The sequence below is a fragment of the Miniopterus natalensis genome, chromosome 2, assembly GCF_054644295.1.
Source record: "Miniopterus natalensis isolate mMinNat1 chromosome 2, mMinNat1.hap1, whole genome shotgun sequence".
In the NCBI taxonomy this organism is placed as follows: domain Eukaryota; kingdom Metazoa; phylum Chordata; class Mammalia; order Chiroptera; family Miniopteridae; genus Miniopterus; species Miniopterus natalensis.
The window spans coordinates 49864261-49936349 of NC_142082.1; the positions used below are offsets into that span (position 1 = coordinate 49864261).

Here is a 72089-nt window from a genome sequence, read left to right on the forward strand (position 1 = left end):
TCAAAGTTTATATAGGGGTCTTAGCAGACTTTAGTTATGTACACAGTCCATATGGTCCCAAAAGCACGTTACTCTTTCAAGGATAAGTCTTTGAAACAGCTCCTAGTGTGGGAATGGTGGGCAGAATATACATTCTAAGGACAGGGGAGGGGGTGAGAAGCTTCAGGTTTCCCCACGCCCAGATTGCTGGACAACCAGCGGTCATGTCCTCTCCATGACCTTATCCCACAATAGCTCTAAGAAGAAATGTAAAAATATTTTATCAAAATAGAAAATGTAATGTGGCAAGGTGAAAAGACCTGTTCTAGAACTCGCTTCAGCTCTAAATAGCAATGAGATCAGAAAGATGAATTCATCCTTCAGTTGGTCAACAGCAAAGAATTAATGAGACTAAGGAGTCAGAACAGGGCTTCTTACTTTTAATTCCAACATTTCAGGAACCTTAACATCATCATGTTCTCCTCGTGTCTGATTTATTACCTCCCTGCTGCTATTTTAGCCGTTGTCCCCTTTTTGTCCTTAATGAGGATATAGAACATTTGGTCACCAGTTATCTTTGCAAAAAGTCCTCTTGTCCTTATTCAATCATCCCTCAACTTTGTCTTCATCAGCTTTGCTCAATTTTATCTTATGAACAAACCATTTTTCCTGTTACCTTCCACTCAAATAAGATACCAAATCCATCTCCTCTTTTCGTATTTGCCTTAAATCCCTTTCATCAATGTCAAACTTGCTCTGGGCTTCTGAAAATGGTGATTCTAGAAAGAGCTGTAGAGCTCCCATCTGCCTCTCTAACCTGGTGCCTCTCTTTACAACACTGAGGGTGGCCTTCTGTGGGGCCTGACACTCGATCCTGAGCTGTGCCAGCAGGTGCCAGGGCCCTACATCACTTCTCAGTACTGTCGTGTTGCCCCACAACAGTCCCAGACCTGTGGCCATCAGATGCCAACCACAGTGACGGAATAAAAATGAGGGCACTACGGTGAGTTTTCATAAAAAATTGCATTTATGTCCATGGGAGTAGTTGCCTTATATTTTGAAGTTACCTCTTTCTTACTTCTTTTGGGTTTTTTTGCAAATATTCTTTCTTTTGTTTGAATAGTATAACAGCATTGCCTCACTTTTCAAATGATCTTGCTTTGCAAAACTAAAATGCTGGCAACCCTTCTCAATCTTTTCATCTTTGCTGTTGGTTTTTTGGGGCAGGGCGGGGTGTTTGTTTTTTGTTTTTACTATTCTGTGAAATCTCCGAGTCTGGGTGTAGATGTTAAGAGCACACACCGCTACTGCTATGGTCCGAACTAGATAAGAATCACTGCCCTGCTTTCTATTGATGAAGTAACCATACACAAATTGCTGAACCTCTCTAAGCTTTCGTTTATTCATATTACAGTGGAGATAACAGAACCTCCATTGTCAAAAACAAATAAATAAGTTAATATATGTTAAGTGCATGGCATAATACCTGGCACAGAGTAATGAATCAATAAATAGAAAGTATAATTATTATTGTACTCCCTTGAGGGTTATTTGGCCAAACATTTATAATAAGCTTCCATATATTGTCAAGATCTCACTTTTTTTTCTGAAAGACCCAACATCCAGTCAAACTCAAGAACTCACCTCTGATTGAAGGTTAGTTAGTCTTACAGTACAGAATTTTATGATTGAAGCTGAGCCAGAGTATTAACCATGTTTTTTTATTTTCTATATTTTAAAATGCTTGGGGATGGGGAGGGGTGCTTGTGGATCACAGAGGGACTGCCCCTCCCAGAGTTTGCTAATTCCTTGCACCTTTGATATTCAAACCAACCAATTCAAAACCCGTAACTCTTAACATCTTTAGCTAACTCTCAAACACCAAGCCAATGTTTGCCTTGCCCTGAATCACCCCAGGGCCTGGTAGTGGACAACTAGACCACTCCTAGAGCCTGGAGCCCACTGAAACTATTCAAAGTAGCCAATTCTAAGCTGTTTACCTGCCCTGCCTTTTTTGCAGAAACCACATGCTTTCCCCTGGCCCTTTCTGTCTCCAGGACAGACCCAGGTGCTTCCTTATGTGGCCCTGTGGGCCAAGTCTCCTGTTTCTAGGAAATTGTGAGTAAAAACTTCTTCCTTCTTGGCAACTGTCTCCTTATCTGCTGGTCTCACCATACCTGATTAAAACAAATCCAGGATACATGTTCATATGGTTAGCAAATCAGGCCTGTCCCAGGTGATTTTCGTCGGCTGAATACCCTCTTAAATGTGCATAGACTGCCCGGCCGGGTGTGGCTCAGCAGTTGAGCACTGACCTAGGATCCAGGAGATCGGGGTTCTCTTCCTGGTCAGGGCACATGCCTGAGTTGAGGGCTCGATTCCCCAGTCGGGGCGTGCAGGAGGCGGCCGATCAATGACAACTCTCTCATCATTGATGTTTCTCTCTCTCTCTCTCCCTTCCTATCTCTAAAATCAATCAAAACATTAAAAAAAAATACAAAAAACTGTAAAGTTTTGTTTCTTCCTATACCACTAACTCACCTAGGAAAAGTCTTCTTGACTAAAATAAAAGTTCCTCCAAATCACCTAAGAAATTGCTCTCTCCAGAGGGACAAATCCCCCCACCCTCTGTAGCCACTGAGGGTGGCAAAATGGAGCGCAGAATTTTAGTGGCTCTGAATTCCTCACTTTCTCGATTTATTCTGAACATTGACCAGAATAACCTGCTGGGAGACCCCAATAAAAAGGCTGCCTTTACAAACACTTTGCCTTTTCCTTCATTTATAATTGAGGTTGAACTTGTCAATAAAGCTTTCCAAAGGCCATTCACCATAATACTCTTAGACAAGTATTTACATTCTTTCCTCCTTCCCTATCAAAAGCAAGACTATTTTTGCTACCTTAAAAAAAAAAGTGAATAGGAGTAGAAGGCAATTGGAAGCAGAGCTTAGCTTTTCTATCCTGGCATGGTTTTAAAAGATTCCCGCTCTAACAGAAATGCGTCTTGGACAATAAGAGCTTGTTCCACTTTTCCACCTACTGTAGCTCTTGCGATGCGGTCTAAAGAAATTTCTCAACTGGGGTTCTAAAGTTCTTTTGTTCCTTTCTTCTCCTGCTGTGGTATTCTGTTAAGTATTCCATGGCACTTTTCTTGTTCTTTTTTTTATTTTTTCATTTTTATTTTTTTGGTAACATATGAAATGAGAAATTACTGGACCTTGGCCCAGTTCCCCTCCCCCACCCCAAACATCCATTGTTCTTATTGGGTTTCAGTGTTTGTGTTCACATTTATGAAAATGATCCTTTGTAGATGCCTATATTTAAAAAAAAAGTAAACTAAAATAAAACAGCTACACTAACAAGCACATTCCTTGTCCTTGTCTTGTCAGTCATTGTCACCATTTCTCACTTTATGCCCAGTCCCCATATACTGAAAGTAGCTTTTTTCTCTACTTGTAATATTTACTTTATTTTGCCTCACAACTTATGCAAATAAAGGTTCATTGTACCCAGACTATGTAGATCATTTTTGAATCAGCAGAGTTCACTGTGCTTAGAGAATACGGTGATTAAATAGGATAGTAAAAATGATTAATCCAGCATAAAATTTTAAGTTCCTCACCCCCCCAAAATTTTAACTTAAGATGCTTTTACTCATTTGAACACAGCCCTGCAGTAAAAGACAAGAAGGCAACTAATGGAGCTCAAGCCCCATATTTGCATAAGCATCAGTCAATGGAGGAAAACAACATAATCTATTTTTAATTACATTCAAGGTGTTTGTCTTATTAATCTAAAATTAAACATGCAGAAATGAATTTCATTGATGAAATACTACTTTCCAACATATTAGAAAAAGAAATAAGATTACTCTGGATACAAAGCAATGTGTGGCGAGCCCTTCTTGCAAACTCTTGCTTGGTGGTTTCCCAGGAAACCAAAAGTCTGCAGATGTACGAACTAAAATGCAGATGTGAACGTTTCAAAGAACTAAATCCAGTTTTCATTCCTAATGAAGCCAATTCATTTTCAGAGCTTTACACAGAATACCATGTCCCTCCAAATTGGAGTAAAAATCTGATCTCCTAAGCATGATCGCTGAATACTATTTGAAAATTAACATTTATTTATTCAACCAAACTTTATTTTTAAATCCACACAATATATGATCTCCTTAGACTGGCAACTAGTGAACCACTAGGTAACCTTGTTCTTTGGTATCTCACCAGGGGCCCTGCTGAATCATCACCTTACAGGTTGTATGCCAACTCTGGAACAAACACAAATGTATATTTCCTCTCCAAATGCCCCACTTCTGCCAGGAAACTAACAGATGCACCAACAAATGTTGCAAGTCTGCCTATTAAATGTGGAGCTCATTGAATTTCTATTGCATTTCTCTAACACAAGTGCATTTGGAGCAAAGAAAGAAATTAAAATGAAGTCAGGTGTCATTCAAGAAAATTACAGTCCCACGGAGGATAGTTTTGAGTTGCAGCTTTGAGTTGCCATGCTGTGCCTTTCACAGCTGCCTACAGTTCTTGTCATTAATAATCAGTAAATAAGATCTGCAGGTGGGCCTGGAAGGCACCCGAGCCAAGAAGATGATAGTTAGGGCTTCTGTCTCTAAGATGGGTGGCCAGGCTCATTTGCACAACCCAGCTTATGTTTCCACACAAAAGTGCAACCCTACTTAGCATAGCTTCAGGGAAGCTGCCACAATATAGGGAATGCTAATTACTGTAACCAACTGGCAACGATGCATCCAAAATTAAATGGCCTGTGACTGAGCAGATGAACAATTTTTATGGCCCAAAGATCAGGGAACAGGGATAGTTTGTTAAATTAACTGACAGCCTCTTTGGTCTAAGTAGGTGAGTTGAAGTCATTTGAAAGCTGTGTTTGCATGCAGCTACATACCAGAGTCTCTCCTGCGTAAGTACAGTTCCCCCTGCAGTTTTATGTGGGAGTATGGCTACATTTAGTACATAAAATTCAAAAAGTTCCCCAGTTCAATTCATAAATGACCAGGAGAAGCTATTCTGAATCCCCATGGGATTGATTTTTCACACACAAGGGTTTGATCTTTTCAAATTTACCTGAAACTAATTTAAATAGGTGCATCGAGAGGTTTTTAGTAAACCTACAGAACCCTGCATGAACAAAAGCTTTTAACTTCTAATTTCCAACATTGATCACACTTAGAAACCAAGCCTTCTCACTAACCTATCAGAAGTGGCTGTTATTATAAGTTCATTCCCAACTGTTAATGCATATCTAAGTTTCTCCCCCCCCCAAATAAATCACATAGAGATGAGAGCATAGCCTCAAAATTTTCCAAAGCATTGGATTTAGCAAACAATCCTTTTGCATACCACAATTTAAGCCAAGATTTCTCAGCTTCAGCACTATCAACATTTTGAACTGTATAATTATTTGTTCCTGGGGGGTTGGGGAGGAGGGGAAGACTGTCCTGTGTATGGTAAGATGTTTATCAACATCCCCCACCTCTACTTACTATATGAATGACAGTAGCAACCCCCTTCCCCAAGTTGTGACAATCAAAAAATTTTCAGGCACTGCCAAATGAGCCCTGGAGAACAAAATCACCCCCTGGTTGAGAATCACTGGCCAACAGTTTAACAAACATTTATTAAATGTTTATGATATACCAGACTGTGTGTGAGGTGAGGGATGGGAAATGGGTAGGAGATTGAAGAAATAACCTGTGTCAAAACATGACACAGTTGTGACCTGGAGGAGAGTATATAGTTTAACAAAGAAGACAAGCACATAAACAGAACATTTCAACAATATATGATAAAGGCTGAAATAGAAGTGTGTACAGGGTGCTCTGGAAATACAGAGGAGAGGCAATTTGACTCCTGATGGTTCTGATGGGATTTCCTAGAGGCAACTGTGAGCTGGGGCTTAAAAAATGAGTTAAAGATGGTCAGGTAAAGAAAGATAGAGCATTCCAGAGGGCCCTGCTTGAGGGAAAACACAGGGGTGTGAAACAGCAGGGTTTATGTGAGGAACTTGCATCCAGTTCTAAGCAGCTCTATTCATTGATACTATTTTTAAAAGCACAGTGAGGAAAAAAGAAAGAATATTGAGAGGTAGGACTGGAGTATATCATGTTTTTTGATATTATGTAAAAGCACTTCCTAATCACTAATTCAATAAACATTAATTTACTGTCAACTAGAAATTCAAAAATATATATGAGACTCCTTGCCATCTAGATGCTCACCATCTGGTGAGATATGAGAAATATGACTCAGGTATGTTCTAAACTGCAGATTAGAATATAACTCTGTGGGTTACTCCAGCCTATAGCATCTTCCCTTCATATATTGAATTTCACTAGGAAACATTAGAATTGCCAGATTTCTATGCCTTATAGGTGAATGTGGAGAAGCTGAAGACATACAGCCTACAAGAAACTTAATAATTTGGTTGGGAAGATAAAACTCATAAAAAGATCATGAATCATGCAAATTATGAAAAATGCCAAAGAGCTACAGTCTGTTAGAGGAGCAGAAGAGGCAGAAATAATGGCAGACTTCCATGGTCAGGCAAGAACTTGAGAAAGACATGGATTTATTCTGATCTTAAAATATGGGTAGTATTAAAATAGTAGAAAGGGGAAAATCTTTTTAGAGAATGGGGGAAATGGCAAGTATAATGACACAGATTGGCCTGTGCCTGACACTGTGAGGACAGTGAGGAGACATACCTAGGCAAAGCAATGGTTCTTGCAGGAAGAAAGAGTTTGCAAGTAGATAGCAGCAAGATGTGGAGGACAAATGGGGTGGGGTTAGGAATGAGGTTAGATGATGCTTGATATTTATGTCTATCATTGAAAGGTAGGTAGAATGTTGATAAGAGCTAGGGAAAAATACATAGATAATGGCAAGGAGGTGGAAAATTACATACAGTGTGTATCTAATATGGTTGCATGGTTGCAAATTTGTGTTGGGTTTAGATGGTCTCAGGTGGTGGATGAGGGAGATGTCCTACGTGCCTACAGTCTTTTGTATTTCATGATAAACATCATTTCTTTTTTAGGATTGTGTTAACATACTAATTACCATAAACAATTACAAGAAGCTTTGTATTTCGTTAAGAAAAAATTAAAGGCCATGCTTCAATGTGTATTACACCTCTGCAACCAAATGTGAACCTCTAGGAAATGACTTCTGCCATTCTCCTGCACTCATTCTGACTTCAATAAAATGACATCCACTTTTCTCAGCCCTACAGAACAGGCAGTGAATAATGCCTCCCAACCACGGATGCCTCTGCCCCACGCCCCTTAGGGACTCTGTTGCCTGCAGCCAATAGACTTAGGTGCATTCCTGCCTAGAGCAGGTAATAATCCAGCCATGCTAGTTAGCATCCTGCAAGTTAACTCCTTCTCTCCCAGAGGCAGGTTGGGAGGGAATCCCTTCCTGTTTTCCTTATATGTCCTTTGGAAGCACATAATTTCGAATGTAAAAGGTAAGAGATTGGATACAAATCCTGCCTTCCTATGACCCTTTGACCCCAGCACAGAGGCCAGCATTCGTATTACATAACTGATTGAACACACACGGAAAGACATTTCTGCCCATGGTTCTCAAATTTGGGTATACCTAAGAATCATGTGGAGATTCGTTGTCCAGAAATTGTGATTCAGTAAATATGGGGTTGGAAACAAATATCTGCTTTTCCTTAGATGGTTCTGATATAGGAACACATTTTTAGGAACCATTTTTAGAGGAGCACAAAGTATAGTTTTTTTAAGGGATATTTCCAGTATCTTTCTGGAAATTAAGACCAGTTGTGTGTGTTTTTTTAATCCTTACCAGAGGATATTTTTCCCATTGCTTTTCAGAGAGAGTGGAAGGGAGAGAGAGAGAGAGAGATTGATGTGAGGGAGACACATCGATTGATTGCCTCCTGCACAGGCACACCCTGACTGGGCTGGGGATTGAGCCTGCAACTGAGGTACCTGCCCTTGGCCGGAATCGAGCCCTGGCCCCTTCAGTCCTCAGGCCGATGCTCTTGAGCCAAACCGGCCAGGGAAAGGGCAGTTGTTCTTAGCTTTGACTTTTTACCCTCTCCAAATAAGGCAATACATTTATTAGACAAAAGGCAACCTTGTTGTCTCTGAAGCATTTGGGTGATGGTGCAAATATATCAGTAGTAGTCAATACTTTAAATTCACCTGAGGTGTCCCTCAAGGAAATCTGCTACTTCAGATCACAAGGCCCAGAATCGAATCTTTCATTCCTACTTTAGTCACGTTTTCAAGAGGTACAGGGATTCCAAAAAGATGCTTGTCAAGGAATCTGCTTTCACTGAATAGAAAAATCTCAAAATCTTTTGAAGTGGCCTGAGTGCCAGTCATAGTTGAACTTAATATCTGATGATAGTTCCCATAAAACTTGCTCAAACATTACTCAAGATAGGCCAAAATTCCAGGCTTCACTCCCAGACTTGAAAGCATCGAAGAGATGGGAAAAAACAAAAACTTTATCAAAATTGAAACCTTGTGCTCTTATAAGAAACTGTTGACAAAATAAAAAGAGAAGCCACAAGTGGGAAAAAATATTGGCAAAGCATAAGTCTGACCACAAACTTGTATCTAGATTATAGAAAGAACTCTTACAACTAAAAAAGACAAGCATATAATTTAAAAAATGGGCAAAATATTTGAGCAGACAGTTTACCAAACAAGATATATGATGGCAAATAAACAATAAAAGATCCCTTAGGGAAATGCAAATTAATGCCATAATAGATGCCACTACACACCTATTAGAATGACTAAACTTATAAAAGCCTAACCATATGAACTGTTGGAGAGGATATGGAGCAGCTGGAGTTCCCATACACTGCTGGTGGGAACATAAAATGATAAACATCGCGGACAACATTTTGGCAATTTCTTAAACATACTAACAAACTAGTCTGCCAATTGCAGGAAGGTTGCTGTGTGGGTAACAATGGTATATAAGACCTAAGAAACTCAAAATGGGGCCTCCTCTCTTTTTGAAGCAAGAAGGATAATCTGCTGGCTTTTTTCCTTCCTGGGCAAGTGAAATGCAGTAAGTCAACGAGCAGAGAGGCCTGCCTTCTAATGTGTGTCTCAGGATGGGACTGGCCTGCAAGGCTCGATGTCGCAGCGCTTAGCCTTGCAGATTTCCTGTGTCTGCCGCTGGTGCTGAGCACGCCTGTCGCCAACAGCAGCATGCCGGTGGACGCTGTCAGCTGCAGCTGTTTCCCAGCTGCTCACAGCAGAGCGACATTGCTTCAGGCTGAGCTTCTGTGTTTTGTCCACCCACCTGGTCTGATTTCTTCCACTTATCCTCTATAAAGCTAATGATGATTGTTTAAATTTTGATGCTGTTGCGAATACCATAAAGTCTGATATTCTCCTTAAGAGTTAAATTAGTTTCATGGCCCCCGCAGTGATGCTAAGCATTCCTCTTGGCCTAAACTTGCATTAAGATTAGGCCATGTAGCCCAGGAGGCGTACATGGCCCCTAACTCTCATTCTGGGTTGATTCCAGAACTTACTGCATTAGCCCTTGGATTCACTCTGGGGCACTCCTGTTCATTCACTTTGCTCTTCAAAAGACACACGTCTTTTATTCCTAAAACGGCCAGAGCCCTTGGGAAGAGTGAAGGCTATAATCTCATTGGTACTCCTCTGCCAAAACCTCTCCTTAGAAAATTCGACCGTTCTAAGCCCGTACCAGGAAATCTTTCAATACTCTAGCCTATTGAGATTCAGCTTTCTTACATGCTGCATCGTAAGCATGCTGGCTGCATGCAGCATGTATAATATTTTGACTTCTTATCCCACATTTCAATCCATTTTGTACACGTTTGATAGGTTGGATTTTCTGAAGCATGACCCTGATCGCACACCCCAATTGGTCAGAAATTTCCACTGGCTCCCAGGAGCTTACAAAACAAAGTCCAAAGTTCTGGGGAACTCCATCACTGGCCTCAGCCCATCTGACGGGCCTGTCTACTGATGTCCTTTCCCAGCTTATGCTCCAGCTAAACTGAACTGTGGGCTGTTCCTTAATGCTTTCCAATTTCATAACTTAGGCTATCTATCACCTCCACTGAGAATGGAGGGTCCTTCCCCCTACTTCATATGTCTATATATAACAAACTCAAATGCTGTTTTTCTATGAGGTCTTCTCTTTTATGACCATTAAAAAATATACTTTCCACCAACCAATTCCCACTGCCACTTATTTGAATCTCTCTTAACGCTCTTGCCATTTCATTTTTTTAGGAGTTATTTGTGTATAAGTATTCTCCCCACTCCCTCCCCTGCTGAAATACAAGTGTTTTAAGGATAGGCATGGTCCATATTCCACTTATCTTTGTTCATAGTGTCTTGAGTACAGTAAGAGATTAATAAAAAATACTTTCCAAGACAAGCTCAATCTTGTCCTCCAGAGACAGCTGGGCCAGAATTTGTAAGAATTTGAGTCTTTGTCTCAATGTTTGCTAGTTCTGTGTTCTAGGGCAGCCACTTAGCCTCAGTTTTCTCAAATGGAAAAGTGAATTAATAGCATCTTTCCAGTCTGCTCATTGGGTCATAATGATGAGCTAATCAGATAACGTGTTGACAGAGCTTTGGAAACTGCAAAATTCTACACAAGGCTTACATTCCTCCAAGTCAGCATCTGGCATATGCTTTTTGAGTGCATACATTTTTATACACTGCATCTAAAATTTTAGACACATAGAACCATTACAAAATTAGAGTAACTCAGTGACATCACATCTAGTACCTGAGAAGCTTGGGAACTTGCCCCTAAATAGTGTAAGAGACACAACTATAAGAAAGCCTAACTCTCAGTCTTGTGCCACTTCCATTAAGCAACGTATAGCAGACACTCAGAAATACCTGGGGAATCAAATAGATTCTGTGACATTTTGACTTAAAGTTTAAAAGACACTATAGATTGAGGTTCCCCTTGGAACTTATAGGACTGAGAACATAATATTGAAACAGTAGTAAGGAGCACATGGCTCTGTGTCCCACCACAAAATAACTGTCCTATCTTGAGCCAGATCTCAAAACCTCTTTGAGCCTCTGCCAGAATGTAAACTCTAAAAGGGTGGGGACTTTGTGTCTATTTGATTCATTGCTGTTTACCCAAACCTAGATCAGAGCCTGGCACCTAGTATGTACTCAATGTGTATTTGTCAAATGAATGAGTAAACCCCAGTTCTCTCAAAAGCAAAATAGTAACAATTTCATAGGCTTGTACTACTGTGGATTAAGTGGACAGATGCACTTAAGCTCTTAACAGTGACCGGAATCCAGTATGTGGAATCCAGTAAACTGGCCATTTTTACTCTCTTGAAAACAAATTTTTCACCATTCCTTCTGATTGGCGGTGGGGGACAGGAGAGGACTCCAGAAGAATGGATTCTCTAATCCGAACACCCAATCTTGGTTACTAAGGATTGCAAATCTAGTGAAAATTAAAAAGCATATTCTGTCAAATGTTGATTGCCCAAAGATGCCTGCAACAAACCAAGCATTATCACTGAAGATCAGAACTTGGAAAAACTAGAGACAAACAGAGCTATGGACCAAAAACACTAAACTAGAGAAGAAGAAGTCTCAGTAGCTAACACTACATGTCATTTTTTTTTTCATAAACCAAAGAAACACTTTTTTCCTACCAAATATCTCAAAAATTAAATGTAGGAGCAAACATATAAATAAGGCAATAGTAAGGCAATAGTAGGGCATATATTCTTTTTATATTAAAGGGATATTTTATTAAATATCACATTTATACCCACAGCTGGAGATCAGTTATGCAAACGTGCATGTTAACTCACTTTTTCACAAGTATTCAGACTTAGAAAATTAAAACATAGTCAATTAACTATTTAGGTCAAATGACAGCAACAATGCACCACACAGAGGGATAACCAATATTCAAATAATATAATAAAACCTAATTAACAATAATGTTGGCTTTGTCATAATTTGATATACCCTTGAGGATCCCAGAGGTATTTCAAAATCCTTCAGAATCACAGAATTATTACTAAAGTTTTAATTATAATTGTGTAGTATCGGTACTGGTTATCTAAGCTTTCTAGCTATTTGAATTTTGTGTAATAGATATTTGTTACATAGATATATAAAAGCAGGTATATGAATGGGGTGTGTGTATACACATACAGCATAAATACAGTATGAATACAGAATGTATACATTTCCTTAATGCCTTGCTTTCCTTTTCTAGAACATTGCCTCCACGTTTCCATAAAAAGCACAACATATTCTAAATAAAACATTTTCAACAGTTTAAAAAACGGCTTTAGGCAGTATTTTAAAAATTTGCCACTTAGCATATGCTTTAACTCCTAAAATCTTGTGCTTTTGTAATGTTAAACATTTATTTTAAAACAATAACATTTTATCCCTTGCAGATCCATCAGAATGGTAAAAATGACAAAATAATGACAGAGCCAGTCAAACATCAATGAATTCAAAATTCATTTTTGACAGCACCATGTTATCATTTAACAAGATTTCATCTTCTGGTGATTCCCTAGCCATTACCCACCTTCTGCATTGGTTTCTCATATCTATATAAACATACTAAACCTGAACTGTCCTATTTCGTTGTTTGGGGGTAGATTTTAAATCAAGAGACAAGAGTCCTTCATGGAAAGGTTTGTATATTGAAGTATATAGAGATATATTCTGTTTTTCCAAAATAAACTCCTGCAACAAAAACAAAACAAAAAAAAACCACCTGATTTTAATTGCCAGTTTTTCCCATAACTTAGTTATTCATGGCAAATATAAAAACAGTTTAGAAAGTGTTCATTCTTCCAGACAGAAAGTTTTATCTTAAGACCACAATACTGAATCTTGAGTGAACTTATAAAATTCAGTAATTCCCTATATATCCCACTACCACCACCACCACCCCCTTGCTGCCCAACCTAGAAATTCTGAAATATTCCTGACTCCCACTCATCCATCACATAGCCAAACTCTTACACCATCTTAATAACAGAAGGCTCTCACTCGCCCAGCCAGTTCCTCTCTACACACACTGCTTTGAGGGGCCTTATTGTCCCTATAGGCTGCTGGATATTCTAACTGTTCTTTCCTGGTGATGGAAAACCTTAGCAAATCCTTAACCAGAAAGAGATTTCTCTGCAGGGTTCCCACAGCATAGTGTAGACCTCACAGCCAGCCCAGAATAAGTGCCCCATAAGTGGTGACTGTCATGGCTCCATTATCTTACTATGTTTGACCAAGTTTTAAATGGATCTCTAGCCCCAGTGTGATTAGAGCTCCTTGAGGACAGATACCATGTCTTGCTCAGTTTAATATCCTCCAGGCATAATATATGTTTTTGGAAACATAGTGTATTCTTGACAAATGATTGTTGAATGGACAGCCGCTGAAACACCAGTTAGAAAATCCACTTATGTTATTTAATAGCTATGTAGTTTTGCTATCTCTCTGAACCTCAATTTTCTAACTATAAAACAGGAAGAATGGCAGGCTATCTAGGTTGTTATAGGAAACACATAGTACGTGCTCCAGAAATGTCTCCTGGGCTGAACCACTATTCTCTTTGGATTACCTTTTAGAGCTCTGCTAGAGGCACATGTCTGAGAAAGAAATTAGCATAAAAATCAGACCCTTTCCTTTTGCTTCCCCTCAGTTTTTACAAAGCCAGAGCAATAAGGGTCAGATTATTTTTTGAAAACCTATAACTATATATATTATGTAGAGATAGGGAGAGGAAGGAATGAGCCCAGAGAAGGATGGTGTACATCAAAGCCTCTTTGGTTGGTAACACACCTTCTTGCTTAGGGTGGGTGGGTAGGGGAGGACTAGAAGAATCACTTGGCCAAGTCTTACCTTTATCACATGACTCAAATTTATAACATTATCTTGAAAAGAATGTAAATACTTCATTGTAGACACACTGGTGATGTTAAAAGGAGACAGTCATCATTCAGACTAAATATGTTTATTAGGATACTTGGTCTCAAACTTTTTAATATAAACCTCAGTAAAAAAATCTATTTTACATTACTGCCCAGCACAAAATAAAACTTATCACCACAGTAATGTATTGTGTATTTGTGTTCAATTGAAAGTATCTTAGGATGCTGGTTGCAACCACGACAATGGAGGTAAAGGTGAGGAAATGGGAAAACTGGAGGAAGTCAGTATAAATTACTGAGGCCCTGTGGGCTAGAAGGGGGCAAACACAATTGATTTTCAGCCAATTTACCCTGGCTGGAGGGAGAGAAGCTGAAAAAGTACTTCACACCTTGGTTGCCCTGCTCTTCACCCCCTAATTGGTTTTATTATGCATCAATGGGAGATGTGACCCATGGATTAAAAACAAAACAAAAATTTATAAGATAACATTGCCTATAGTGCCAAGAATTAATATTCTATGATGAATCCTGTAATTACTTCGGGGAACATGACAGTATATTATAATTGTATTTTTGTGACAAAGAAATTAATACGTTAAATGTAAAATTTCAAAATACACAATATTTGTAATGCTATATTTGCATTTTAACATTTTAAATATATTAAAAGATATTAAAGATAAATAAAAACAAACAAAACAAAGTGGCCCAGCTCCTTGACCTCTGAGAGGTCCTTCTCATACCCAATGGCTTTAAACAACGAAACTAAGTTGCCCTCTGAAAGTTAAACTTGCACATTTGACATATCCACTGGAAGAAGGCAGACAGTCCCCAAGGTCCACAAGGAGCAAAGGTTGACTATAGCTGATTAACGGTAATGGCATATTTACAGAACAAAATGAGGAAAGTGGAGAGCCACCAAGGCACAGAGACCCATCGGCAGTATATGTGTGCATGCACGCACACCCCTTATTTTCTTTAAAGATAGACATGCTGCTGCAGGTTCTCTGGGAAAAAGACTAAAACAGAGTTGAATATTCAGGGGGTTTGTCAGGAAGTGCACTTGTGACCAACGCCTGCAGACGGGGAGGGAAGGAGGTAGGACTGGGCGAGGGAAGAAGTCGAGCTGGCAGGCAGGCCCATCAACCCCTCCGCAGATTCCAAGCTCTAGAGCTCATGGCCCAGCCGAGCTGTCCTTCATTGACCAGGCCTTTATATTCCTACCAACATTTACCAGATGTGGGCCAACCTAGGAAGGATATGACCTTGGCTGAGACAGTTCTTTCTCTGTAACTGAGGCAAACCCTGAAGGGGTGGAGGTTGAAGGATGTCTGCTGACAATACTCTCAATAACCAGGACATCAAGAGCCTTCTGAAAGGGAGAGTGAGTGGGTTATCTCTCTGTCTGTTACAGATGTAGTTCCAAGAAAGGGCCAGCCATGCTCTATGTACAGACACAGGCACCACACAGAGTCTCACACAAAATGAACACTTAGAGGGCAGGCTGTTGTATCAGTGAGGAAGGGCTAAGACTTTCAGCTATCAAAAAAAACAACAAAAAATAACACAACCCCACAAAAGACACAACACTCCAAAATCTCAGTGGCTTATAGCAACAAAGACTTCTTTCTAGCTCACATTTTACGTCTGTTGCACATGGCCTGAGGCTCTGCTCTATGCTGTCTTCACCGTAGGGCCCAGGCTTAGAGTGCAGCTCCTCTGAAAGACTTTCAGTACCCACGGCAAACGAAAAAGAGGCATGAGGAAGCAGGCATGGGTGGGCACTTACAGCTTCAGTGTGCAAAAGAGCTATGTTACTTCTGCTCACATTTCATTGACCAAAGAAAGTCACCTGATGAAGCCCAACTCCGATACAACTCTAAAATATAACCCTTTTCCAGTAAGTGGAGGGGATACCGATTTTGGTGAACGGTAATACGATTTGCCACAGTTAATCACCATTTAAGTTCATAAAGTACAGAAATGATGTGTATCATCATTAAAAGTCTGTAAATGCAGAAAAGAAAGGTAAATTTGTGTGAGGCCCTTAGGATAGCGGTCATGAGAGCTGTGATTGAGCACAGTAGGCCCTCGATACATTTCTATGAAATTGAACAAAATTGAGATTTTCAAGTGGGTTTCCTTTAAATTTAGTTTATTATAAAGACAACTAGGTAGCACATCCACTAAAATATATGGCATATGATGTATGCTTTGAAGGACATTTTTTTCATGTTAAAAGAAAACATATAAATAAGTATAAATAATGGGAGGAAATGTCTTAATCAGTGCAAGTTGTCATGACAAAATACCCTAGATCAGCTGGCTTAAACAAAAGAAAGTTATTTAATCATTGTTCTGAGACTAGAAGTCCTAGATCAGGGTACCAGATCTAGTTGGGTTCTGGTGAGGATTCCCTTCCTAACTTGCAGAGAGCCTCTGTCTTGCTGTGTCCCCCACATGGTGTGTATGTGGAGAGAGAGGGAGAAAGAGATATTCTTACAAGGCCACAGTCCAATCCAATTAGGGTTCCACCTTTATATCATCATTTAATCTTAAATACCTCCTAAAAGACCCTATTTCCAGATACAGTCATATTGTCATATTGAGGGCTTGGGCTTCAACATGTACATTTTGGGGAGACATAATTCAGTCCATAGCAAATGTATAAACAAAATAAAAATAAATCAGTTATTATATCAGGGGAGACTAGGTTATGCGATGGTAACACATCTTAGTCACTTACAATCATAAAGGTTTAGTCTCTCTTTCAGGTTATTTGCCTATGAAGAGGCAAGAGTGTGCTCCATGTAGCTTCACTTTGGAATAGAAACTTACTGAGCAGGAACTGTCTTAAATGTTATTGGTCACCGTGGCAGTGACAGAGAGCTCTTGGCAACGTCAAACAGGTAATGAAATGCTTCAGCCAAGAAGGAACCACATTACTTCTGCTTGTGTCTTATTTGCCAAACTGGGACCAGAGCTCCCCCACAGACCAGGGGGCCAGGCAGGGCAGACCAGCAGTGTGCTCAGGGGAAAGGGAATTGGACATCATGGTAAACAGTATTCACGGCTACTGTTATAGGTTGAATTGTGTCCCCTCCCAAATTCATATTGAAGCCCTAACCCCCATTACCTAAAAATGTGACCTTTTTCCGAAAGGAGGTCATCACATATGTAATTAATTAAGATGAGGTAGGGCACACTTTTAATCCAGTATAAAGTCGTCCTTATAAAAAGTAGAAATTTAGACACAGACATGCACACAGGGAGAATGCCCTCCATGTGAAGATGAAGGCAGAAGTCAGTGATGCTTCTTCTGTAAGCCAAGAAATGCCAAAGATGGCCAGCAAACCACCAGAAGCTGGGTAAGAAGCATGGAACAGGCTCTTCCTCACAGCCCTCAGAAGGAACTAACCCTGCTGACACCTTGATTTCAGACTTCCAACCCCAAGAAATGTGAGACAATAAATGCCTATTGTTTAAGCCACCCAGTTTTGGGTAATTTGTTAGGGCAGCCCTTGCAAATACAGCTCTCATTGGATTCAGTCTCAGGGAATAGTAATACTTGTCCACCTCGAGGAAAAAATGTCAGTTACTCTGTTAATTTATGGTGAATCAGAGTGTCTCTTTGCTCATGCCCTTGCCCTCACTGGATATTATCCTCCCTAGTCACAAAGGTTGAAATAATACTTGTAATAAATGACTCAGCTGCTAAAACAATGACGGGGGGAGGGGGTGAGTGTATAAAGGAGATGTTGATGTCTTACTAGAAGAGGTAAAGCAACTAAGCAAGACTCCAGCCAGCTGCTGAGGACACCATCATCAAGTGCAGGATGCTTTAGTGGGAGAGGTGCCCTCAGATAAAATACAAAAATTTATAGGGCTTCAGTAAAGAGGATGAAAACAGGGGCCTGGCTTGGAGCTCGTATGGGAGGATCTCACTTTGGAAGGTCTGCTCACACCTAAACTGAGGGTAGAAAGAAAAGTAATTTGTTTCTTAAACAGCCAGGGAACTCAACTCTAGGTTGCCTATCCTGCTACTTTGGCAAATCTCATAACCTATTTATCTTTGTGGTTCCTTTTAGGATATTCCTGGAGGTGATATTTCCTTCATTTATTCTCTAGCAATCAACAAACATTTGTGAAGTTACCACTTAGCCTTAGGTGGAACTAAAATATCTTCTTAAAATTACCTAATTTAAAACAATCACCAAATTTGCAACATTTTAAAATGTTTAAAATTATAACTTGTGTAACAATCCCAGGGGCTAACTAACAATAACAGCACTCAGAAGAGAAATTACTATAGAAATAGGCATTTTATGGTAGATTAGAAGAGTTGGGTCATTTATACAGTGGCTCAATTATAGTAGGGACTGGCACATCATTGGTAGTCACTAAAATATTTGTTGAATGAATAAATGTAGGCAGGGATCTTGTCTGATTTACAGCTGTATACTCAACCCTTAGACCAGTGCTTGGCACATAAAAATTTTTATATCCTGGTGGAATAAGAAATAACTAATGACACATATTTATTTCTTCTGCAACCTTTACCTTGTGATTACATGCAAACTTGATATGCAGATTCAGTATTAAAACCTCAACTGCTACTTAAGAGGCCAGGCCAGGATTTGGTTCCAAGCCAGTGCAGCATAACTTTTCTACTAGAATGGAAGCTCCATGGGATAAAACTTTCAGTTAGTTGTTCCTTAATGTCTTTAATAAAAATACATTAAATAAATGAATGCTAATTTCCAACAGTCTATTCTTTAAAAAATGTGCAAGGAAAAGCCAAGTACCTCTGCTGTAATAACAAACATATTTTCAGACATTCTATCTCGTTTCCAGCCTGTGAGAAAATGGTACCATGTGAAGAAGACATCCGTGCAACTGGGCCAGCACCTCTGATTAATTTTTAATCTAACTTTTATGAGTTTTCTCAGTGTTAACCACAATCCAAGTGGGGGGTGTACAAATTTAAAACAAAACAAAAAGATTGTCTTTCAGGAATGAAAAATAAATGTAATCTGAAATCAATATTTATGAAGTTGTGATTAATTGACTGATGACTAAATGATTACAAAATGTCTGTCTGAAACATCTACTCAAATTTATTAGCTTTGACCAAAAAAATTAAAAAACAATCTGAACTGGGTCAATGAAAGAATAATGCATTCCTAATCAATTTTTAATAGCACTTAAGATTTTATATTTTTTAACTTGCTTTTAAATAATTTATCATAAAAATGATTCTGATTTAAACAAGGGGTAAAAGGTGTTCCATAGCTATTTGATGGTTTTCTTAGGGAAGAAATTCAATTATGACTGACTTTTTATTACTGAATTACTTTATTAATAAAAATACATCTTGCACTTACACAAAGGCATTGGGCCAATAATCTCAGAATGCCTAAGTGAGATCTAGGATTTAGCTCCAATTCTACCATTATCAGGTGGTTTACCTTATCTATGCCTCAATTTCCTCATCTGTGAAATGAAAGACCTACCTAAAAAAAACCCACAGAAAACACACAACCTTAAGATCCTTTCTCAGTTCTAAAAGTTGATGATTCTAAGGTTTTAGCCCATCCCAGGTGCTGTATTGCCAGACCTCCTCAGGTCACAGGACTTGCCCCTCTAAGAAGTTGAGAAAGAAATGAAGCAGAAAGTCAATGAGCCATATAATCTTTATTTTCCTATTAGAGTAATGGCAATATTATTTAATAATTTTGGTCAAATAATGACTATTTAGAACATTATTTGTAAAAAAAAAAAAAAGAAATGCCTTTCATAGAGCAGAGGGAAGACATAGTTCCTGACCTTAAACCATCTGCATTATTAAAAGCAAAGCCTGGGAATTGGCTTGGAATCAATCTGGACCTAGAGAGAGTCCTAATCAGCTGGTATTGCTAACAATATTATTTAGTTATATGTGTGTGTGTGTCTGTGCGTGTACTCATCCACAAAACATTAATGAACAAAGAAGGTCTGATCCTATTTGTACTTATACACACAGTAATATACGAATTAATATGTTTATAAGAATATGCTCTAGAATGTTAATAGAGATTACCACGCAGGATAGAGAGGTGAGGCACGAGTGTAGAGGAACTTCTTATTATTTTATATATGTTTAGATGGCTTAATTTTCTTAAGATGAGCCTTATTATTTTTATATTTAGCAAAAAAGCAATGTAGTCTTCCATTCTGAAGTGAAAAACAAGACAATATTTAAAATAGCCTGGGTATGTTAAAAAAAGGTAGTCTGTAGCTAAAGAAAATGTAGTTTGTGGAATAGTCACTTAACACCAGATACTAGATAAATCAGATGTAATCCCTGACCTCAAGAAACAGTCTGTTGTGAGGGCAAACACATAAATAACCAACTATAATGCAATGTGATCAGCATAGAGATAGATATATGGACAGAGCACTAAAACACTGAGAAGTTGTAACAATGTTAGTAAATGTGGAAAGAGATGTTGAAAATATTCAAGATTCTAGCATTCTATTTAAAATGTATGTTATGACTTCTAAAATTTATTTTTGTGACTGTTAACATCAATCACCAGGATGATTAGCAAGAAATTAACTTCTCAGTAGAAATGAAAAAGTCTTTTTTTTTCTTCTTTTTTTTGTAATTGTGTTCAACACATCTTCCTACTGCACCGTTTCCAGGGATGGATGCCAGAGACAGAGCATTCTCAGTCCCACATCCCACTCAGAGGATGGGAATGACAGGCCCTAAAATACCACCTTAGGTACCAGAAAGGTAAGAACGGGGAATGGGCAAGATGAGAATATGGAAGAACATAGTAATATAGGGAAAAGAACAGAGTGAGATGGGGAAGATGGGAAAACCTGAATGACAGCAGGTAATGATCTGAAGCTTTCTCATCCTGAAGCCTGAGATAATACAGCCAAGAATGTGAAAGGCGCATTAGCAAACAGGGGAGTTCTACTCCCCATGTGAATATGACTTCCAATACCCAGGAAATAGCCAAACGAGATGACTTTTATGCCAGGCACTCTGAAAAAGTGACCATTAAACAGACATTCAATTGACTATTTTGCCCAGTTTTCCAATTCCAAGCACATGATAGTGTCCAATTCCTAGAAAATGATGTTAGCTGTTTGGAACCATTCTCACTGTCACCTGTGAGCCTATTTTGAACTGGACTTGGGCTTCTTCAAGGGAACTACTAGCTGCTCCAATCTCATTATTGTCTGTTCCTTTTATAGACCTGATAGTAAGCATACACTGACATCATTTAACACACACACACACACACACACACACACACACACACACACACACACACAATTTTACCAACGAGGAAGCTAAGAAGCGGAGGTTAAATACATTGTCTGAAGCCAGTAGAACCAGGAAATTGTTTCTGCAAGGATCTCTACCCTCACGGTCCAGATCCAAAAACCTCTTTCTTTTAACCAGGAGGCTGCTTCTTGTGACTTACCCTGCATCTTTTCCTGACATATTAGTAAAAGCAATTCCATCGGTTTTGTTTCTAAATCTCCCTACTCATAGATTGTGTTTGTCTGCATCAGTTGATCACATTGGCTCTTCCTCACTTAAAGTTGCAGTTAAATTCCAAATCTGTTCTATTCAAGGTTCATTTAGGAACTTTCAGAGTTCTCTCTTTCATTGGAAGGAAATGGAAACTTATAATCGCCCCAGGCATGCTCCTTCCTAGCTCCCCAGCACAGTGGCAGGCTTCATTACGACCGTGCACCTGAAGTGAAGTCCTGAGACGCTGTAAACTCAAGCGCTTTGGGGGAGCGCGCGTGGCCCACACCCTCTGCAGCCTCTCACCTGTGCATGTAAAACAGAGTCTGTGGCCCAGGCCCTTAGACCTCATTTTAGACAGAAACCACAGAAGGGCCCGCAGCGAATGCGCGTCTGCTGGGAAAGCGGCGATTGACTGTATCCACAACGTCTCAGAAACAGATAAAGAGGCAATTACAGTTGGTTGTTTTTAAGTGACATCACATCCTTTACGAATACAAAGAGAGCTGAGAGCGGCAGAAAGTTGTTTTGAAAAATTGCAAGGTAGAGCCCGTCCTCTCTCTTCCAGCTCTGACTGCACCGTGTTTGCAGGCTGGGTAGGGTTTTGTCTTTAGACGGAAAACTCGGCCCCCGCCCCACCCTCCGGGAAAGAGTCCGGAATTTTAAAATCGCCTTTATTTATCTTCCTCTCATGATTATGACTCTTTCACTTAAGTTTTCAGGATCCTCGATACCTGTACTAAACCGCCTTCCCTTCCATTCTCGGGAGTCTTCAGCTCCCGAGCCGGGGAAAGTGTTTTGTCTGTCTGTTTTTCGGTAATGAAGGGAACGCAGGCAGGACGGGCGAGCCGCGGCGCCCGCGCGTTCCCAAGCGCGTTTCCGTTCGCTCTGGCGGCGGGCTGTGGCCCCGCCGGGCTGCCGTAGCCGGCCTCGCCTTCCCCCGGTCGCCGCAGGGCTCCGCGGTCGGCGGGACTTCCGTGTTGGCGGGATTCTGAACGCTGCCATGGCTCAGACCGTGCAGAACGTTACATTGTCCCTCACTCTGCCCATCACGTGCCACATTTGCCTGGGGAAGGTAATGGGTGATTCCGGGCACGGCTACGAAACGGGATCGGGTATGAAGTGGCTCGCCGGAGCCCAGCGCGGTCTCCGCGTGCGGCGGGGACGGGGCGTGAGACGCCGGGATGGGCGAGGACGTCAACCCCCGTTCTCCTCGGGGCGACCGGAGGCCGCGTCCCGGGGGACCGAGGGAGCGCGCGGTGATGAATGGGTTCGTCCGCGCGCCTTTCCGAGGACGATGACAGCGCCTGGGGTCTGAAGGGAGGGCGGCGGGGCGGCCGTGCCACCGCGGGCCGCCTCCTCTGGCCGACGCGGGCGTGAGGGGGCTTGGTCCCGCACGCCTCGCAGCGGGGGCCGACGCCCCTGAGCCCCTGGTGGCCCCGCGTGGAGCCCGTGAAGGCGCCTCTCGCGGGCCCCCGCCTCAGGCTCCGTGGTGCCCCGCGCGGCTGGCGTGTTCACGCTCTGGGGCCTACAGTGCCTGTTAGGGAGCCCTGTCCACTTCCAAGGTCCTTCTCTTTTGCTCAGCCCGGCCCTGAGTGCCCTTGGCTCTGAGTTCAGCGTTTGAACACGAAGCAGCACGTGGCCCTGAACGGTGTGTAGAACGAGAGGCGAGGTCTTTCCTCCCGAGGACGGCCGTCGCGGGAAAGAATCCCCTCTCTTTGTGATGCAAGAGGCGCCTAGAGTGTTTATGAAACCGGGGGAAGAAAGCAGTTCTGAATTCGATGCCGGGTTTTAAGTGCCCCGAAGCATTCGTCTCTTTCCTTTCCGTTGGGGCCTCTCATTCGGCTTTTAACAGAGCATTTCTTCAGTAGATCCAGAAGGGAGAAGATAATGGGAACAATTAGATTTTTTTCCCCCCACCCTGAACGGTTTTCGCGTTTGTGGGGTGTGTGTGTGCGTTTAGCCCCAAGGGCAGACTGAACCTGAACTTCAGAGGGGAAATGTCTGAGCGCTGGCCAATACCGCCAACTGCTTTAGGTGTGTGGGGTTCTGTGTGAATTTACTCAGTTCAAGAAGTAGTGGGAAGTCAGCCTTGGAAGCCCCTGGTAACTTGATGCCAATCAGAACGAAATGCCAACAAACTAGCAAATGTGCTGTGAGAGCTATAGGGGAGGGCTTGATCCTTGTGACTGGAGAGATGAAGGGTACTGTGTTGGAGGGTGGCATTGGCTGCCACTGCCTGGTACAGGCCCGGGAGGAGGAGGAGATGGTTTCTATTTGATAGGTGTACATTTGGCCCTCGACACGAAGTTCCCACAAGTATGTGTTAAATTCCGCGTGAATTTCCTCCAACAGTTGCCTTAAAGGCTGCTAAAAATACCCTTGGGAAATAATTTTTACTTGGTCTTAGTTGTATGGTTATTTCGAGTTCCCATTAGTTCGTAGGCTGTCTTTAGCAATTGCGTTGAAAATGTGTTCTGCCCGGTTCATTTTCCATACTTGTGCTTTTTGTGTTTAACAAAAAGTATGCCTAATAGAATATAGTGGTTTGCAGATTACAGGATGCTTTCATTTGTGTTTAATTATTTCATTTATTCCTCTCACCAGGGCTGTGAGATAGAGTGGACTGGTTTCCCCATTTTTTTAAAATAAGAAAACTAAGGCTTACAGCCTTTGGTGTTCGAACCTCTATTGCTGCCATTTGTCTTGAGTAGATTACTTCCTAAAAACTCACTTTAGCTCATCCATGACAGCAGACACTTGGTATCTCTTTCATTTTCTTGTGTTAGTTAAGCTGTATCCTAAAATTAAATTTGATAATAAAAGATTAACAATTTGTAAATAGGCTTTTTTTCTGTCTATTATGGAGGCAGAAAAGTGTGGCAATTGAGGGCCTGAGTTTTATGTTCAGACTGCATGAATTCTAATCTACACTCTTCCACTTACTAGTTATACGACCTTACATAGGACAAGTTACTTAATTTCTTTCAGAGCAGTTAGCATATCTGTAAAATGGGAGTGGTAATAGTATCAACACCCATCCTTGTGGTTATTGGAGGGTTAAATGCAGTGCTTAGCATGAAGTCTGGTAATAAGTGTTAGTTTATTGATGTTAAGTCTGGCAGTATTCAATAAATGTTCATCTTTACTGTGGCATGGAGGCAGGCCATCAAACTGAGGAAACCAGACTTTTCTAGGAACTGTTCTTCCCAGTTGCTTTGTGAGGCCAGTGCACTCACTAGATGATTTGCATTCCCAACAGTGGGTCCTCTCTGTTCTGGAAATTGCCACAGTACATTCAGGGGTTTTAACTGGTTCCACATGATGCCTTTTGTATAGCTGAAGTAAATCAGGTCTGCTTTTGCTGCTCACCCTCCCACAAACACTTCTGTTTGTGGGATTACTGGAGATGGCATGGCCTGGAGTAGCACCATGTTCCCAATGTCACTTCACCTTCCCTGACACCGGTATCTCCTGCTGCCTCTTCCAGATAATTATTCTTGTGCCACCCTCACCATTTGCCCCAAAATCTTGCCATCAGCAACCTTCTCTTTTGATCAACAGAATTAAGGGGCCATTATTTCGGGAGTATCAGTGTGTGTGTGTGTGTGTTGGGGGGTGCATATTACCTTAAAGGAGATGAGGGTGTGGGAGACCTTAAATCTGAAGAGATAATATAGATGCTGGTTGGGATGGGGGTGGGTAAGAATGGCAAGGAAAGCAGTAGTGGAAATTTGTCTTTAGTACTCAAAATTGGAAAGTTTAAGCATTTTCCATTTACTACCTCTGTCTCTACCTCAGTCTTAAAGGTGGATTCTCTGCCCAATAATGTTTAACAACCTTGCCAATATTGCAAGTAAGAGCTCTATGTGGCCTCAAGAAGTAAGGTACAGATCCTGTGTATTGGTTTATGTGTAACATATTTTCTTGCCTATTTCTCCTTAATTTTTTACCATACCTTAGACTAGTGAGCCAGTAGAAATATAGGAATGATCTAGCCCAGGATATTTGTTAAGTGACATTTTGGTACTGCCACCAGAATGCTAGAGACCAGTTTTTCTCTAGATTATTCCAGATGTTTATCTCTTCAATTAGGATTCAAGCTATGAGACCAAATTGTTTTTGTGTATAATACTTTTATTGACTGGCCCTGTGTTTTGCCATGAGTGACAGCCAGATGTGGCCTACAATTAGTTTTAGTAAGAGGTGAAAATTTACAGACTTACAGGGTTAATCACTCTGACCCAGGACTGCCTCCCCTCAGGCCCATTCCAGTGCAAGAGCCCCTTTTCCTACTTTGCTTTGTCTTCTCTTCCTCCTCCTCCTCACTAGCCTCAGGGGTGTTACCCTAGGACATAACTTCAACATGCTGACTGCACATGAGTTTGGAATTGTACATTGTCACTTACCCTTGCTATTGTCATCTTGCATTTTTATTTCATAAGAGTACTGTTTTGTTGCCAGAGACCTCATTTGGAATTAAATTAGATATAAAATTTAATAACGTAGGCAAATTATGACTGTTTATGTATCTTGGGAAGATCTTATTAAAGGACATTATTGTGTGATTTGGTGTTGTATTTGCAGAATCTGGACAGGAATTGAGGGAGGGATAGATTCTTTGTATTTTGCTCCTGTAGGTTACAGTCAAGTAAGTAAGCAGTACTATAACATGGTTTAGTAGTTCTTTCTCCTATATAGGTTTCTATACTCCTAAGCTAAATTTAAACCTAGAAATCATTATCTGATAATTACTTAGTCCAAAGAAATGAATTAGTCAACTGTTTCAAAAATCCAACACAATGATAGTGACAGTACCAGATATTGAACAGTGAAAATGGTTCTTCTGTAGGTGACATTGCCAATGGCTCTTAACAGACAGGGTCAAGTAGTCTACCTGGTTGTTCTTGTATATCATTTTGATAGATTAAATGGAAAGATTAAACTTTTGCTTTTCACAGTTTTGCAGTAGCCATTGACATTTGCTTCTTGAAATGCTTTTAGGAACATTATCTCAGCCTTTCATTTTAATATATCAAAATTCACTTTTATTTTAGTGTGTGTGAGGCATTATATCAGGTGCTGTAGGTGAATACAAAGATGAACAGGACACTGCTACTGCCCCCAAAGATCCTGGAGTCTAATATGAAAGGCAAAATGTAAACATCTTTCTAAGTACAGCACAACACAGAAAGAAGTGAACAGTAAATCAGTGCATAAGGAGTACCCTTATAAGGATCAAAAAAAGACCCAGGCACTTGTAAAAGGATTAGTAAAGGCTCTGCAGAGGAGATAGCATTTGATTTTCCCACCTTTTAATAGGAGTGTATGAGGAGAGAATATGAAGAGGCCGTGTTTGGTTTTGGACGTGTTATCGTTGAGGCAGCTACAAGATCCTTACATGGAGTTAGCTCCTGGGCAAGTGGAAATAGAAATATTGTTACCTTTTTCTTTCTTCTTTTGTTTCATTTGTCTGTTTAGTTTGTTTGAGTTATTGCTATGTGGAAGTCTTTGTGCTTACATCTTTACACTATTAAATCTTAAGCAGCACCTGAATGAAAAGTGTACTAGGTTAAACTACAGTTTGCAGAGGCAGAAACTGATGCCCTTTTAATAAAGGGCTTACTCAAGTTCAAACAGCTCAATAAGTGACATAGCGGGAGTTGGCCCCAGGTTTATTTCTCGATGCTTAAGCACTGCCACTTACTGAGATCCTGTTATAAAGGATTCTCAGAAGTTTTCACCATAGAAAATATGTTAACACTGCTTGATATATGAGATTAAGAGAGAAATAGAACTATGTCATATAAGATGGCTTTAAGACAAAACATTAGAGAAAGCAGCTATACCACCTCCAGTATTTGACTCTAAGCATTTCAGTGTCTGATGCTCTTCCTATCATACCTACTCTCCAGCAATACTTCACCTTTACCCAGACCCATCCATTGACTCTATGACTCTCACTTTTTCACTGTCATTTCCATTCAAGTATTCATTTCCCTTTTTAACCATGGTCATTTATTATCATCAGTCCCTTGTCTCTTCCTCCTTGGCAGAACTTCAACTTTTTACTTCCTGCCTGAACCTGAGTAACTAAAACTTGGTAAGAAAAATACCTATGTTAATTGGTCTTTACAGTCAGAACCTCAGACCTCAAATAGGAACTCAACAGTAAATTTACTTTCTCATTTTTCAAAATACCTGCTTTATTCTCCTATTTTCTCAAGTTGATGTCCTTCACTTCTTACTTTCAGCTGGTAACCTCACCTCTTATTTAATGAAAAAATATAAGCATTTAGAACAGTTGCAGCATTTCTCTACTCTTACTATCAACAGTTTTTCCAAACCATCTGTGTTAATTCTCACACCCTTAGTCTTCCCTTTTCTTACAATGGAAGACAGATTCTCACTCCTGTATAAGCCCAAATCTCCCCCTTCTGCTTTGGATCTCATTTTCCTTACTTCTTAGGAATTTTGCTATCTATGGCTCAAATCCCTCTCCCACTGATAGAGAAAGGGCTTAGTCCACAAAGAATGTCCTCCACTTCTTCAAAAGCCAGTCAAAAGCACAGGTTATTACCAGTACTTCTTAGTGACTGACTATAAATCAGAGGTCCCCACTCCCCCCTCCATGGGTTCAATTAATTTGCTAGAACAGCTCACAGAACTCATGAAAACCCATTTACCCACTAGAATATTGGTTTATTGCAAGGGTTATTAAAGGATACAAATTAATAGCCAGATGAAGAGATACAGTAAAATATCATGTAAATCAAGTGAAAACCTAAACATTTCTTTTTTGTTTTTATTGTTAAGTTTGTGCTGTTTGAAGAATATTAAATCATTATTCCCTCTGTCAAGTTCCCTAAGTTGAATTGAATGTTAAATACTATCTTAATAGCAATTACTTCATTCATCAAACCTTTATTGAGTACCTACTGTGTACTAGGCTGTCTTCTAGGCACCTGGGATTTAGGAATGAACGAAACTAAGGAAGTTCTTGCTCTCACGGAGCCTCCATTCTAATAGGGGAGATAGACAATAAATATGAAAACAAATATATAATTTCAGGTAGAAAGCTAAAGCAATTTCTCTCTTCTATCTTCCCTCTGGGGAGATAGATAATAAATATGTGAACAACCAAAGCATACCAGCAGGTACAAAACTAAAGCAAATTCTCTCTTTATTTTCCCTCTGATAAACAACTAAACATAGTGAAAACAGTTAACCCTGAGCAAGCCACATAAGTTTTTCACACCTGGGTTTCCTTATTTGTAAAGTGTATTTACTCTTTACTTCACAGGGTTATTTAAAAACAAAGCAAAACAAAAACAGAGGAGACAATATATGTGAAAGCCCTTTGTAAAATATATGACTATGTAAATGTAAAGTATTATTACTATATGTACTTGTTTAAATGGAGTCAGAGATTTGTGCATTTGGTGTATGTCAATATGTGTCAGCATTGTTTGCTGTTTAGATTTTATGCCTGTTGAGAACGGTACTCTTGTCTTTTAGGGTTGTTTTAGCTTTCATTCCTCATTCATTTGGGAGACTTCCTAGTAAGCTGTCAGTGCTTAATTGTTGGTTGCTCCTGCTCTGTAATATAGTAGAATCAATTGAGGGAAGGAGTCAACTATCAGATGGGTGCTTGGACTAAATGATCTTTCAAGAACCTTCTGTTTCTCATTTCATAATTCTAAAATAGAATAGTTGAAGGAAAATTGTCCCAGCTTTAATGGAACAAAGTGCATTTTCTTTTTGGACATGAGTGTAGTTTGGAACAAAATAAAACCATTTCATAATCTGGGGGGGGGGGGGGGCAAAAGGTTTACAGTTGTGGGAATGTGAAGCATGGTTTATTCTCGTATTATTTATTAATTATTGTATTTTCCATATGAACAACTGTAAACCTACTTTTGCCCCCACCCTGTATGTCAGAAGTTTCCATCTCTATGACCAGATATCTCAGCTAGTATCTCTGTTAAACATAGATAAGAAACAGTGTGGTAGCAGAAGCAGCTATTCTGCTTCTACATTTACTCTCCTGTACTCTAGAGAAGCAGTTTGTTTGCTCTTAACTAAACCTATTGGGATTCTAGTTATGACCATGCCCTGTACTAAAAGTAATGTTTCTTTTTTTAAAAGGTACGCCAGCCTGTCATATGCATCAACAACCATGTATTTTGTTCAATTTGTATCGATTTGTGGTTGAAGAATAATAGCCAGTGTCCAGCTTGCAGAGTCCCCATCACTCCTGAAAATCCTTGCAAAGAGATTATTGGTAAGGGCCTACTTTCTAAACACATAAAAATAGATTTGAAACAATTTCTAAATAGTGTATATTTGGAGGAAGACCAAAATAGACAACTTTCAATGATGTTATTTTGCCAATATCAGACTGGATGGATTGGTCATATGTATAGTCTATAAGTGGAACAACTGAGGAGCACAAGGAATTATGAGAAATCTTAGAGTTTTGTGGAACTTATATTCTAGTAGGGGTTGTGCATATGGACCAAAATATTATTGGTTTAAAGCAGCAGATGCTAAAGGCCAAGAAAAAGCCCAGAGTGTTCAGACAAGAAAGACTACCTAGCAACATCAAGAAAGGTTTCAGGAAGCAGGTGGCCTTTATGGTGGAATTTAAGGATGGATAAAATTTCAACTGGTAAAGGTTAGGGAGGGCATTTTATGCAGAGAGAATAGCGTGAACTAAAGTTTAGAGGTAAGAAAACAAAAAGCACGTTTTTGGAAATTATCAGTAGTCTACTTTAGGATTGACTACTGAAATAAGACTGAAAAGGTAAATTGAAACTTTATTTCAGAGAATCTTGAGTCACAGATTAAATCAGAGACTTATTCTATGGGCAAGAAGAAGGATGAGGTGGCATGATCCAAGTGCTTAAAGAAAATTATTCAGTTGATCATTTGTAGGTTGGACTGTAGTGGAGAGACAGGATGTGAGACAGTCAGGTAGGAGGTTCTTGCCCAGGTGAGAGGGAATGTGAGTCTGGATTAAGGGTAAAAAAGAACATTCAGTTCCATACTATTGCAGGTAAGAGGAGGAATAAAACTTGAACTAGAAGACCCTTGAAAACTAAAACATTTAAAGAACTCTTTTAGTGTTGAATTTTTATTCTGCTCATACAAGTTATTTCTCTTAGATTGCAGAAATTTAAGTGATTTTTATTTGGTTTTGCTTTAGGAAAAATTGAAAGTGAATCTGTCATTAGCTATGTATCGGAAACACCTTTTAGAAACCTTAAGAAGTCATCGTGTTAGTCCCAAATTAGTGAAAATAGACTTAAATAAGATTTTCACAATGGAAATGGAACGGAAGATATGTGCTAGAATAAAAGAACTAGTAGGACTTTGGAACTAAGAGATCTGAAGGAGGAATCACAGATGGCTTCAAGGTTTCTTCCTTGGATACCTAGATGAAGTCTGATAGAGGAATATCTTTCTGCTGTGCTGCATACTGTAATGTTAACCTCTCTGCATCTAGTTTTTTACCTGTACTGAACTTCACCAAGGAGTCAAATCTTTTCTTACAAAATGTGAGGTTAGATGATTAAAATAATTTGAATGTTTAACCCTTCTCCTGCCTTCATTCATTCATATCTAAGTGGTATTTCATAAATTCTTCCAAGTAAAATAGTTCATTTATCCTTGCATTTGGATAGAATGTCCTGAAAAAGGACATCTGTAAAAGCCTTTGCAATTATGATGCTAAGAACAAAGAAGGTAATGATAGCATAAGCGAAGAACTCTTGGGAAGAATTCATTTTGAGTGTATTTGTAACGAGTCATTATTGGCATACAATAATGCTGTGATTTATAATCCATTGTAACTAGGTTGTTAAAATCAGTGAAACGACACATTAATCTTTTTAGTGTGTTACCAGTAATTAGGTTTGTTTGAATGAATGCTTAGATGATAATAATATAGATTATAATGTGTATATATTATATATTATGATATATAGATAATATAGATTTATAATTATATATTAAGTATATAAGTAATATATAATTTGTTGGTTGAATATAATCATTGCTTTTATCATTATTTAAGAATTGTCTGGTATTCAAAATTTGCAGTAGTTCAAATGTGGTAATAAAACATATCATTTACCTTTAGTGAGTTTACTATAATAAGATACATAGGTAAGTAAACTCAACATGATATTTTACTGAAGGATTTCTTATGATGTTATTTGATACTTATCTTTTTTCAGGGTTGAGATAGAGAAAAGGCCAAGGTGGCAGCCTCAAGTATGTATATAAGTAGAAATTAAGCTAGGGAACTATCTAAAACAGTAAGAAAAGGGTTCATTTTCATTTTTATTCTGCCTGAATTAGAATGAAAAGTTAGGTGTGTTTTTTTTCACCTAGGAGGGACAAGTGAAAGTGAACCTATGCTAAGCCATACAGTCCGGAAGCACCTTCGGAAAACCAGACTTGAGTTACTCCACAAAGAATATGAGGTAAATAATAATTAAAATTTAAAATGATGATAGCATTGAATTCAAGGTAAAGCTGGGCTATCTCAGGCCCTGGACTTCTTAGAGTAAACATCCAATGAAATCTTATTTAAATGACAATTTAAAAATATTTTATTTGATAAATTCTTTTCCCTATCCTATTTTAAATGGAGGAAAGGAACAGATAGAAGCATTTCCTTTTTTTCTTTTAATTTAAAAAATCTGTTCTCAACAGACGCATCATTTTGTAAGTATTTGCTCTCTCAAGAAGTTGGATCATAAGAGAAACCCTCTTATAAAAGTCAGTCTTCCAGCCTCCACAAGGTGTTATGAATGCTCTGGTAATCAGTGACTGCAGTCTTCATTCTGTTTTTGTTTCTGCCTATAAATTCAGATAACTATAATCCTGATTAGTTCTGGTAAAGTAAATATACCTATGTCAACTACCGAGGACATTTTTGCCTTAAAGTATGGTATTCCTTTCTTTTTCTTTTTTTTTGCATATAAAATAGTGAAAATAGTGTGGTTTTTTAAAAATAAAAATTGTATATGTTTAAGGTACACAACATGATGTTTTGATATACATATATATATATATATATATATATATATATAGTGAAATGATTACATCAGTCAAGCTAGTTAATATGCCCATCCCCTCTCAGCAAATTGCCTGTGTACAACACAGTATTATTATATATAGTTATCATGCCATATATTAGATCTCTAGACTTATTTATCCTACATAAATGCAACATTGTGCCCTTTAACCCATCTCCCCACTTCTCTCACCTCCCCACGGTTTAACTCTCTGCTTTTATGTATTTGACTTTTTCAGATTCCACATACAAGTGAGATCATGTAGTAGTTTTCTTTCTGTGAAAGTGATTTGACATGGTGATGGAATTATTCCAAATTAGCTCCATTGCTAATGAAATACATAGACTTTTGAATAGTAAACATTAAGCCCAATTGTTCTTTTATGTTGACTAAAGGGGGGGTATTACTGATCTCTCTCTCTTTTTTAAGAAAATATATTTTTATTGATTTCAGAGAAAGGAAGGGAGAGAGAGATAGAAACATCAATGATGAGAGAGAGTCGTTGATTGGCTGCCTCCTGCATGCCCCCTGCTGGGGATCCAGCCGAAACCCTGACAGGGAATCAAACCACAGTCTCCTGGATCTTAGGCTGATGCTCAACGGCCGAGTGATGCCAGCCTGGCTGATCTCTTCTTTTAATACAAAATATCTTTAAGTTAAACTATATACATGAAAACTACTTTAGCTGCCTCAAAATTTGTTTTGAAATAAAGTGGAACATGAAGAAATGACTGAATAAATGTTCATTCATATATGTGTTTTTCTGCTTATATTTGTTTATTCATTAATATATTAATTCAAACAAAGTGATTTTCTTATTTTATTATGCTATTTAACATGAAATGTATTGTAATTTAAAATAGTACTATCTGTTAATTCTAAAATGTGTTCTTATATACTTAATGAATATTTATCATACTTAGGTACTAATCAAATATACCTTTAGGAGACCACTGGCATATTGAGCTACTTGGAGTTTATTTTCTAACAGTAGAATTTCTCACAGTCTTAGTTTAAGAAGGAGTACCTGTTTTAGATGAATAAATGATATCACAGAAAAGGATCCTAGCCCAAATGTTTAACATTTGGATTTAAAATAATAAGCAGTTCCAGATGGTGAAATCTAATACTGTACAGATACTTAGAATAGTCACAGTGGTTATTGAAGAAGTAGAATATAGAAAGTTAAAATTAGCTACAGGTATTATTCTGAAATGGAAAGTGGAAGGAAGTAGCATATGGTTTCAACACCTACTTCAACTATAGAAGAAACAATATAAACATCAATCAAAACTATAATCACCTTCATCAACACTGTATTTTTAAATTTCCCTTAATAAAGCAATTAAGCATGCCTTAGAATTTTCTTCTGAGGAATCTACTTCCTTGTTGAATTCATATGACTTTTGTTTCCTGGATATCTTAAATAGAATCAAAGATTTGTCATTTTATTTTTTAAAACTACAAACTATTATTGAATTTAAATGAAATCATTGGGAATGCCAGTTTTTATCTGAGTTGAAACACATTTTGAGAATTTCAACTGTTTGTGACTTTCTGCCTACAAAACTATTCTGATATGTAAAGAATCCTTGTATCTACAGAATTCTGAGCATAAAATTTTTTAAAATTTATTTTATTGTTGAGAGTATTGTATAAAATAAAAAAAACACATAGGCTCAGGTTAGCATATATATGTGCTTAGTGCTTGTGTCTACCTAATAGTTATGCAATGCTTTTTCAGGATGAAATAGATTGTCTGCAGAAAGAGGTAGAAGAGCTTAAGAGTAAAAATCTCAGCTTGGAGTCACAGATCAAGACTATTCTAGATCCTTTAACCTTGATTCAGGGCAACCAAAATGAAGACAAACATCCAGTTTCAGATAATCCAAGTAAAATTGACCCAGAGACTGTAGCAGAGTGGAAGAAAAAACTTAGAACAGCTAATGAAATCTATGAAAAAGTGAAAGATGATGTGGATAAGTTAAAGGAGGTAAGTTGTGATTGTTTTTAAAATTTTAATATATGTAGTTTTAAAATTTCTATTATAGTTGTTTTTTAAATTCTGTAATATTGTAAGTACCTTCAAAAGTATAAATAGCCATATTATCTTGACACATCTTTAGGTGATTTGTGGGGAAAGGACAAAAATCCCTGAATGAGCAATAGGAAAAGTTTTTCTCCTTAAATGTCATTAGCTGCCAAGAAATATCAGGTGATTCCATTTGTGACTATAATTGGAGACTCTGTAGTGCTTCTGTATGAGTTTGCATCTTGTAGGAGAGTGACATCAACTTAAAGTATATGTTTCTATTTCCCCTCTTTGTGGTTACCTTAACTATTTTTAAGCTTACGTCACTGACTGCCCTGTATGCATAAAAACAAACACATATCCATCTCCCTACTTATAAAATGAAACACTTGGACCACATCCTTTCTAGCACTACCATTCTCTGATATTTAAGATTGTAAATAGTTAAAGACTTAATGACCAATTCCAAGAGAGCTATGAGTAGCCTCTTTAGACTACTTTATGCAAAAGAATATTGTGCCTTATGAGGAGGGTTCATTTTTTCCCATTATTTTTCCATCCATTCAATAAGATAGAGAAAGCATAGGTGAAAAAGCCAAACCTCTAGGATTTTCCAGTTTAGGAAAGGAGATGAGATCCATGCAACCAGCACTAAAGATTATAATCAGGTGCTGTGGAGCTTTGTTGGCCAAAGGGACATCCTTTAGCTTGACTTCAAGTTTATCCACAGTGGAGTCGTGTACTGAATGGAGATGGTTTTGTGGTATCTGGTCCACAGCTATCCATTTGACCTATCTGCATTCCCTTAAAATACTGTTATTTTGCTGAATTACTAAATCCTATCTCCTAAAATCATTAATGAGCCCCATATGATATTTTTAAGTACTACCACATACTCGCCCTCAGATCCTTAGTGAGGTTAATTAGCAGAGAAATATCTGCAACTTAGTGTAAATACTAAGCTATTTTCACAAAACCACACACTCAAAAAATGCTGTTTTGGCTCAGAAAAGGTCCAGATAAGAGAAAGAGGGAGTTTATGCTTTTAGAGACAAAAAGAAACTACAGACATAATTGCACTGAGCTTATTACAAGTTTAGGGGAAGTGTGTAGTTTTTTTGGTATTGGTGGCCAACTTTAGCATGTTGATTTGTCTAAGAAGAGGACACAAAAAGGAAAGAGCTGAAAACTAAACAGTATTTATCGATCTATATCCCTTTAACTTCCCTTCCTCTTCTTGAGCCATCAGTAAGTTCTTTATGGTCTCCTTTATAGTTTTTAAACATCATTTAAGTTTTTGGCAATAAGTGTTTCTTAGAGCATTAGGCTCGATAAGAAAACTTTACTCTGGGCTCCTGAGAGTGGTGTGGGGGATATATGTAAAAGAAAAGTACATAAAGCACAGTTTTTCTTTGCTTTTTAAAAGACCACATGTTAAATTCAATAGTCAAAGCTATCCTGAGACCTCAGAATTATTTGGGATATTTAATAAGCCATTTTGGATGCCTAGTGATGGTGTTAGTTGGTACTAGGCAATAAACTGGGGTATAAATGAATTTAAAAATATGGACTACAGAGGCAAACTTGAATGTGAAATACAAAATAATAATGTACTATAAATCAAATACAGGAGTACAAAAGATTCAGAATAAAGGACTACTTAGAATGAGTGAAATTGACTTTTTTTCTGATGTTTTCAGGACAGAGTGAGTTTTGAACCATTATGAGGCTAGTATCATTACCCAGTCAGTATTGACAGTACAAAATAGGAAGACTTCATTACTCTTTTAGATGCAACAGATAGGCAGAACTCTGCCCTGTGTAGTCTTTACCTTCCTAATCCTCCTGAACTTGAAAATATCTCTTGATATTTGAGGAACTAACCAGCCCATAAAGAGAATACTAGAGAGCCACAGGACTGGTGAGAGACCTTGAAATATAGCGGTACAATACAGAGGGTATGGAGAAAAGAAATCTCAAATGAGTTTCTAATTTAAGCTTATCATCATCATCAAAAACATTCACTAAGTGCCTCCTCCTCTTATGGTGCTGTGCTTGAGAGCTTAATTCATTGTCTGTGTCTATGAGGAAGTAAATGACTTTCTTATATCTTCAGAGAGGCAGTAATGGTGTTTATCAGTCACTTAAAGAATTAACCCTCCACAGTCCTGGTTGGTTTACAACCAGCAAGACAAGCAGGTGCTCAGAGTCCAAAAGGAACCTGGGTGAATCTAAGAGAGTTGGGCTTTGTGCCCAAAAGAATGTTCTCTGCCTTGCTTCTCTTGTCATTCTTTTAAGGTATTTGTATGTGGATGGCTAAGTAATATAGTCAGAAGTTCTGGAAGTTAGTCAGAAACATTGGTCAAATTTTTTTTTATTTAAATATATCTTTATTGATTTCAGAGAGAGGAAGGGAGAGGGAAAGAGAGAGATAGAAACATCAATGATGAGAGAGTCATTGATTGGCTGCCTCCTGCGTGCCCCTGACTAGGGATCCAGCGCGCAACCCGGGCATGTGCCCTGACGGGAATCGAACCCTGATCTCCTGGATCCTAGGCCGATGCTCAACCGCTGAGCCATGCCCAGCCGGGCAGGTCAAATTTTTAAAATCCGTTTTTTAAGTCTTAATTTAAACCTTTTTGTTGACAACAGTTCTTGTGACCTGTTCGCTTTGGACGTGAATGTTCTAGGCTAACAGAATTTCTCCTGCCAGCTTCGTGAGATTGGTTTCTACTCTAGGGAATCTTATTTTTCTATGGGATTAAAAAATGCAATGACTAGGGAATTTAAAGGGAGTAATTTTTAAGAAAACTGTAAACTCTAGGCACTACTTTTTAGGCTGTCCAGAATCAATATTGAGCCTCTAGATTTAATAGCAATTAATATTTTGTTAAGTAATTTTCTGGTATCATAGAATTCAAAAAAGAAAATCATACTTGAGTGTTTTTTTTTTTAATCAAAAGAGAATCCATAGAATTTATTAGAAAATATTAACTCAGTTTTGAAAGTCTCAGAAATTGTAAGCCAGGGAGGGCATTTAGGAAAGCCTTTTGAAGAAAGCACGCAAGTGGTTTAATCATATTAGATGTGTTATCACTAAAAAACTATTTTTAAGTAGCAACCAAAAATCAATCTTATAGCTCAGGAATTAACTCTTAGCATTATTTTTGCAAATAATTACATGTGGTATAATGTTACCATGCTTAGAATACTCAGTTATGTGAAAAAGGAGAAAAAAAAATGCCATTAGTATATTCCCTTAATGACTTGTAACTAACATAGCTCCGTTTATTTCCCTGGATAGGAGATTTGCTAAGTGCTTGCGGAATATAGATTTAAAATGCTTGGTTGTATTCAAAATTTCATAAGTCATTCCCAGTGGTGATTTTACGTTTCTGAAGGCCATGTTCCAGCATTCAGTTTTCTGATATTATCACTCTAAAAAATACTGGTGACACTTGCTATAAATTTTACAAGGCACTTTTATTTTAGCTTGTACCTAATTATTTTTAACTCTTTTTTTTAAAGGCAAATAAAAAACTAAAATTGGAAAATGGTGGCCTGGTGAGGGAGAATTTACGACTGAAGGCTGAAGTTGATAACAGATCACCCCAGAAGTATGTATTTTGTTCATAGAGCAATGTTTCAGATTATGAAAATGTTTTAGAATAAGCTGTTATTGTCACATGTGTTTTTCATTTGACTTTTTTCATTGAAGCATGTAGGTTTAAGTAGAATGTCTTGCTTCTAAAAGTCAAGTGTATAGTTATGTTACTGGTAAAACCTTAGTCTCATTTAAGGCTAATTTTGAAGAAAGGATTTCATTTTTATCTTTCTTCCTTATGTGATTAGCAAGAGGGTTGTTTTGTGACCTAAAACCAATGAACTTGCACTTGGTTTTACGTATAACTGTTTAATAGAACTAACAAAAAGTAGGGAGATTAACATAATGTCCTTTAGAAGTTTTTTTAAATAATCTAAACAATAGTTTACATTCATATAGTGCCTTCTCTTCGCAAGATACAACATTCTATGATGTAAACTGATATTATCCTCCATTTGTGAATGAGGAAACAGAGGCAAAGAGAGATTAAATTACTTTATCTAAATCTGCACAGCTAGTATGTTGTATAAATAGGATTTGAACAAATAGGTAGTCCAGCCCCAGAGTCCATCCTCTATTCCATTACACTGAAAACCATTACACTTTTACACTACTCATTACACTAAAAAGCCTGTTCTGAAATAGAATTTAAGGCATTAATCATTGGATTTTGGACTGATTTGAATTATACAATTAAGTGAATTCGTTCTTCCATTGTGATGGTATAGTTTTCTTTCTATTCTAAAATGTCAGAGATTGCAAGTATTCACCTACTTAACAGTTAATTTGTCTCTTTAAAATTATAAGAAACAGTTGAGACTTAAAGAGTTGAAGATGGAGAAAAGATGGGGAATACAGCACTTGAGGTTTTTCTTTTTCTAGGAAAAAAATGACAAGTGAGAAGAAAATATGGCCCCCATCCCTCTCTAAGGGGTGTCATATGAAAGCTCCACACTTTCTTCCCACCAACCACTAGACTTCCTTTCTTTTTCACGGAAAAAGACAAAGCAGAATGGAAATTTTTCCTACCAGAAATAGCTTTCTCCTTGTCATTTGAAAAGGAGAAAATATCGCCTTCACTGAAACAAAATGTAGTTATCAGAAAATGGTAGAAGTAAAATAGACTGTAATTGCTCAAAACAGAGATAACTAACCAATAGAAAAGAAACATGGCTTTTACTTTTAAATAGTTCCTTCCCCTGTGCTCTCCAACCTCATTTTGCTTTCACTTCAGATAATGTCCTACTTTGACAAATTAGTGAAATAAGCTTAGGAAGTGTTGCTGTTATGTGGTGGTTTTGAATCTCTGCTTCTCTCATTTATTGGCAGCTCGCCTTGCCAGTCATAGTAATTCTTGTCCATTAGCCATTTCCCACAGCATGCTGAATGGAACTAAAGCTATTTTGTTTGTAGCTTTTATTTCTTGAAAGGTTGCCCACCAGATTTCAGATTTATTGCCAGCCACCAGGATGTGTGTTTTTAAATATCCATGGCTCCAGCCTGATAAGTAACTGAAGAATCTCACCTGAAGAAACCTGACCTCTTTTCTAACAAGCAACCACATTTCTGAATCCCATATAACTTTGGATTTGCTATCTTTAACTTCCATTTCTTCCTTTCAGGGTAAGGGGCCAGTTTCACTTAAAAACAATTTGAACTGACCCCTATTCCAAATCAATTTGCAATGCATTGAGGTATTAAATGCATTGCATTTGATTTATAGCCTTGTTTACTCTGCATCACCAAACCCTAGTGAAATTCAGAGAGAAGCTGACCACAGCTGAAAATACCCAGATCTGGTTCACCTGAGGAGAGCTTCTATTTGTGTTGAAAAGAATATGAAAATTCAAGAGTTTAAAAGTACATGCAAGCAAATAAAAAACATCCGTTCCATTTTGTTCCCTTGATTAGGAAGCACCTTGACCAATTATTTTATCTTGTCTACTTGGTTAGATGCCAAGGAATGCTTTTTGTACACATGGCCTTGGTTTCTGAAGTATCCTTCAAGTTATGCAGATATATTCTACAAATCATTTGGAAGAACTTTAAAATTTAAACTGGAGAGGAAAAAAACTAGGAAGGCCTATTTGTCAGCTTGGACAAACTGCTATGGATGGGGAGTCACCTTCTCCCTATGTCTTTACATGTCAGAGAGAGAGCTCTGGTCTCCCTTTTCTTAGAAGGATACTCTTCGTGACCCCTAAAGTAGGTTAGGTTTACTTGCTATAATTTCTCTTACTACCTCCTACTTTCCCTTCCTAGCATATATCACAATTGCTGAAATTAATGTTTTGTGTAATTATTTGTTTTGTGGCTTTCTTCTGTTTGAGCCAGTACTACAGTTATATTCACTGTTGTAGCCATTGCATTTTGTAGAGTTCCGGCTCATATTCTGCTTCTACTATATATTTGTTGAGTAAATGAATGAAATATATAACCCCTGGGACTCTGAGGAACAGGACACGCAGATCCAGAATGTGGTACACTCAATAGGAAAAATGACTAGGTTTCTTCATTAAATCATTGGCAAAATGGGGGGGGGGGGGCTGCTTTACAGTAAAAGAGAACTAACAGACAGAGAACCAAATGTGCCGCAGTTGACTCTTGAACAACACGGGTTTGAACTGCATGGATCCACTTATATTGTGGATTTTTTTCAATAAATATACAGTTGGCCCTCCATATACCTGGGGTTTTGCATCTGTGGATTTAGCCAACTGCAAATCAAAAACAGCATTTTTTATCCGCAGTTGAGAATCTGTGGGTGAGAAGGGCTGAGTGTATGCATTGTTCTACATCATTTTATATAAGGAGCCAATTCCCCACAGATCCCTAGGCATGGCTACAAGTAAGTTTTGGGGGAGTCAAATGTTATTTAAGGTACTTGAGCACCCGAAGATTTTAGACTGCCCTGGAGAGTCAGCACTCCTAACCCCTGTGTTGTTCAAGGGTCAACTGTCTGTGGATCTTGTTTGAATATTGATTAATAACAAAACAAATGTCAGAAGGCATTTAGGTAAATCTGAATATGAACTAGATATTAGATGATACCAAGAAATTACTGTTAATTTTGTTTAGGTATTGTGGTTACTTAAGAAAATGTCCATTTAAAAAAAAAAAAATGCATACTAAAAGATGTACTGCAGAACATTTTAACAAAAAAAGGATTTAGATATGTGTGTGTGTAGGAAATGAGGCAAAATCTTGATAATTGTTCAAAGTGAATGATGAGTATACATATGGGGATTTATTATGTAGTTCTCTGTACTTCTATGAATGCCTGAACATTTTTACAATAAAAAATTAAAATAAACAAAACATGGTCCCTGCTTCCAGGAAGCTCAGTCTAATGAAGGCAAGAGGCAAAAATATATGAAAAAATAAAATCTAAGCAGATACTAAGCCAAATAGCAGAAACAGCAACGTAAGTGTAGAGAATGGCAGGTGGGTTGTAGAAATGAGCATCTTTATCAAAGACGTAGGACATGAGTCCATCTTTGAAGGATGGAGAGTTCAGTGAGGAGGAGAACATTTTGGGCCAGAGAAAACAGCTTGAGCTGATAGGGAGCACTGTGTGGTCCCTTTAGCTCCAGTCCCTTCTCTCTAGTAGCTGCCAGACATGATGCTCAAGAAAGATGGTGGCATCCCTCTCAAACTCATCAGAGCAGAACTCCTTTATGTAATTTACACATCTGTCCATTGTGACCATCATTACCCTAGTAAACAACTAGCATGACTCCACTGCATCCACCACTCTGTACTTTAAGCAGAAAAACGTATTCTCGGTCTCCTATTTAGTGGGGAATGCCAAGAGTGTCACAACTTCACATGGTAAGAAACAACACGAATGATGAGAAGCTGAAGGGAAGACTAAAAGTATTGCATTTCTTGTATCCCTAAATTCCCTTGGCTTCAATTACTAGTCCTAAACCATGCCAGGAAATGTGGATATATTTGTCCTTGATAGAGTTAGGAGTTCCTTAGTGATTTTTTAGCTTGAAAGGGTATGAAGAATATACTTGTAAAGCATATAAAAGTTACATGTCCTCTCTCAGAGTTATCTGTGTTTAGTTGTGCCATTTTTATGCTCTAGGCATGCTAAGCAGGGTTTGTGCCATGTTGCCAGCTATTATGAGGCTTTAGCAAAGCAGCTATTCTTGCACTCAGCTATTAACTCACCTTAATAGCATAGGGTATGAAGCTCCATATATAAAACGTCACAGGTCATTTATATCAAACTTGGTTATAACTGGATTAATGGCTTACTTTCTATAAATATGGGTTCAGGATTGTTATGTTCTTGTCATTGTGTCTTTAGTGAGATCTATGGGTTTGATAATGACTCCTTGCATGCGGCAGCTCTTTTATTGCACAGCAACCCCGAGACTGTCATTATGAACCAATCTTCTTCACCCATTCCCCAGCTCCTGAGGGAAGATAAAGGCTCCAGATACTCTCTGGACAGTGAGCAGTATTTCCTGTTTTTAGTAAAGGAAAAGAAGTCCTCTAAAGAGGAATGAATAGACTTCACAGATTACAGTCTGCTTTCTTCCCTTTTTGCTGAATTTGTGTTCCTTGAGTCATCTCATCTATTCCCATGGCTTTAATAATAATATCTACCTGTATGTGAGGGATAACAAAAGAAAATTTAAATCTTTGGCCTCATCTTTTCTCCTGAACTGTGGATTCTTGTTTCTATCCGTCTACTTTATACCTTCACCAGAAATCCTATACCTTAAATTTAGAGCAAAGAGGTTAAATACAGTCGTATGCTACATAACGTTTCAGTCAGCGTTGGACCACATATACAACAGTGGTCCCGTAAGATTATAATGAAACTGAAAGATTCCTAGTGCCTAATGATGTCCTAGCTATTGTAAGATTATAGTGGTAATACATTACTGGTATTTGTGGTGATACTAGTGTAAACAAACCTACTGTTCTGTAAGTTGTATAACAGTATAGCACACGCGATTACAGTAGTGGGCTGTACCATCTAGTTTGTGTAAGTGCACTCTATAATGTTTCCACAAGGATGAAATCACCTAATGATGCGTTTCTCAGAATATCTCCATCATTAAGTGGCAATGACTCTTTGGTAGTCCCCTCTTATCCACAGTTTTGCTTTCTGTGGTTTCATTTTCCACAGTTTTAGTTACCCCCACGGTCAACAGCGATCCAAAAATATTAAATGAAAAGTTCCAGAAATAAACAATTCATGAGTTTTAAATTTCATACTTTTCTTAGTATCATGATGAAATCTCATGCTGTTCCACTTCCTCCTGCCCGAGATATGAATCATCCCTTTGTCCAGTGTATCTCCATAGTCACTTAGTAGCCGTCTCAGTTATCAGATCAACTGACAGTATGACAATGCTTACATTCAGGTAACCCTTATTTTACTTCATAATGGCCCCAAAGCCATTCACATACATTTTATTACAATATATTGTTATAATTGATTCATTTTATTAGTAGTTATTGCTAATCTCTTACTGTGCCTAATTTATAAAATAAACTTTATCATAAGTATGTATGTATGGGAAAAACATAGTATATGCAGGATTTAATACAGTCTGCGGTTTCAGGCATCCACTGGGGGTCTTGGAACGTATCCCGCATGGATAAGAGGGGACTACCGTAAATGCTTAGCTCTGGAGACAAACTACTTGGATTGGTTTCCCTGCTTTCAGTTTGCCCCTTCTTCCCTACTCAGTTCATTTTCACCATACTCAAAATTGTCTTTTTATAAAGTATAAATCAAATTATTTAAATCTCCTACCTAAAACTATCCAGTGTTTTCCTAAAATAAAATTCAGATCTTTACAAGCTAGTCTACACTTACCTGTTTCACTTTATCTTATTCTCATTTCCCCAACACATCCTGTTCCAACCATAATAGCTTTCTGTTTCTACAATATACTGGACTTTTTTTCCTCTGCTTACAATGTTCTGCTTCCAGATCTTTATGTGGCTCTCTCCTCTGTCATTAGATTCAGAGAGGCTTTCCTGATCATTCAGTCAAAAGCAGCCCTCTCTTTCAGCAGCTTCTACTTCCCTAGTCTTAGAGTGATACCATAGTAATAAAATCATGGTGTGGGAAGCAGTATAGTGTGTGATTATGAGCTCCGGAGCCAGGCTCCCTAGGACTGAACTCTGGTTTTGTTTACCTGCTAGCTCTGTGACTTGGGGGAAGATATTTAACTTTTCTGTATTTCAGTTTTTGTCTTCTGTGAAATGGGGCCAGTAGTACCTACCTAGTTATAGTAAGGGTTAACTGAATTAAAACTTGAAATGCACTTAGAGCTCATGATTAACGCTCAGACAGTGTTCTAGTACTATTGTCTTCTTCACCCTTATCACTGTCTGAAATTATCTTGTTTGTTTAATTGCTTGACCTATTTGTTGTCTGCCTCCTCCATTCTAAACTTTAAGCTCCACCAGGGTAAGGACCTAGCTGCCATTTCCTTCATTTACAAAACCCCAGGACCTGAAAGGCACCTGATAAATATTTGTTGAATAATTAAATAATAGATTAAAAAATTCAATAAATTACTTAACCTCTTAGAGTCACCATTTTCTTTTTGTAAAATGTGGATAATTTGGTATTACAGGAATTAAAGGAAATAATTTTATATCTTTGGCACAATATATAGCACAAAGAACTGATAGAGGTGTGTGTGTGTGAATAATTGTATTCATTATCTATCCCACCAAGATTGTTTATCCTCTTGCTTTGCTCCTATTTTCTTTAATGACTTTACTACTCATCTGGTTACCTAAGATAAAAACTCCAGTTTTCCTGTTTTTCCACCCCTCTCCTCGTCCCCCACCTAATTGTCAAGCATATTCTATCTATCCTACCTCTTCAGTGCCTTTGTAATCCATCTTCTTCTCATTCCCATTAGTTTAGATCCACATGATTTCTTGCTTAGCCCATTTTAACAACCTTCTCACTGCTTGCTCTTCTTTTCCACTCTGAACCCTCGAGCATCTGCTTTATTGTTGCCTGAAGTCTAAAATTTAAATTTGATCATCTCCCCTGCTTAATAGCCTTTGGTGATTCCCCACAGCCCACAAATTAAAACCCAAATTTCTTAGTATAGTATGTGAGACTGACTCCTTACCAATATGACCTCCACTTAGCCTTTTTGTCTCCTCTCCAGCCTCTCCCTTCTTTTTTTTAATTTTTTTGTTTAAATATATCTTTATTGATTTCAGAGAGAGGAAAGGAGAGGGAGAGAGAGAGAAACATCAATGATGAGAGAGTCATTGATCGAGCCTGCAACCCGGGCATGTGCCCTGACTGGGAATCGAACCCCGATCTCCTGGATCCTAGGTCGACTCTCTACCACTGAGCCATGCCCGGCTGGGCAAGCCTCTCCCTTCTTGTACTCAGCTTTGGCCATGCTCAGTTTCTCACTGGGCCCAGATTTGCCATGTTGTGCCATGTCTTTGTACATTTGCCCATGCCTTTTCCTTAGCCTTCCTTGGTCCTCCCCATCAGCTCCTCCTTTTTATTCTGCTTGGTTAACTCCTACCCATTCTTTGATGGGTAGGTTAATTTCTACCCATTCATCTAGCCCAGTTGTCCCTTTCTGTGAGGCCCTCCATGATTTCCCTAGACAGAGGAAACACATTCCTCTTGTTCTTCCCCTTGTTGTTCTATGCATTGTTTTAAAGATCCCATTGTATGCTGACCAGTTCCATGACTGTAACACCCAGTTAATCTGTCAGCTCCTTGGAGTTAAGACATATTTTTTTAAATGCATCCATATGTGTATACATATAAAATACATGTGTGTGCATAGATGTGCCTTCTCTGGGGCCTGGCAGAAGGAGTATTAGAGTATATAGTATACTCTAATACTATATACTGCCCCTTGGAGGGAACTGACCAAGGAATTAAGATTTGAGCTTTCTTGAAACTTAAAGTACAAAGAGTTTATTTTAAGAGGGCAATAAATCAGATTCCTGGCATTCTCCAAATGAGAACAGAGGGATTTCCTGAAGTTTCCTAAACTGTACTAGAGATTGGGAGTTAGAAAGGGAAAAGAGGAAGCGATGTTAGGGCTTGCCTCGCTCCTGGATAAGGTTTCTTGTCTGAGTCTCCTTTCTTGAACTGGGTTTTTCTGCCCTAATCTGTCTCCATGCTGACTCTGAGCTGTGGCCCCTTCCTGTTCACAGATCTCTTCTTCCTGAACTGTGTTTTAAGATATGCCTGTATCACTGTCACTACTCCTGGCTTTTGGCTTTTTCAGCAGCACTTCTGGTGCTGGCCTTGGCTGTTGTCCCTTCTTGACCTGTTCTGGCCTTTTTTGTTTCTCATGATTCTGCTCTGACAAACGCCATGATTCTTAGTATTTGACCCCAGCCTGATCCAATGAGTGATTCTGCTTGCCCTTTGGTTTTCCCGGAAGGGGAACTTGTAGACTGTCAGGGGAGCCTGATGATACCCTGGGGCCAGACTGTGACAGCCTGGTGTGCTCAGGACCCTCAGCTGCCTGAGGGGCCCTTCTCTGTATATTCAGCTAATTGGGGATGGACAGTTACTGCAGTTTTCTGTCAACTTGTCTTTATTGTATTGATAAGATATTTTAGGAGCCTGCAGTGCATGCTAATGACTAAGCAATAAGCTTGTCAGGAAGATTATGAACTCTGGGAGAACAAGGATGATGTCTTCTACTCCTTTTGTTTTCCTTCCTCATAGCCCCTCAGCATATATTAGTCTTCAATAACTGTTATCTCAGTAATAATTACAGGATGGCTAGATCACAGTTTTTTTGTTTTGTTTTATTTTATTCCTCATGCTGAGAGAGATTGATTTAACTGTAGTGAAAAATGTATAGATAGTTACTAGTCCAGAGATTTTAAAGTTTGCTTTTTTCATTCAATAATAGTTACACTCTTTTACACTGTTAAGATGTTGTTGTTGTTAAGGATATTGTATTTTGGGAAAAGGCATAAGTTGTGTGTTTTTTTGAGAAGTCTTTTTTTATTTTTTATTGTTCAAAATATTACAGATGTTTCTTTTTCTCCTCATTGACCCATTCCACCCTGCCCCACCCACCATACATTCTTTATTCCTCTTAGAATTGTAAAAAGATATGAACTAGCATGTCTTAAGGTTCTCTCCTTCCATGAAAGATTAGTATTGCATTGATGTCATGTAAACATCAAGGCTGATCTCTTTGAACAGAAAATTAGGTCATTTCTGCATAGAATTGTAATGAAATATATTTATCAAATAGAATGGAATTTATTCCACAATAAAAGAGTAGCCCACCTTCACAGGCAATGAATATATATATATATGGGCCAGCCCTTTTTGGAGACTTACCACAAAGGGGAATCTGTTCCTCTTCAGTTTACATATGCTGCCCAACATTTCTGTTGTTTCTGTTAAGAATTTCTAGGTATATCAGCAAGAATTTTCAACACTACAGTTTTTACTACAAATGCCTAGTTATTTTAATAAAATAAACACATACAATTCTTTCCTTAAAATTGTGTTAATAATATGAGCTATTTCTAAATTCCTCTCCACTTGAAAGCTTGTGAAAGCAAATTCTACCTCAGCTTTTAAACAGATCTTTTGGGAGGTAAAGGAAGAATGTCTCCAAGGGCCTCAATTCTTTGTCTATTTCCACTGTATAAGTGACCTTTGCCTTTAAGGGGGAAAGTGCGTTTTTTTTTTATTCTTAAAAATATTGAAGCACTTTGTATTTTGTGATTAAACTAAGATGCAACATAACATAGCTTGTATTTTTTTTATTCCTTAATATTAGACCCTGAAACAAGTACCTATGTGATGTTTAGGCCCTAAAATGTTGTATTTAAATTTTTGCTTATTTCACATAAGTAGCATTGATTCCTTGTATTTGAAGATGCCTGCTGATTGTGCGTGAGGTAGACAAGGTGACCATATATACTTCCTATACTTAGTAAACTGAAGATGGAGCTTTTAGTTCATAGTTCTGGTTCCAATTTAGTCTTCATGTCTCGGATTAAAATAGATACCCTCTTTGGGTTGGCATTTACTAGGATGCTCTGTCTAGGCTATAGTTTCCTGCCAGGCTGCTTTAAAGAATGATCTTTGGAAGTTTCAAAATATTCTTGAGCTTGTGTCTAAAGCACAGTTGGTGTTTGATAAATATCCACTTCGTGCATTCATATCTTTTTTTCCCACATCTTGTTTTTTTTTATTTTCTCTCCATGTTTCTATTAGCAAATGTATATATTAATAAATATTACAACATGCTAGTCCCTTAACTGTGTATACACACTTTGTGCTCAGTAAACCTAGCTTGCATTTTATACTATTTCATAGTATAAACAGGTGCTGATATTACTTAAGAAGGTATCTCATGTTCATACATTTCATATGGGTTTACACATGGTATTTGGATTCAGACAGACTTGAATTCAAATCCTTTTCCTGCCACTTACTTTCTGCATAACCTTGAACAAGAGACAATCTTTTAAAGCTTCTCATTTCTCATCTTTAAAATAAGAACAGATTTTGCTTCATAAAGTTTACGTGATGATTAAATAAAATAAGATATATATCAAGCATATGGCAATATACTTGATGTAAGTAAACATTCAGTAAGTTGTGGCTGGTGCTATTATTACTGTCACCATCATTGTCAATAGTTGTCACACTGCTGTTAATGATTTATTTTCACACATACTCTTGGTAAGGTCCATCCCCAAAATTCACTTTCCTTATTTTTTCATTATAGACCAGGGGACAAAAACTTTGTCTTGCCTCTTCAGGAAAGAAGAATGTAAGAGTGTCTTTCTACTCTCAATATGCCTCATATTATTTTTGTGGAACCAATTTATGTGTCTAGGATTGGCTATAGGCAGTGCATTTATGATTAACAAGTTCTCTAGGAATGTAGCATTTTCGTAACTGAATTCTTAATTTTAAAAGGAGAAAACTCTCTTGAAGAAATACTGGCAAGTCATATAGCTCAGCAGTGGATAAAAATGTGTAGGCCACTTCTTAAAAGTTCTCTAATAGTTTAAAGACAGATGCATCCTGCCTCCCTGACACATGCACAAGGATGAATTAGATGTGGGTAATGCACAAACAACTCTTTGGAAGAAGGTGAGAGAGAAAGGCCCCCACCACCGAATACATTTTTGAACTCCCTACAGTCCTAGTCCTCTCTGTCCTCTTTCCCTAAAATATGCCCCCCTATTCACTGTGTACACAACACACCAGGCAGAAAACAGCATTGGGACCTCTCCTGTTTCTTCCCACTTCTGTCAAAATGCAGGTTCCTGAAGAGCTCATTTAACAAGCTACTCACTTAAGTTAGGTGTAATCAAAAAGAGGAGTTTGCAGATTTAAAGAATCTCTAACTGGTGGATTCTGCTTTAGGATAATATTCTTAGGAAAGGGAAAAGAACAATGGAAAGTTTTTCCCTCTGAAACTATCTCTTTTCCATGTTTAAAATAAAGAAGATACTTTCCAAATATTTCTGAAAGTCAGAGAATGAGAAGATAGGCAACTGCAGCTATGCAGACAGGCAACTCTACAATAAAATCCCACTCTGTGAATGGGTCATTCTTTCTTAGGGTAAGTGTGGCAATTTTTTAAAAAAATACTTGAGACTCACAGACGTTTACTTGGTTTTACTGTGCTCGCGTTGGCAACACATATACTGATATTGGTAATCCACACTTTGCACCCTTGTATAGGTCCATAAAAATATTTCAAGCTAAAATCATGCAAATCAATCTTAATAATCAATAGGAAAAATCTAATTGTTTTTATAACCTTTAACAATTTTTGTCAAAATAGTTATAAATGTATATGGAAGTGAAAAAATAGTAACACTAATATTTATTTAGTAAGCTAATGTTTATTTCTTTGTAAAAAAGTTACAGAGAGCCCGACTGGTGTGGCTCAGTGGTTGAGTGTCAACCCATGAACCAGGAGGTCAGGGTTTAATTCCCGGCCAGCGTACATGCACGGGTTTCGGGCTCCATACGCAGTAGGGGACACTGGGGTTGTGCATGAGGTAGCCGATTGATGTTTCTCTCTCTCTCTCCCTTCCCTTCTCTCTAAGATCAATAAAGACGGAGAATAATCTCAATAGTGCTTGCCGCTCTCTGGTATAACTTATATATGAGGCATCCTTTCTAACTCCTTAACGAACTGTCATACTCCACATTTTATCCTTTGTGCTTTCAATGTCATGAAATATCTCCATGTTGCTTTAATGTAAAGTTTTTTGCCATCCTGTCACTTCCTCTAGACATCTTTATCCTTTCGTCGTCACAACCACTTTTCTCAGTTATGTCAGTAAGTTTGCCTCTCCCAAGTTCCTCTAGCATGTCTAAGGGCTCTTGAATGGTGACAGGTTCAACATTCTCATGATCAGCTATTCTATAACTATGTTTACATTTGATTCTAATTTAACTTTTAGCATTAATCACTTTTCACTTCTTTGCTACACTTTCTGTTCTTTTGATTATCCATTTTTGTAAAATGTCACGTGGCAGCACAACTGCATGTTTTATTGTCTGTGTGTGAACTGAATAACAGATCACAGTGACCAGTCACTTTCCGGCTTTGAAAGAAGTGACCTGATTGGTCACTGAGCCTAATCCACATCTGGCATTTATATAGTGTTTTGTAAACCAAAAAGCTAGCAGTGAAGATTTTACTTTAATTTGGACCATGTTGTCAAGTGGTGGGTGTTATTTAATTAAACTGTGCCAACTGAAATTTATGCATATCAGAACCATGTACAACAAGGACATCAGCATTGAAAATCTATTAGGCTAAATCACAAAGCTGGTACAAAACCAAAGATTTCTTTCACTTTGTTTCACAATTACTTTAGCTTGTAAGTAAGGAAAAGATATAAAATCAAAAGTGCAGGGGAAGCAGGTGGGCTCACTTTGCCAGTGTCCCCCTTGTCCCTAAAAAATGATGTTTCTGAAGTTTGGTGGTCTCAGCAACCCACTGCACTTGTCGTGTTTTTTCCTTTTGTTGGGGATGCCTTTGAGAACTAGAGAGGCCAAATAAATTCCTCATTTTCACAACTAGTTAATGACAGTGTAGCACTAGATGTTTGTTCTTTTGATACTCAGTTCTGGCATTTATTCTTTTACTACATTTGCTTTCTTCTGACCCCCTTCAAACATATTCCGTTCCTCCTGTGTGATAGGCTATAAGTAAATGTGGTCTTGGGAAATTTTCTTTGTTGGAGATGCCCTTGAAATAGTTACAATACCTCACAGGTGAAACCAATAGGACTTTCAGTTCTCTTACTTCTAGTAGGGACAGGAACAGTCTTATACTTCTGTAGCTTTTAGAACAAGGGGAGCCCTCAACCAGAATGTACACTTCAGTTAATATTGCAAGATGAAAAATCCTTTAAGCTTCTCCTGGATTCTTGCAGAACAAACTTCGGATATCAGTTGCAGCTCCCATTCTGCTATACGATGTTTTCTCTAACATAATGAAGCCTTTGGCCATCACTGCTACTTTGAAAATCAAAGCCTTTTGGTCTCTAATGGAATGTTTATGAAAATACTCCATTTTGAAATTTGCTCAGGAAAAGGAAGTATGGTAAATGATGTTAGAAATCCCTCCGGCTTGCCTTGGCATTGATTCATTTAATGACATGTACTCTGGAAATATCTGGAATTAGTGTGAATAAGAGAGTATTAAAACCCAAAGTTAAATAAGCTCTCATCCTCATTGTTTTCTTCCTTGGAAGTTTAGCATCATATATGCATTCCTAATTGTTATTTCTATTTGATCAAGTAAATTGCTCTTTGCCAAATTTAATATAGGTATTTAGGATAAGCTAAAATTCCTAATACCTATGTCAAAAGTCTTATCTGTTTTCATTCTTTTGCTAAGATGAAAGTGGAAGATTTTTTAGTGGGATGGAGCATTGTAGAACGGCAAGCCTATAGTGGAAAAAGAAAAACTATACTGTGCATATGTCATACTCTGCTGCTTTCATTGGTGTCAGTGAAAAACAACAGTCAAATGTATGAAACATTTAGTTTAGTAATACAGTGACTCATAATACTTACATGTAAAAGAGGCCCAAGGACCTTTGTCTTATCTTGTTGTGTTGGCCCTGCCTTGATGTAGGTGTTGATGTGTCTTAAAATAAGAAAATAACATTCATTCAAGAAATATTTAATGAAGGATTGTTCTAGGGAGCTAGCAGTAAATATAAGATGGTCAAACTCCTTGCTTTCTTGGAGCTTATCCTCTAATGGGGAAGAGACAGAAAACAAATAAATTACATGGATTGATTTATTTGTTAGTTCCATGGCTTTCACTATGCATTTCTGTTCATTTGCCCATCAGCATAGGTACCTTACTAGCATGGTAAAATGGTCTGATCACTCAGAGTATTATAGACTTGTAAAGTATTGAAATGGAACTTTGGGGAATTGAGGGCAATGACCTTTTAGGAAACAGTCAACTCCATCAGTGACTTCTGCTTGCTTGTTCTCATATGTGCTCCTTAGTTGGCCTTTGTTGTTAGTTTTCGTGGCACTTTAGCTTTCTTTTGGAAGTAACACAAAAAATATGGTTAGGGCTATCATTTTGACTTCAACTCAGAACTATTTCTTAACTTCTTTTAAAAACATGTAGGGGCAGCCCTGTCCTGGTAGCTTAGTTGGTTAGGGCATCGTCTGGATACACCAAGGTTGTGGGTTCAATCCCTGGTCAGGGCACATATAAGAATCATCCAGTGAGTGCATAAATAAATGGAACAAGAAATTGATGTTTCTCTCTCTCCCTCCCTCTCCCTTCCACCTTCCCTCCCTTTCTCTCTCTTTTTCTCTGAAAAAAGAAAAAGAAAAAAAAGACAATAAATTTTTAAAAAACCACACACATGGGCAAATATAGCATCTTACAATGACATTATGTTTGAAGTTCTAGGCTAAAGCCTGGAATTAGAAGCTTCAAATATTTTGAGAATGTTCCTTATTTGTCAGTAGTCTTTCCTTATGTAAGCCTCCCAAGGACATCCCTTTTGTAACAGACTTACTATTTAATAGCGGTATTTGATTTTAAATCATTTGATATTTTTCCTCTGAGAATGTCCTTATTATAAAAATTGCACTAAAAAAAACGCCAAATTATATCGTGGTAATCAAATTTAAGGCTGTCACTTTTGCTGTGCGCATTAAATAAACATGCTACACAGTTTTTCCATTTAAAAATAACATGGGTTATTTGAGTATGCCAGAGTAGTTACAATAAAGAGCTCATAGTTTGCTGAATGCATTAAAGATCTTTGTTCACTTTTTAAAATTCTCTTACAGAAACTACAGCTCTCTCAGATACATTTATAAACCAAAATGTTTTAATAAAGAGGAAACACTTCCATCTTTCATTTAACCAAATACTCATAGTGGTAAACTTTGTCTTTAAAACAGGGAGGCTTGTTATTGTAGTTGCTTTTGTTTTTGTTATACCTATGGTGTTTTGCTTTACTTTTTAGAGGTTGGAGGGAGTATACTCTTTCTGAGAGTTCAGCTAATTGCAGTGAGTAGATCAATATTTGGCAACAAGTCTCTTAAGACCCTTTATAACCTTGAGATTTTATGAATCTATATTTACCTTTGCCCCTGCTTTTTTCTCTTAGTGACAAGAGCCAGGATCATATCATGGATAAGCTGGAAAGTGAATTGAGCTACAATTTAGGGGGACGTGATAGGCATTGAGTGGGAGTCATAGAGCATATAGCGGTGACTCTAAGAGATGCAGTTACTGTTGGTTCCTTCTCTTTTATAGTTTTTTTAAATACTTAGTACATTTTATTAATTATAATTATTTCTATTATTAGGGAAAAAAATAAACCCATAGATAAAAACAATTATAATAAGTCACCTTCCCAAGTACCTTCCTCCAAAGAAACAACGCCTGAATTCTTCATGGTTCAATATTTAATTAATCAAAGCAATAATGAAGGAAAGAACTTTTGTAGAGAGAAGTTGTTTTTTATAGGGTTAAAATATAAGGCCTACATTTATTGGCTCATAGAAGCAGTTTTTTGAAAGATAGAATTTTCCTTCTTGGCCAGATGGAATGTAAGGTAGACATTTTATGTCCCTTAAAGCTAGGACAGTCTGTTTATCTTTGTATCCCTAGCTCCAAATATACCACCAGTCCATACTACGTGCTCAAAAATTGTTCTGAGCTGAACCCAATACCCATTCATAAGGGAACATTGAAAACAAGATAATCCCAAGTAAAAGGAGCGAATTTTTGATGTGTTCTTTTTCAATTACTCTCCAAAATGTTCCTTTTCAGAAAATGTGAAAATGTTTTTATGTGTAATATATTGGAACCACAAGCACTGACTTTATATTTCAAAGTTGGAGGAAATGAGATTGATGTTTCACATAATTGTAAAATGCCAAAAATAAGTAGAACTGAAATGAGTTAAAGCCCAGTGTTCAGAAAGGCCAAGTAAAAGCTTCAGATCAAGGGTGGCTATAATTGAAAGGATCCAAATAAGTATTTAAAATCATCCCTGCTGGGACTGCTAAGATTTCTGAATTTCAAATTGGCATTTTATGTTTGACAAGGTGACATTGTATGAGAAATGTATTATAAAACACTGCTGTACGATAGGAAAATGATTGAATGTAAATATTTCAAGATGTGGACCACTGTTCAAATGTTATCATAAATCTTTCCCATTGTTTTAGGGGATAACTCTTCATGCATATATGAGCTGAATTGATAGAACTAGTTCTTGGAGGGGAAATCTTCAGTGAGTTCCTGCCTCTCTGTTACCACTACACTAGTCAGATTTGACCAAAAAACTCTATTAAATCTTTGACATTATTATCATAGCCCCCTTTTTGAAGATACTGCATCTGGCATTGTTTTCGTCCTCTCACTGAGTGGCCTGAGTAACTTTTATGTGAAGTTAGAATGGGGTGAGACAGTTGGCACCCTTAAACTTTGAAAAGGAAAGAAAAAAGCTTGAACTGTAAGGTTAACTCTCCTTCCATTCCTTGCAGGTTTGGACGGTTTACAGTAGCTGCTCTTCAGTCCAAAGTAGAACAGTATGAACGTGAAACCAGCCGCCTCAAGAAAGCCCTGGAACGAAGTGATAAGTATATAGAGGAACTAGAATCTCAAATTGCACAGCTAAAAAATTCAAGTGAAGAGAAGGAAGCTATGAATTCCATTTGCCAGAGAGCACTTTCTACAGATGGCAAGGGGAACAAAGGCAGCGAGGAGGATGTGCCATCAGCGAATCAAGGTGATGGTGCCAGAAAGCAGCTTGGCTCATCGACCCCGAGTTCTCACCTGGCACAGCCTTCTAACAGTTCTGCCCGGCAGGAAAGCACCAGCAAAACAGAACTAAATTGTTCTAAGAACAAAGATCTATATCAAAAACAGGTGGAAATAATGTTAGGTGTGACAGATGCAAGTATGGATACTTATTTGGAAAGAGAATGGGGTAATAAGCCAAGTGATAGTGCACCCTACAAAGATGAACTTTATGATCTTCCAGCTCCTTGTACTCCTTTGTCCCTTAGTTGTCTTCAGCTCAGTACTCCAGAAAACAGAGACAGCTCTGTGGTCAAAGCAGGAAGTTCCAAAAAGCACTCAAACCATCTCAGAAAATTGGTGTTTGATGATTTTTGTGATTCTACAAATGTTTGTAATAAAGATTCTTCAGAAGATGACAAAAGTGAAAATGAAAAGAAATCAGAATGTTTTACGTCCCCAAAGACAGGGTTTTGGGATTGTTGTTCCACAAGCTATGCTCAAAGCTTGGATTTTGAAAGCTCAGAGGGGAACACGATAGCAGATTCTGTTGGGGAGATTTCTTCAAAACTGAGTGAGAAATCAGGCTCATGTTTATCTAAGAGGTTGACTTCTATTCGCTCTTTTGAAATGAATCGGACGAGAACATCCAGTGAAGCCTCAATGGACGCAGCTTACCTTGACAAAATCTCTGAGCTGGACTCTATGATGTCTGAGTCAGACAACAGCAAGAGCCCTTGTAATAACGGTTTTAAGTCAGTGGATTTGGATGGGTTATCAAAGTCATCTCAAGGCAGTGAATTTCTTGAGGAAACAGATAAGTTGGAAGAAAGAACTAAGCCAAACCTTTCCAAAGGTTCTCTAACTACTGATCAGTTAGAAAATGGAAATGAATGGAAACCCACTTCTTTTTTCCTCCTCTCTCCATCTGACCAAGAAATGAGTGAAGATTTTTCACTCCATCCCAGTTCTAACTCAGGCACTAATGAACTCAAACCTCCAAGCTGTTTGTTTCAGACAGAGTTTTCCCAGGGTGTTTTGTTAAGCAGTTCACATCGGCTGTTTGAAGATCAGAGGTTTGGGTCATCTTTGTTTAAGATGTCCTCAGAGATGCACGGTCTTCCTAACCACCTTCAGTCTCCTTGGTCTGCTTCTTTTGTGCCTGAAAAGAAGAATAAAAATGTGAATCAATCAACAAAAAGAAAAATCCAGAGCAGCCTTTCCAATGCCAGCCCATCAAAAGCAACTAAAAGTTGACTCATTGGAAAGGTGTCATTTATGTGTTTGTCCTGAGAGGAATATAAGTTTTTTTAAGTTTCCTTTTTCCCCTCATAAAAGTTCTGTACAATTTTGGATTGATAATCTTTAGTCAAGTGTCAAGTCAGAATGGTAGATTATCCTATACCCAGAATACTTTTATTCATTTTGAAGAGTTTGTTCCTTTTCACCTTCATTTGGGAATCTTTTTGACCAGAAGGTAGGCAGAGGGTTTCCTTTTAATGAATATTATATGTATCTGGTTTGGTTGTATTTTGTTTTGAATCTTGATTTAACTGTTAGATACAACGGCCTATTAATAAGCCTCAGTTGTCTTCAGAACTAGGATTTCTTAAATAAAACTGTAAGTGTTGTCTACACACTGCTCATAAGGCATTTGAGTTTCTTTAAAGCTTTTCCTGGGATAGACATTATTTTGCCTACCCCCTTTTATTTATGTCTAGCAGTGGCCTAACTTTTATGCAAGGCCATTGTGAAGAAATAGCACTCTAACCTTGGACCAATATTCATTTACTTTTTTTTTAGGTTTTATGTGTATGTTTGCATTTTTAATATTGTGTTTTCAGTTTTCGTAAAAACATTTTGCTAGTATGAAAGAATACATTTCTATGTGAAGATTATTTGTTTTATGTCAGATAACTTTTGTTTGTTCATCTTTTTGTGTGTAGTGAAAATAAAAAATTGAGCCTACTTTGGAGAGAAGGCATGGAACAGTTGGGTTTAGAGGAGCCTAAACATGGTAGATGCTTCATCCCAAATAGTTGTGAAAGCACTCACTAACAAGTTCTAGATCCCCTTATATGGATCTGCCAAGGAAGCTTTTTTGGAGTAATCAAGTTCTTGTTTGCATGTTACTGTTCTTTGTAAAAACTCTATGCATGGTAGCGTTCTCGCTTGCACTGTTTTTCTCACTTAAAGATGTTTCAGTAGGCTAATAGAATACCTTCTAAGTAGGACAATTTTTTTTAATTTTTTTTTTTTTATGAAGAGTGTTGGAGTGAGAATAGGTGAGCTAAAGCACAATTTATAATTTAGGCTCTGAAAAAGTATATTCTCAACATGTTTGGTATGGCTAATTGAGCTTTTAAAAATGGTTTATATGCTAATAACTTGTTTAGCTAATGTGCACTGAACATTTTACATTGATGCCATACTATTTTACATTAATACTGCATGCTTTTCTATGTGAATTGAATAAAGGATGTCATACGCACTGTAATCCTTGATGTTGTCTCAGATATTGAATTAGCCTATAAAGACCAAACATCATTTTAAATGGATCTTATAATATAAAGGTTTACAAACTATGACCCATGGACCAAATCTGGCCTGTACCTGTTTTTGTGAAAGTCCTATGAACTAAAATGAGTTTTTACACTTTTTAATGGTTTTTAAAAATGCAAGGAATATTTCATAACACAGGAAAATGATATGTAATTCAAATTCCAGTGTTTCTAAATACAGTCTTATTAGAACACAGTTACTCATTTGTTTACATATTATCTATGGCTGCTTTTGCACTTTAGTGGCAGAGTTGAATAGTTGCAACAGACACCATATGTCTCACAAAGCCTAAAATACAGAAAAATATGCTAACCCTTGTTATAATAGACTCTAAGGATTCAACGAAACCATAAAAGTATAACAAATCACTTTTATGATTTGGAAAATCATGCCCTCCACTTTTAGAAGTAATAATCCAAAAATAAAATTTTTAAAAAGTGAATATAAAGCATTTTTTGTTTTATCACACATACTTTCCAATAACTATTTTTGTATTATTTTATACTTTCAGAAATATTAGCAGTTTAAATATCTTTGACAGTGTGGTTATACATTTGAAATTTAATTAAATGTAGAAATCTAATTTTTTCTACAAAATAGAGTAAATTTGGGGGTAAGCCTCTTAGACTCTGTAACTTCTGTACCATGAATGTATGTTTTTAATCCAAATATATACTGACACTGCCATGGGATCCCGTATGTAACCTGATTTACTAATGCCTACCTGTGGTGAGAGTGTCTGTATTCGACCTGAGTATTTTCAGCTGCTTTAGAAGGACAGGTCCATCCTCCCCAAAACAGTATTTCATATATTAAATTAATCAAATCTGTACATTCCTGCGTTGAAGAGAGTAATATGTGCAGGGTTTTATTTTAATCACACATTCTCATTTGTCCTCTTTACCATAAATCAATGTCATGACAAATATGGTGGTCTCATATTTTTTAATATATATATACACACTAAAAAAGCCTATCTCTTATTGAAACCAAGTAATTTGCTCATCTCTGTCTCATAACCCTCTTTTCAAATTCTGAGAGCCAACCATTCCCAGTTCACAAATATGTGAATTCAGGATTAGTGGTCACACACACAGCTGGATTGGGTTAAAACTATTTTGGAGCTGGACCTCTAACTCCAGAGCTTGTACTCTTCCTCCCTTATGCATGGGTGTTCACATTTCTAGGCCAAAGAATGCATGGATATGAAATTTCCAAGATTTCTTTTAAACATATTTTGGAAGTATTAGCATGTTTCTTTTTCAAGTAGCATTTAATTCCTGTTTATGTTCCTGCGTCTAAGTGGAAGCTCAATGATGGGAGTGGTTGTGTGCCACATTTAAGTTTATAAACATTCACATTAACTCTGACATTTAGATAAATTTAAAAATAGCACTAAGGCTATGTTGGGAAAAGATGCACTAGTGATAAAGGAAGCAGACACTTATTAGTTCATGTCTTTATAAAAACAGCATCTGTTGACTGCTCATCTTTCTAAAATGCTGTGGCTAAGACAATGCATGTGCTAGATTTTTTTTTTTTACATGACCTTTAGCTTTCACCGTTAAATTTTCAAAATCTACATCCCATCCAAAACAAATATTTTTTTATGTTTTAGTGGATCAACTGAGACCAAAACTGAAAACAGCGGACCTTAAGATTTATAGCCCCTAATTTCAAACCTGTTTTGCTTTCCTGTAAACTCTTGTACTTACCTGGGTTTGAAACAACTAAAGGTAACACTGAACAAGGGAAGAACTTTGGTCTTGAACCCTAAGATGTTTCAGGAACTTGTTTCTATATACTCCAGTGCTTTCAGTTTTTCAAAGTAATATATGCACTAGATATTTTCACCTTGCTTTTGTCCCTGTGGTTATTTGTAGAGAACAGCAAACTGAGATTAACAGTTTAACTTTATTGAATGTGGCCTATTAGATTAGAAGGGTTTCCCAAAGCCTCCTAAGAAGATCTTTCATTCCTATTTGTGGGAGTCCTACAAAACAGTCTTTGCCTATCACGATGTAACCTGATCCTTCTAATAATACTTGGCAGAGAGAAAACCTTTTAAGCAGTGATCTCAGAGTGCATAGTGAACATTTATTGCCTAATTCTCGGAACCCCACTCTGAGCGAGGAAGCATCTATTAAATGCAGATTTCTTTTAAAAACTCATCTGGAACTCAGGCGAGGGTGATTTTCAGTTTATATGACAGGCAGTCTAGAATACCTTGAATTGAAGCTACACTTGTGGAAAGATAGTAGATTTCTGGGTCTGCTGTGTTAATAGGGAGCAGACCTCCTCTAATAAATGTTAGTCGGATTAGCCAAGTGTATAGAAGCACGGACCATGTGTGACACTTATAATTTGGGGGTGGAAAGATCCAGTCCCCAAGGACAAGGATCTAACTTAGGCATTTTCTGACACTTTCTGCAAGGAGGGAGGACCTAGTTCTGGCCCATTATAATTCTTACAACATTGGTGAGTGGAAAATGCTCATGTTGGGGAGAGCGTGGAGCAGAAAGGAAACCAGATGGCTTCACGTTGGTACAATTTGTATTGGGTGTTTAAGGATGAATAAGAGTTAAGTATGAAAGAGAACATCTCTTCTGCGTGTCCTCTGTGCTGGATGGGGTGCCTATTCAGCCTACTCTTAGAAGAGGTGCAGAAGGAACCATTCTCTGAGGTCAGAGTTCCCGACTGAAAAAGGTTTCCACATGCTCCAGCCTGAGCTTGCAAGTTTGTCTTTGCCCCGCCTTCTCCCTCTGGGCGTCCCCTGAGGCTCCAGGCTTGCCCTCGCCGCGAGGGCCGGCGGCCTGATGGCGAGACAGTGACTCCCTGGGCGCTGAAAGGCTCAGGAGGTGGCAGGACTGGCCCATCATCTGTCCATTAAGTCAAGGCTTGGCGCTCCGAAGGCCGGAAGGCGCGACCTCGCCTTCTCACAGGGTCATCTTTGTGCTGGGGGTGGGTGAGGCCCGCCTGCCTGGGCTCTGAGCTGCCTTTCCTTCCTGTGGTTCCAGCGCACCCAGCCTTCCCCGATTCCCGCATCCAGTACCGCTCCCCTCCTCCCAACTAGTCTAACGCGAGCACAGACCCGCCCGGTGCCCTGCTCACGCTGGAGTTTCCAGCGCTTTTGAGGGCGCTCTCAGGTGGTCCCGCCCCGTCCCCACCCGAAAAAACGACTGGCTCTGCGGTTTCCTTTCATTTCATTACCACTCACGAACCTGGCGATTAAGACGCGAAACCAACAAAGAGTTTTCTTTCCACCTTAACCTTGCACACAATCCTTTAACAAATTAATTAATCCTAATGAATTAACACTTCATTTATTTAAACGCGCTACAGTCCATGAATTAAATTTTCATGCAGTGATTAAAGGCTGTTAAAATATGCATGATTTCGTTAAAATTTTATAATAAATCAGGGCAATGTGTTACATGACAAGGCAACTATTTCCCAGTCCCTCGCAAGGGGCTTTGATTTGTGCGGGCGGCGGGGAGGAGGGGCGGCTGGCGGCGGCGCCGGCGAGCGTTGGCGCGGGCGCCAGGACCCAGCTCCGCACTCCGGCGTTTGGACTCCCGGCTTTGCGCTTTCCTCCGCGGCTTCTGGACCCTTCGGGGGATCCTGCTCCTGCAGGCAGAGCTGAGCCTGCGGAGGGCGACGGAACCCGCTTCTCGGTCTTGGGAACTGCGCTTCTGGGCCCGGGGCGGGGGGGGGGGGGGGCGGGGCTGGAAGTCCTCTGCTGTTTATTTGAACCCACCGAGCTCCCTCCACCCCCCGGCGGGCGTGCGTCCGGGTCGCTCGGGCGGGCTAGGCGGCTACCTAGGGAGAGGTCGAAGGCGACCGAGCTTGGATCTCCTCGCGTGGGGTCATGGGTGGGGGTGTCTGTAGAGCTGGTTTGTTCGCTGTTTTTATCCTGGGGAACTCGAAACCCCTTCTCTGACCAGCGCGCTCTTGAAGTTTTGAAGGTGCCTGGTCAGGGCAGGTGCAGCTCTGCGCCTCTTGAGACCCAAACCACAGGGACCTGTGGCCATTGTTAGTGCTACAACATTGCTCACTGGGACAACAAAACTGGTTCTGGCAACTAGCGGGCGGGGGTGGCGTGCCCGTTAGGACGGAGATGTAGTTGTCTTGTACCACCCCTAGGGCTTTCACAAAGTGGGTGGGTTTTAAGTCCACGGAGAGATTAAGCTGGAGATATATACAGGTGGGGGCAAAACTGGTTTACAGTTGTTCCTATAAAAATAATACAAGAATAAGTGATAATACAAGAATAATCTCCGTTTCGCATACTCACAACTGTAAACCTACTTTTGCCCGCCCCTGCACAAAGCTCTCTACCTATGTAGCGCCAAGAGTAACTGATAATGATCCTCAGTAAAATTTACTGGGACGCAACATTCGTGTTGCAAGCGGATCATCAGCATCTCGGGGTGGGGTGGTCAACATCCAGGAAAATGTTCCCAATGGAAGTTGCATTTGAATTAAACGGACAAAAGAAACAAAACAGTGGATTTCCCACCGCATTATTCCAAAAAATACTCCGCGAATCCCAGCTGGAACCAGTCTGAATGAGCGCTGAGAATCTTACTGGAGATCACCACAGACCCCAATAGCTCATCCCCCAGCCCCCGACCTCGGGGGCGGACGGAGGCTCGCGGCCCCGGGTGCGGACAGGGAGGGGTAGAAAGGAAGGACCGCGGCCTCCAGGAAATCTCCGAGCCCCAGCCAGCAACAGCTGACTCTGGACGCGCTCCTTGGGCAGAGCGGGGCCCTGCGGGTGGCAGAGGGCAGGGCCACTGCACAAGACCAGACGAGGCAGGGTGGGCGCCCGGCCTTGCGGGCCGTGTAGGGCGGTCTGAGGGCCCCTGGCCGGTCGGCGAGGAGCCCAGCCTTCTCGCCCCGGGACGGACCGGGCCTGGATGAGGGAGTGGTAGCCCTAAGAGAGACCAAAGACCCAAACAGCCCAGGCATGGCCCTGGGAAGGCGGCCCGGAGTCGAAGCGAAAGTACCGTACCAATCCCTCCTCTAGCTCCCCCTTCGGAGAGTGTCCGGGCCGGGGCGCGCGAGGACAGCTCTAGTGCAGCCCCTCTTCCGAGAACCAAGCCTCCTGTCCCCACGGGCCCGCCCCTCTTTGCCTGCTTCTTCCCACTGCCCAAAATAACCCTGCGCCTCCTCTGGAGCGGGCTGCCTCTGGACTCTAGGGGCTTCTCTTGCACGCGGCGAATGCCTAGTTTCAACCTGGGCAACTGCCCGAGGGAAACCTGGCGTCCGGAGTCTGGGAGGAGCAGAGCTCCCTCTTGGGCCATCGGAACCCCAGGTGGCCCGACCTGCAGGTAGAGTCTGATCCCCGGGTTCGGGCAAGAACGTGGGACCCGATCCCCTTCTCCTGTGCACACACAACCTCCATGCACTTAAGTGGACATTCCAAAGAGCCAAAACCCTGTGCCTAAAGCCGGACAAATATCTGGATCTAATGGGGGTGGAGGAAGGGGTCGGGGAGTGTGAAGGTAGGGGCTCCCGTGTCTAGCGCTAACTTTCCCCAAGAAGCCCCTTTAGAAGGAGAAAGGCAGCCCGACCGAGCAGCATTGTCAGGCACGCGCTCCTGCACTTGGTGTGCGTTTGCGTGTGTGTGGGAGGATGGTCAAAGGCGCGGGGACTTCACCGCCAACGGTGCGGGACCTTGCACAGCGCCTCTGTCTTGGGTCTTCCTTCCAGCCAACGAACGTCTGCTCACCGAGCTTGGCAAAGAGGCTCTGCCAAAGGAAATGTTAAGTGGGGCCTGCCAAAGTAGGAGAGAAAATTAATTAATGAGGGAAAGAAATGTGTCTCTGATCCAGATGATAGACTCCCTATCCCTGGGGGCGGAAATTCCTAGGAAATCAATAGCTATGCATTCATTATCCCCGTCTTGATAAAATGCAAAGCTATGAGATGGGGGGGGGAGGGGATATATGTTGGTCATTAAACAAGAAGAAGGGGGGGGTACCTGCCCAGAAATCTGTGCCAAGGCTCAGACCCCATTCGGGCATCATTAGTACAGGGAGGAGCCAACTAGTTACCGCGCTTGCCAAACTGGGAAAACAAAGCAGGGACATGTTGGTGGGCTGAGCCCTGGTCCACCACCTTTCCTTTCACTGCCTTGGGGTAAGTAGGGGAAGGCTGGATGAGGTCTAAGGAACTGCCTCTAGATTCACCACCGTGTCCCACTCTCTAGCTGGGGGCTAAGGCCCAGCAGGGCTATGGTAGGATAATTCTCCAAGCATCATCCCCACCCCATATTTCTCTATAACTCCATCTCATTGTACATGTCACACCTGTACCATAAACACCTCTTCCATCTGTAGCTGCCTCACTGGCAGAGACTGCCTCCTCCTGGGGGGCAGATACCCGTATTTTATACCTCATTTTATCTCCAGTGTCTTGCCTTGGCCCAGACTGGTGCTCAGCAAGCATTTGAGGAAGGAAGGTAAGGTAAGATAGAAAGTAAAGGAGGGAGGGATGAAACAATTGACTTAGGAAATAGAATGGTCTAAAGTCAAGATTTACAGCTCTGTGTGAGGGCAATATAACCCTCTGGCCCAGTCTCCATCTCCTTTTAAGGGAAAAAAGGGACCTGTCAGTGATCTTCCTGCTTGCCCCATTAGCCCGGGTTTGTTGAACTTTCTCTGGCTTTGCTCCTGGCCCTCCCCATCTGCCTCTCTTCCTTCCTACTCACATGTATTGTTTTATGGAGCATTTTTACTCTGTGACGAACACCTTGCTAAGCATCACTGCGGACACAGATGTACCCTAAATGAACTTCCAACCAATTGGCTGGGGAGTGGGTTGAAAATTGTACCCACAACTCTCATATTTCTAGCCCCAGGAGAAGCGAGATATTCTGGGCAAAGGTCTGACCCCCTAGGTAAAAAGGGATCCGATGTCCAAAGAGGTAAGCTAAGAGTGGAGTCTCTGCTGGTCAGTGAATTCCTGACCGTAAGCCGGGTGCCTCCCCTCTGGGTTTACTGGTGAGCTCCAAGCGTTGGAGAGTAAACCGAGAGGAGCTTCGGATACTCTGGGATTCGCCCTGCTCTCTGGAGGTACAGGGGCGCCCAAATCAGAGTTGTTTGCGTTTCTGTCCTCCCGCGTTCTTCTCGGTCTCTAAAGGCCAGTGTTTCCCTTGGGTGGGAGCTAGTATCCAGGCTCTCGCCCTCAGAAGGGCCCTTCTTTCCCTCAGGGAGAGCTCAGGGAACCGCCTCGAAGGGTGTCAGAAAGGATTAGGTTAAGCCTGGGCACCAGCTGCGTAAGACTCACTCGCTCCCTCCAGCGATGTCCTGCTCAGCGTCCATTCGTGGTAGAGATAAAGTTGCATTTAGCACTCCCAGGGGACCGCGTAATGGATGGAAGTGCGGCTCCTTCTCGCACCAGCAAATGAGCATCCCTCTTCCCTCTTGGGCTGCAACGGTGGCGGGACCGGGGGTGGGGGTGGGGGTGAGGGGGATGTTAGAAAATAAAAGAAAGAAAAGAAAAAGCCTTGGTGACGCCTGTGGGCTCCTCTTGGAATTCGAATAGTGAGTGGGTATGCTAAATACACAGACTATCGTACAAAGAAAAGATAAAATCAACGCGAACGCAAATTTAGGTTTATAGAAATGAGATCTGCTCATTGGTGGAAATACAGATCTCTTTGGCGTGGGAGAGACCAGAAAAATTATTTATATGATCTCTGCCTCCCATAAGCAGCCCTTTGCCGCTCTCCAGCTCTCTCGCCCCAGATGTAATAACATCTGGGCTGTTATTATCACACGGACTAGGGCTGCTCCCTGGGGAGTCCGGCACCTGAACTGTGGTCCCCGGGGAAGCCCTTGATCTTCCCACCCCGTAAGGGCCTTATATAATAGGTCGGGTAATTCATTTCTTCTTCTTCTTAGGTTTTGATTTTACAGTAACAAAAATAAATACTGTAAAAGCCGGACCAGAGCTTGGGCCCGTTCTTTCAAATTGGTTTGAATTAATATTTTAATCATGTTTTTCTATAAACTGGCTTAATCCTGTCTCCTATTGAGGGAAAAAATATATATGGCGAAGAAGCCAAAACATTGTAAGGAAAAGAAAGTTCTCTTTTCAACATCTTACTCCCTTTTCTCTGAAGCGATTTCCTTTTCCTGGAGTTTCCAGGCTAAAGCGTGTGTGTGTGTGTGTGTGTGTGTGTGTTTGTGTGTGTGCATGCTGAGGAGTGGAAAGGATCCCAACTACACCCTGTTAACTATTTTTCCTTTTGTTTACTAGAAGCCTCAGATCACCCGGAGCTCGTTTGAAATGTGGGTTTGTACACAGTTAAAGGAGACAAACAATAAGAGAAACGCACAATTGCATTTCAACAGCCATTCCCGAGTAGAAAGCACACGCTCCTTGTGGCTCCTAAGTGGCTGTCACTGTTGGTGCCTGACACAGTTATATTCACAAAAACAACAACAAAGTATGCGGAGGAAATTAAATTATATGGAAATCAATAGCGCCTGACTGCTTCAAACAAATGTCTGTCACCGCGATTATTCTCCAGGAACCTATTTATAAACCTTGAAAGAAACAGGTTTTTGCAGCAAAAGACAGCACCTTCTGCATTTCTGTGTTGTTATTTATACTGTATACAGAGGAATGCGGGGGCATAATTTAACATACAAATGCCCAGCTGTATACATTATATAACAGCTTGTTAGACATCCCGGAGAGGAGGTGTGCCTAAGTAATGCGCATATATTCAGGACTTGCGCTGGGGCGGGGGTTGGGAGAAGAGGGGAAACCTCGAGCTGCGGGCGAACCTCTAGCCTTTCTCTCCTTAAAAGGTGCTTACCCTCAGACAATAGCTGGCCCTTTTGATCTTTTCAGACCCGAGGAGGGAAAGGTGAGGTGTGCAGTGCGCATGCCCGGTCAGCTACAGGTGCAACACCTGCGCTGTCCAAGCCGGTGGTCACTATAAGAGCGGCTCCCACGCGCCGGTCGGTGCCCGGCGAGCGCGGGCGCGCGCAGTCGCACGGCGCTGCCGAGTAGGAGAGCGCGCGTCAGACAGACGAAGACAGCTGATGACTGTCAGCGTGGAGGGGCCGCGAGCTCTCGCGAGAGCTCCCCGGGCCGGCCGCGAGAAGTGGGGCTCAGGTGTAAGAGGAGTGCATCCCGTCCGCGCGCGGGGCTAGAGCTCTTGGAGAAGTGGGATCGGTGCGCGGCGCTCTGCGTGGTCCAAGGAGGCGCCAGGCGGCAGCGGCGGCGGCAGGAGCAGCAGCAGCCCCCCGCGCGGCCGCCGCCTCCGCGCCGCCAGCCGCCGCGGCTGCAGCCTCCGAAGGGAGGCCGGGGGAACCGGCGTGCGCACTTTCCCGCGGACTTTCGGAGTGTTTGTGGATTTACATGCCAAGCCATCAAGATGATGTCCATGAACAGCAAGCAGCCTCACTTTGCCATGCATCCCACCCTCCCTGAGCACAAGTACCCATCGCTGCACTCCAGCTCCGAGGCCATCCGGCGGGCCTGCCTGCCCACGCCGCCGGTAAGCGCCCCGCGCCCGCGGTCCCGGCCCGCGCGCTGGTCCCCTCCCCATCTCCGAGACGCTGCATGTCGGGTGCTGGTGTGTGCAAAGGTCCCGGTGCGGGGATTCGCAGGCAGGGATTTTTTAGAGAAATCCCGCTGCTTGGCACATTTTGTACAGTGGCACTTAATGTCGTGTTCCTGTCGCCCCTGCCTCCGTGTCGGGCGCCTGCGACCAGAGTGGGGATCGGTGAGGCCATGACTCTCGACTTTGCTCCACTTTCTGTTAATTTCATGTCTCGGAAAGGCGATCTCTGCGTGTTCGGTGCGCCACACGGGTCCCCAGCTGCGAGTTACATCTCCGTTTCTTCTTCTTTCCCCCTCCTTTTTCGTCTCTCACGCTCGTTCCCGCAATGTGTTCCCGTGTTCCCCTCTCCCTGCCTCTGTCGTCCCCCTCGCACGCTCGACCCTTCTCCTCCGTCCCTCGCCTCATCCCCAATGTGCCCCCATTCCGTCTCTCCCGGTCTCCCCTGTGCCCACCCCCGTTGTTATTTTGGTTGCTTTGTGTTTGTTCTTTGCCCGTCGTGCTTTCCGGTTTGTGTGTGGTTTTGTTTCGTTTTGCGTTTTGCCTCTTTGGTTTTGTGGTTTTTTTGGTTTGGTTTGTGTCGCCTGCAGCTGCAGAGCAACCTCTTCGCCAGCCTAGACGAAACGCTGCTGGCGCGGGCCGAGGCGCTGGCGGCTGTGGACATCGCCGTGTCCCAGGGCAAGAGCCACCCGTTCAAGCCGGACGCCACGTACCACACGATGAACAGCGTGCCATGCACGTCCACGTCCACCGTGCCGCTGGCGCACCACCACCACCACCACCACCACCACCAGGCGCTCGAGCCAGGCGACCTGCTGGACCACATCTCGTCCCCCTCGCTCGCGCTCATGGCCGGCGCGGGCGGCGCAGGCTCCGCGGGCGGCGGTGGCGGCGCCCACGACGGCCCGGGGGGCGGCGGCCCGGGGGGCGGTGGCGGCCCAGGCGGCGGCGGCCCCGGCGGCGGCGGCGGCGGCGGCGGCCCGGGGGGCGGAGGCGGGGGCCCGGGCGGCGGGCTGTTGGGCGGCTCGGCGCACCCGCATCCGCACATGCACGGCCTGGGCCACCTGTCGCACCCGGCGGCTGCGGCCGCCATGAACATGCCGTCGGGGCTGCCGCACCCCGGGCTGGTGGCCGCGGCCGCCCACCACGGCGCGGCGGCGGCGGCAGCGGCGGCGGCGGCCGGGCAGGTGGCGGCGGCGTCGGCGGCCGCCGCCGTGGTGGGCGCGGCCGGCCTGGCGTCCATCTGCGACTCGGACACGGACCCGCGCGAGCTCGAGGCGTTCGCCGAGCGCTTCAAGCAGAGGCGCATCAAGCTGGGCGTGACGCAGGCCGACGTGGGCTCGGCGCTGGCCAACCTCAAGATCCCGGGCGTGGGCTCGCTCAGCCAGAGCACCATCTGCAGGTTCGAGTCGCTCACGCTCTCTCACAACAACATGATTGCGCTCAAGCCCATCCTGCAGGCGTGGCTCGAGGAGGCCGAGGGCGCGCAGCGCGAGAAAATGAACAAGCCCGAGCTCTTCAACGGGGGCGAAAAGAAGCGCAAGCGGACTTCCATCGCCGCGCCCGAGAAGCGCTCCCTCGAGGCCTACTTCGCAGTCCAACCGCGGCCCTCGTCGGAGAAGATCGCCGCCATCGCCGAGAAACTGGACCTCAAAAAGAACGTGGTGCGGGTGTGGTTTTGCAACCAGAGACAGAAGCAGAAGCGGATGAAATTCTCCGCCACTTACTGAGGGGGGATGGGAGGTGGCGGTGGGGCTGAGCAGAGCTGAAGGGGCCTTTGGGGGGTGGCGGGGGGGTGCTTTTCCCGGGCCTGCTTCCCCCCGGATTTGGAGTGTCCGTTATCCTGCTTGCTTTTGGTGAATCTGTCCTCCAGCGCTGTCTTTCGCCCCCTTTCTGCTCTCCCTGCCCTCACCCTCTCCCAGCCTAGAGGACTGGGGTGCTGGGTGTGGACATCCGAGAGGGACCCTTTGGGTGAGCAGGTAGTGGGGGGGGGGGGACGACGGAGACTGGAGGAGGGGTTTTGAGGAGCAGGATGGTTCTGGGAATTAGGGTTGGGGGAGACTCGGGAAGGGTAGGGAAATGGACTGTTTTGAACCAGAGACATTTATTAAAATCTCCTGGGGACCAAGGAACTATGTACAAAAACAAACCTACCAACCACCAAAAACTAAGCAAATGAAAAAAAACTAAAACAGAACAAAAGCAAATAAAATATGCTTTAGAAATTTAACTCCAGGGAGCCGCATTCTGCAGCTTCAATTCCCCCCTAAGGAAGAGAGAAAAGAGCACCACCATTATTACCACTGACCCAGCCCTACACACATGAACTGAGAAAAACAAAACCAAACGAACTGCAAGGTGAGATCCTGGGCAGCTAAGCTAGTTCTGTGTGTTTGATAATTTTCCCCTCTCAGTCTCACCTCTTCCCCACCCACGTCCTCTGATTATTTTCTGCGTTCCAAAGAGACTGCATGGCTGCTCGCCCTTGCCAGAAAGTGAGCGGGGAACGGCTGAAAGGGGCGGGGGCGGGACTGCCTGTTTAAGTGGAATCCAAGTTTCCCATTGACCTGGCCTATATTCCGGTGGCCTGGGCCCACTGGGGTGGGGTGGGGGTTAGGGGGAGAGAGGTAGTACTTGAGCTGACTAACAGGCAGAATTTATGGAGCTCCTAAAGAAATTATTTTATTCTAGGAGAATAAAACAATTTCAACAAGTTTTTTTTTAAATTTTTGCTCTTATATCTAACACCTAGAAACAGACGGTTTCAAAATCAGCTTCCCCGCCACCCCCCCTAGAACTTGCTTGCCCTTTCATTTGTTTTTCTGAGTGTGGTTTATTTTAAACTACCTACTGAATTTTATTTCTTACTGATTCAAATAGACTAATGGGGTGGAAGACACTAGGAGAGATACTCTGTTTCTTTTACTCCACAGAACAAGACTCATCTAACTCTTCTAGGTCCCCTTTCCGTCTCTCTTGGAGAACATGAAATGGTTGAAATAGTGAGAAGTTTCTGCTTTCATTTGGAGCAGGACTTGGCTGTGAGGAAAATCAACTAAATCCCAAATGAGAGGAAGACAGATTTAAAGTCCTCCATTTGTTTCAAAAGGGTCTGCATGTTGAGGGGGAAAGCAGAACAACTGTGTTTCATTATTATTATTATTCAAAAGTAATTTATTGCTGGGGATAAATGTTGGGTAGCAAGAACTTTAATTTGCACTACCAGTCTCCCAAATAGAAAACCATGTATAGTATTTCATAGTTATAATCAAGGTACTTTATGAACTGCTGATGGATTAAAAAATGAGAAAGACAGTTGAAGGTGGTGAGGTAAAATGCTCGCTTGGTGCACAAGATACTCTTTTGATCTCATGTGGGGATGGTTTATTACCATCCTTTAATAAGAACTAAAAAATTGAAAACAGATGAGAAAAGAAAAAAAAAAAAAAAAGCCCTGCCATTTAATAAGACTGAAATCATGCATGATCTGAAGAGTGCAGAAAGAAACACAATTAGGTCTCACTCTGTTTAGGCATTATTTATTTAATTATGTTGTATATCATTGTTTGCAGCGCAAACATTCTATGCATTTGAAACTGAGCACTAAACTGGGCTAGCTTTCTGATAGACCGTTTTGTGGATAGTGTGATTTCACAGTCTACTGCCTGTTTTCACCGAAAACACAGCATTCTTGTCATATTCTTGTATTTAGAGGAAAAGTAAAAAAAGGAAGATTATTGTAAATATTTTCTTTAATACACACACTCACACAGTGGTTACAGACTGCCAGTGTTATTCCTGAAATGTCTCATGGATTGATCTACCTGTCCATGTATGTCTGCTGAGCTTTCTCCTTGGTTATGTCTTTGCTCTATTACCGTTTCCCCTCCCCACTTCTATCAGAACCATTTCTGTGCGCCAAAATACAACAGGGGGATGTGTCCCAGTACATTTACAAATAAAACATAACTGAAAGAAGAGCAGTTTTATGATTTGGGTGCATTTCTGTGTCTATACTAGGCCAAGTCCTGGTAGAGCCGGTCAGCAAATGAGACTCAATTCAACCAAAAATAGAGGGGAGGATGTTAAAAGGGAGATGGAAAGAGGGGAAAGGGTGAGAATGATGTATTTTTCTGCTGAATCAGAATTCACTTTCAGACAACTCATGTGAAAAGTGGTGCTCTGAATAAAATGAATTCTATATTAGTTGCCTGTGTTTATCAAAGTTTTTTGTTTTGTTTTTTAACTGTAGAAATTCTTAAACCACAAGCCCTCACTTCAGAGTGATGGAAGCAAATAAATAACCAAGCACCCCCAAAATATTAAAGTCAAGGTTCAGGGTCAGAGGCATTTGGAGGTTTATATGTTTTGTTCTAGCCTAAAAACATTTCTTTAAAAATGTTGTAATTAAATGACTTTTTTTTTTTGAAATTAATAAATATAAAACCCGTCTACTAATCTGTCCCA

The 72089-nt window shown here is 40.4% G+C and overlaps 2 protein-coding genes across 2 annotated transcripts; both read left to right on the forward strand.

Annotated features, from left to right (window-relative positions):
* The first annotated feature begins 22426 nt into the window (after nucleotides 1-22426).
* OBI1 (ORC ubiquitin ligase 1) lies at nucleotides 22427-57974 on the forward strand. Its single transcript, XM_016224151.2, has 6 exons — nucleotides 22427-22541; nucleotides 29615-29750; nucleotides 31865-31956; nucleotides 34298-34546; nucleotides 38114-38202; nucleotides 55222-57974. Exons 1-6 carry the CDS (start codon nucleotides 22470-22472, stop codon nucleotides 56732-56734), a joined length of 2151 nt encoding a protein of 716 aa, XP_016079637.2. The 5' UTR covers nucleotides 22427-22469; the 3' UTR covers nucleotides 56735-57974.
* A 9462-nt stretch (nucleotides 57975-67436) lies between these two features.
* POU4F1 (POU class 4 homeobox 1) lies at nucleotides 67437-69352 on the forward strand. The gene is made up of 2 exons (XM_016224121.2): nucleotides 67437-67559; nucleotides 68213-69352. The coding sequence occupies exons 1-2, from the start codon at nucleotides 67437-67439 to the stop codon at nucleotides 69350-69352; spliced, it is 1263 nt and encodes a 420-aa protein (XP_016079607.2).
* The last annotated feature ends 2737 nt before the right edge of the window (nucleotides 69353-72089 follow it).

Coding starts and splice junctions, on each gene's coding strand:
- OBI1 (XM_016224151.2), top strand. CDS start 22,470: ATGGCTCAGACCGTGCAGAACGTTACATTGTCCCTCACTCTGCCCATC. Junction 34,547..38,113: donor ATGTGGATAAGTTAAAGGAG/GTAAGTTGTGAT, acceptor TTTTTTTTAAAG/GCAAATAAAAAACTAAAATT. Junction 38,203..55,221: donor GATAACAGATCACCCCAGAA/GTATGTATTTTG, acceptor CATTCCTTGCAG/GTTTGGACGGTTTACAGTAG.
- POU4F1 (XM_016224121.2), top strand. CDS start 67,437: ATGATGTCCATGAACAGCAAGCAGCCTCACTTTGCCATGCATCCCACC. Junction 67,560..68,212: donor CCTGCCTGCCCACGCCGCCG/GTAAGCGCCCCG, acceptor TGTCGCCTGCAG/CTGCAGAGCAACCTCTTCGC.